General features: G+C 38.8%; 6 protein-coding genes across 6 annotated transcripts; all 6 read right to left on the minus strand.

Annotated features, from left to right (window-relative positions):
• Positions 1-291: 291 nt before the first annotated feature.
• Positions 292-3220, minus strand: LOC147337926 (uncharacterized). The gene is made up of 5 exons (XM_086312983.1): positions 3166-3220; positions 1865-2227; positions 1253-1567; positions 843-1100; positions 292-419 (listed from the first exon to the last, which is right to left on the minus strand). Exons 1-5 carry the CDS (start codon positions 3218-3220, stop codon positions 292-294), a joined length of 1119 nt encoding a protein of 372 aa, XP_086169109.1.
• Positions 3221-8907: 5687 nt separating this feature from the next.
• Positions 8908-12179, minus strand: LOC147337927 (pregnancy-specific glycoprotein 22-like). Its single transcript, XM_086312961.1, has 5 exons — positions 12016-12179; positions 11303-11623; positions 10685-11005; positions 9835-10155; positions 8908-9642 (listed from the first exon to the last, which is right to left on the minus strand). The coding sequence occupies exons 1-5, from the start codon at positions 12062-12064 to the stop codon at positions 9377-9379; spliced, it is 1278 nt and encodes a 425-aa protein (XP_086169087.1). The 5' UTR covers positions 12065-12179; the 3' UTR covers positions 8908-9376.
• Positions 12180-17576: 5397 nt separating this feature from the next.
• LOC147337928 (uncharacterized) lies at positions 17577-21284 on the minus strand. Its single transcript, XM_086309215.1, has 6 exons — positions 21236-21284; positions 20782-21147; positions 19372-19692; positions 18660-18917; positions 18065-18184; positions 17577-17650 (listed from the first exon to the last, which is right to left on the minus strand). Exons 1-6 carry the CDS (start codon positions 21279-21281, stop codon positions 17577-17579), a joined length of 1185 nt encoding a protein of 394 aa, XP_086165341.1. The 5' UTR covers positions 21282-21284.
• A 4955-nt stretch (positions 21285-26239) lies between these two features.
• LOC147337929 (uncharacterized) lies at positions 26240-35336 on the minus strand. Its single transcript, XM_086309227.1, has 8 exons — positions 35282-35336; positions 34833-35195; positions 33355-33717; positions 32532-32894; positions 27283-27384; positions 26875-27132; positions 26671-26796; positions 26240-26451 (listed from the first exon to the last, which is right to left on the minus strand). The coding sequence occupies exons 1-8, from the start codon at positions 35334-35336 to the stop codon at positions 26270-26272; spliced, it is 1812 nt and encodes a 603-aa protein (XP_086165353.1). The 3' UTR covers positions 26240-26269.
• A 4599-nt stretch (positions 35337-39935) lies between these two features.
• On the minus strand, positions 39936-44817 carry LOC147337930 (uncharacterized). Its single transcript, XM_086312950.1, has 6 exons — positions 44676-44817; positions 44224-44586; positions 42169-42489; positions 41788-42045; positions 41441-41563; positions 39936-41251 (listed from the first exon to the last, which is right to left on the minus strand). The coding sequence occupies exons 1-6, from the start codon at positions 44728-44730 to the stop codon at positions 41013-41015; spliced, it is 1359 nt and encodes a 452-aa protein (XP_086169076.1). The 5' UTR covers positions 44731-44817; the 3' UTR covers positions 39936-41012.
• A 12223-nt stretch (positions 44818-57040) lies between these two features.
• Positions 57041-60440, minus strand: LOC147337931 (uncharacterized). The gene is made up of 6 exons (XM_086313004.1): positions 60338-60440; positions 59019-59342; positions 58560-58817; positions 58371-58475; positions 58092-58205; positions 57041-57769 (listed from the first exon to the last, which is right to left on the minus strand). Exons 1-6 carry the CDS (start codon positions 60384-60386, stop codon positions 57591-57593), a joined length of 1029 nt encoding a protein of 342 aa, XP_086169130.1. The 5' UTR covers positions 60387-60440; the 3' UTR covers positions 57041-57590.
• Positions 60441-71092: the final 10652 nt, after the last annotated feature.

Below are 71092 nucleotides of genomic sequence, written 5' to 3' on the forward strand. Positions count from 1 at the left end.
TTCTTCCTCGGCAGAGAAGCAAGAGGAATAAAGTAACATAAGTGAGTCATTAAAATAATCGTTTGAGGTCTAAACAGAAGTTTACAATCATTTCTTCAGTAGACTGAAAATTGTGAAATCGTTTAACTGATTCTGACCAAAATGCGCACAAAAAAAAAGACTTTTAATTTTGCTCACTTCTGGCTTTTTTGATGTATCAACAAACTTTTGGCAAAGAATAAAAATTGTTTATTTAAAAAACAGCAAACAGAATTTTTTTTATATGTAATTATAAAAAGAACAAAGTTTTTTTTACCTTCCTGTTTTGTAGGTTTGTTTTTTTTGTTTCTTTCTCCGAGAACAGATGACTGCTACACCCACAACTAAGAAAATTATCAGTGCTAAGAGAACACCACCCATCAGTGTTAAAATTCCTGCTCCTAAAATAAATGAAATTTAAAAAAAAACAAGTCAACATGTGTTTTTATGGCAAAACACAAGGAGAAAATAAAGACAATTACATCAATAAATTCATTGCATTAAAGTTTTAATTATTAATGTGCCATCAGTGATTATTATTGTCCAACTGATTAATATGCAATCAATGAAAATGAAGCTTATAGCCCATAAATAAATGATTTATGAAAGGTGTACAAATTGACCATTTTGGTTGCTAACTTCCCAAGGGCAAGTCAGAGCAGAGACATATTCACACTACAGTAGCAGTACAAATATCTAAAAAAGACCAGTTTCTGTCTTTTCTCAAGCTCTCGAGACTACTACCATGAGCTGGATGACTGGGAACCTACACTGACTGAATTGCTGATTCAGTATTAGATATTATTTACAAAGACCTCACTCACCACAGGTAGATATCCTCTCTTCTTTGGAGACATTACTGACGTTGTTCTTGACTGAGCAGACCAGATGTCCTGAGACGTGCTGTTTCAAAGTGATGATGTTACTCTCATTATTTCCAGAAAGGAGCTCAGCATCTGTCAGTGTGCGTCCATTTAGAGTCCAGCTGTACTGAGGACTGTCCCCTCCCTCAGAGGAGCAGGACACCCTCCTCTCTCCCTGGGACAGACACTCAGAGACCAGCAGGACAGAGGACACAGGAGCTGAGAGAAACACACACAGATGAGTTTAGATTTTAAATTAGAATCTCTGTCATTTTCTATAGTCTCTAAAAAGAAACAAGGAAAGAACAAAATACATGTATTTGATATTTTGTGATATATTATTTAGTTTGCCAACAGAACAGAAAAAATACCTTGAATAAACAACTGTAAAATACGCTCGTCTGATCTTCTTCCATCTGAATCAAAGGCTTGAAGAGTATAATTATCACTGTCACTCCTGCTCAAGTTATTGATCCTAAATGTCCCATTACTGAGGAAAAGATACCTATGTTCTGTGGTTTTAAAACTGATCATATTCTTTTTCACATTAAATATGTTTAATGAATCCTTCAACAATTGGTATTCAAGTATTTCCGAAATGCTGCCCAGATGGATGTCCACAGTTCCTCCCAAAGCTCCATAGCACTTAGTTTCATCCTGGCTGCCATCACAGTAAGTTCCCATACCTGCCAATGCAAAGTAAACGGAAGAAAAATTGACACAATTTTGAGTGTTTAGTACCTACAAGAACTACAGTTTTTCTTTTCATTTAGCATTTGCACATGTTTAACAAAAACAGAAATTGCGGTTTTCTGTTTACTGTTTGCTAAAGTGTACACTATGCAATCAAGCATTTACGAGAGGACCCAAGTGCAGAGGCTTGGCGATAGTAACAATAACAAACAAGAAATCATGAACAATTAACTTTAACTTTACAATAGCTTAAAAAAATATACAATAAAGAATAAGTTACAATAACTTGCCTTCAACTTTTCCATTGTCTTTAACATCCAGGGTGAAATGAATATTTTTCTCTTGAACGCCATCTGAATTAAAGACCTCAATGCTGTATTGACCTGAATCATTCCTCCTCAGGTTTGTGATCTTGAGTGTCCCGTTCTTGATTATAAATGTTAGTCTGTTGTTAAATTCCTTGTCTGTTGTTATTTTTTCTTTCTTTATATTGAACACAGTTATGTTCCCCTTGGGAAGCACCTTCAAACACTTCAGTTCACTGCCACTAGCATCAGTCATCACTTGGATATACACAGTTCCTTTAAGAAGAGGAGAGCATGGGCATGTGTTCGTCCTGAGGTCACATGTAGTCTCATCAATTGGAACGAGAGCTGGAAAAACACATTTAATAGAACATGAGCTGAAATTATTCAGACAACAAATGGAAATGATTGCCTTCATTACTGGCAAATTTTCTACTATAATACTTCTTCTTCACTGCCTAAAGTACTCATTTAGTGCAGCTAACACTAATCAGTGACAACGTTTAAAATTTCAGTGTCCCTTTAAACTTTAAAGTTAAAGATTAAATAATGAATATGGATCCCAGCCCATGTGTGGTGAAAAGAACTGGAAATGCCCATAGATAGACAAATTCTAAATCAAGAAATATCCCATTTGTTGTCTTCAAGAATTTGGAAAAATTAAGCAACATGAAACATTTATATCTATCTGTGTAGTTTTTTTTGTTGTTGTTTTGTTTTCATCTTCTACCCTTTGTTGCACAGGGGTTGTGTACTGTGTTTTTCTGTTTTACTCCAACAAGATGGCTATATTTCTGATTAACTTTATAATAATTTCAAAAATATACAATAAAGAATAAGTTATATAACTTGCCTTTAACATCCAGCGTGAAATGAATGTTTTTCTCTTGGACTCCATTTGAATTAAAGACCTCAATGCTGTATTGACCTGAATCATTCCTCCTCAGGTTTGTGATCTTGAGTGTCCCGTTCTTGATTATAAACTGTAGTCTGTTGTTCAATTCCTTGTCTGTTGTTATTTTTTCTTTCTTTATATTGAACACAGTTATGTTCACCATGGGAAGCACCTTCAAACACTTCATTTCACGGCCACTAGCATCAGTCATCACTTGGATATACACAGTTCCTTTAAGAAGAGGAGAGCATGGGCATGTGTTCGTCCTGAGGTCACATGTAGTCTCATCAACTGAAACGTGAGCTGGGAAAGATGCATTCACATGAACATGAGCTGAAATTATTCACACTACAAATACTAATACTTGGCTTCTTTATGAAGATGATCTTACCATGAATTCCCCCTGCCACAAGCACAATGATAAGAAACTGCTCCATACTCTTCATTAAGCCACGTTGTGATTTTAATCTTTAAAAATTACTGTAGACAATGATGAACAAAGCTGGGTATAAATCAGTATAACGTATATACTGTTGACAGTATTTTTTCAGCATACCTTAACATACATATCTTACTTTTCTATCGCTGCTCTAATTGCATCAGCAAAACTGAGTCTCTAGACAACACTGTAGGGTGACACTTTCACAGCATATCAATGCAAGTATAAAAAAGTATATGTCACGTATTCTTGACATATCCTTTTGAGAAAGAACAGGCAACATGTGCGGTGACAAGTTAATTCACAAATAGTTCAGAACTTCCTGTGGGGAGAGCTGTACTGCTGTACTGCACACCCTGTAAAGAGCACTCTTTACAAGGTGTGCAGGAGGGATGCCTTTTTATGTTTGTATGTTTGGATGAGTTTTCTTTCTGAAAGGAAAGGAGATAAACAGTATAGAACAAATAAAATGTAAATAACCAAGGAAAAACCAGCTTGTTAAAATGCTGCAAATCATTGGCACAAAATGGAACTATGAAGTAATGTTTTCCAGAAAATATTAAAACATTGAATCCTCATATCTATCAAAGCAGGCTGAATTCAATATGAAAATGTAGATGCACGACTCACAAGTATTCAAAATTGCCTACAGTATTTGTGTAAAGAAGATTAATTTAGGTATTCTAAATGTATGCATCTGTAATATGCCTTGAATCTTTATTGTAAATGTAATTAAATTAAAAATTGCAGACATGTTAAAGCAAACATTACAATTTTGTAATCACTTTTAATTTTTAATTGAAAAATAGGTTGAATATTTTGTACTTTATTAAAAAAATAAAAACATTTAATTTCTTACTTACGTCAGTAAATGGCTGGAGTGATGGTTAAACATTAACAGAAGAAGAATTACCATCAAGGAAATAAGGATAAACATGATTCACTTTCAAATTAATGAATGCCTACATCAGCACAGGCTGAGGCAGTAACCCACTTACGAGCGCTCAACTGGAACCAGGCACAACTCATCTGTGAGAAAGACACCCACGCATGGGTACTTCCTGCATCACAGAGCAGAGATAGAAGCTAGCACTCTGAGAGAGGTGCAGTGAAACTGTTCGAGTGGTACAGGGCTACTTTGAACTAACAGACCAGTCATATATATATATATATATATACATACATACATACATACTGTATATATTAGGGGTGCAACGATACACAAAATTCACGGTTCGGTTCGGTTCGGTTCGGTTCGATACTTTGGTGTCACGGTTCAATATTTTTTTGATACAAAAAAATGTTCATGCCTTTTTAATTTGTCATTTATTAAAATTGTAAATATATATATATATATATATTAATTCAAAAGTACAGTTTTTAAATTTAATGTTGCTGAAACAACAAAGGGATAAAATAATAAATCTATCTGATCGAGAAATCACTCATCTTTGGAAAATAGAGTCTATTACAGAGAAATGGCTCTTTGCAAAATAAAAGCTATACTATACGCTTCTTCTGGGGTATACTTTCAGCAGCATATTAAACATATCAGGTCCCCATAAGGAGAATCATAAGCTAACGGCTGTCTAAATGACTCAGGTAAAGCTTGTTGCATGCGTGCTTGTTGTTTTTGTCTGCTTCCACTTGTCTTTGCACTAGGATGATGTCGGCGTTAACGTGCAGTCATATTCGTTGTGTTCCCACTAGTGCTGTCAGCGTTAATCTCGTTAAAATGACATTAACGCCATAACGCCGCAAATCTCCGTTAACGAGTTACCGCGGATTGCCCCGCGTGTGGGGCTGGACGGCGTCAACACGTTAATGAGCTAACTGCGCTAACGCACTAGTTCCCACAAATGTAATTGAGTATTGTGTGGCACATCCGACATACTGTTTTACTTTTGTCCATGACGCGCTTACCATCAGGGTCTTGCTTCACATGAAAACCAAAATAGTTCCAAACACCAGATCTGAATGAGGGTGGGGGAGGTTCAATTTTGGGTAGCGTTGAGGCAGTTGCCATGTTGCAATGAGCTAAACTTCTGTCTCGCTAGCTTGTGCTGCACTCAGTGGATCTGCGCTCAACGGTGCAGCCTAGGCGGAGAAGTCGAAAACAGATCCACTGAGCTCTCAACACAGACAGCATCTTCAGAAGAAAAGTTAATAAAATAAAATAAAAATTTTGTATTGTTCGATATATGCGTACATATGCGTACCGAACCGAAAGCACTGTATCGAATACCAATACGAGTATTGTTGCACCCCTAATATATATATATCCTCTACAGGGAGTGCAGAATTATTAGGCAAATGAGTATTTTGTCCACATCATCCTCTTCATGCATGTTGTCTTACTCCAAGCTGTATAGGCTCGAAAGCCTACTACCAATTAAGCATATTAGGTGATGTGCATCTCTGTAATGAGAAGGGGTGTGGTCTAATGACATCAACACTCTATATCAGGTGTGCATAATTATTAGGCAACGTCCTTTCCTTTGGCAAAATGGGTCAAAAGAAGGACTTGACAGGCTCAGAAAAATCAAAAATAGTGTGATATCTTGCAGAGGGATGCAGCAGTCTCAAAATTGCAAAGCTTCTGAAGCGTGATCATCGAACAATCAAGCGTTTCATTCAAAATAGTCAACAGGGTCGCAAGAAGCGTGTGGAAAAACCAAGGCGCAAAATAACTGCCCATGAACTGAGAAAAGTCAAGCATGCAGCTGCCAAGATGCCACTTGCCACCAGTTTGGCCATATTTCAGAGCTGCAACATCACTGGAGTGCCCAAAAGCACAAGGTGTGCAATACTCAGAGACATGGCCAAGGTAAGAAAGGCTGAAAGACGACCACCACTGAACAAGACACACAAGCTGAAACGTCAAGACTGGGCCAAGAAATATCTCAAGACTGATTTTTCTAAGGTTTTATGGACTGATGAAATGAGACTGAGTCTTGATGGGCCAAATGGATTGGTAAAGGGCAGAGAGCTCCAGTCCGACTCAGACGCCAGCAAGGTGGAGGTGGAGCACTGGTTTGGGCTGGTATCATCAAAGATGAGCTTGTGGGGCCTTTTCGGGTTGAGGATGGAGTCAAGCTCAACTCCCAGTCCTACTGCCAGTTTCTGGAAGACACCTTCTTCAAGCAGTGGTACAGGAAGAAGTCTGCATCCTTCAAGAAAAACATGATTTTCATGCAGGACAATGCTCCATCACACGCGTCCAAGTACTCCACAGCGTGGCTGGCAAGAAAGGGTATAAAAGAAGAAAAACTAATGACATGGCCACCTTGTTCACCTGATCTGAACCCCATTGAGAACCTGTGGTCCATCATCAAATGTGAGATTTACAAGGAGGGAAAACAGTACACCTCTCTGAAACAGTGTCTGGGAGGCTGTGGATGCTGCTGCACGCAATGTTGATGGTGAACAGATCAAAACACTGACAGAATCCATGGATGGCAGGCTTTTGAGTGTCCTTGCAAAGAAAGGTGGCTATATTGGTCGCTGATTTGTTTTTGTTTTGTTTTTGAATGTCAGAAATGTATATTTGTGAATGTGGAGATGTTATATTGGTTTCACTGGTAAAAATAAATAATTGAAACGGGTATATATTTGTTTTTGTTAAGTTGCCTAATAATTATGCACAGTAATAGTCACCTGCACACACAGATATCCCCCTAAAATAGCTAAAACTAAAAACAAACGAAAAACTACTTCCAAAAACATTCAGCTTTGATATTAACGAGTTTTTTGGGTTCATTGAGAACATGGTTGTTGTTCAATAATAAAATCATTCCTCAAAAATACAACTTGCCTAATAATTCTGCACTCCCTGTATATATATATGATTAAATTGCTGCTTATATTGCACCTTACAGAATATATAACTTTTATACAACTGTACATATCTCTGTAACTTTAAAATAAAAGATAAAAGCAATTTTAATGTAAAAATCTACATACTGCCAATGGAGAGATGCCAAACTGTCTTTCATTGTACTTGTAGTTGCCCATGCTAGCAATAACAGATTCCTCTGACTGCACAGGTTTGCTGACACAGCTGTTAATGGTGCAGCAGCTGCTGTAGCCACGATAGCTAGCATGTTGGTTAATTTGACACCTTTTGATGCATTTATTTCTATTTTTTTCTCTTTGTTTCTTAGCTTTTCAGCTCCACTTTTTCGCTTTTTTTTTATCCATCTTTACTCTCTACTCCTACCACACTAAACTGTGTTCAGCATAGTGCATGAATGCACATGGAAGGGACTGGTTGCATTAGGATATTTGATTGGGTATTGCATTTGCTCATGAAAATAATGCACAGCAGCCCTTAATGACAGCTGTAGCCTGTATAATTACATCAACGCAGAGAAAAAATTATTCACCCATCAGCCCACAAGTGCATCGGCCCACCTGGAAAATGCCTGGTATGGTCCTGGATCTTTGACCCGGGGTTTAAGGTTTGTTTAACGTTATTCATTAATGGAACTATATGAGATACGTATGTTTAGTTTCTAAGGGACTTTGAGTTTTGCATGCTTATGTTTCAGGTTTTCAGTTCGTTTCTTTTTATATCTGATCTCTTTCTCATGTCCAGTCTGTCTTTGTCTCATCTGTGTTATATCTTCTGTTTGTTTGATCTCCCTGTGTTTTGTCTACTTGTCTCCATGTTTTTTTATTCCCTTGACTAATGGGTTGGGACATGGGAAAAAAAAGTCTTCTTTGCCTTATTTGGCAAATAACAAACTGATGTTACATTTTTATATCCATATTTGAGCCAGTTTCCCTGAGAAGTCAGATACTGAACAAGCATAACATTCAATTTCTGTTCAGAAAAGTAAATAAGGGCAATTTGCATCTGAAAACACCAAGCAAATTATTTTTTCTTTAACTCTGTTTATGTGTGAGTGTTTGTGCAAGTATGTCTAAGTAGTGAAAAGCACATCTTCAGTGGGTTCCCAGGTAGATTGTTGGGTATTTCCACTGGACAAAAATGGAATATAATGATTTGACACAAATGACACAGAAACATTCAGGATGATTTACCATCATCATCTCAGTTCAGTAATTCAGACTGACTGCAGTAAAACACAAATTCCTGTTTCATGTGGAAATGCTTTTAAAAAAAAATTTCCATATGAAAAAGAATTGTTGCTATATGTTATCACATAACAACCTGTTAAACTTGCTATAGAAAATACAAAAATAAAAAGATTAAAACCTAATACAACACAATAAAATTCTAAAATGAATATAGGTGTGGTATGAGATGGTAAAGATTTTTGGTGTCAATGTAGCTGAAACATTTATCGGAGAAAGTGTTTAGCTACATGTGGTGCAGAGGATGTTGAACATCCATGTATTATCCACAGCCACAATCTTCTGATGGAGGAATCAAAATAGTGTGTTGATTCAAACTGAAACCAAAAAGTTTGAGTACACTCAAAAGTAGGTATTGCCCAAAGATTTCCTTCCAATGATGTGAGGTCTAGTAGGAATGTGCTCAGAAAATTTAGTTAAGAGGTATTTTGATCTTTAAAGAAGCAGCAGTGCTTCCAAATGTTTTCTGTGGCTAATTGACGCATATAAAGTCCCAGGTGTGAGAAATGCTACATGTGAAAGATATGTTGAAATGCTGGTGGTATACAAGTCTGGCCTAAATCTACTGTCAGAAAGACTGAAGTAATCCAGGAGTTCAATTAACTGTCTTTAATAAATTCATACAGACAAAATGAACAGCATCGTGTCTCTGTTTCTTGCCAGCCTTAATTAGAATTTTTTGCAGATAGAAGTGAATGTATGTGATAATTTGTGTGTGATTTTCTGAGACACAAACAGATAATTCTATAATTAGTAAAGTTATAAATACTGGCATGAATAATGATAATATCACCTTCTGCTGAGGTAGGACACTCTGCACAAGGCACAAGCAATATCTCACAATGTCTATGAGTCGTCTCACACGTGAGGTCAAAATTAGCAACAGTTTTGGAGCAGAACAGTCCTTTTACTTATTGTTAATACAGGCTGTAGCACTTGGGCACCTTGTGTGGCAGAGTGAAGTACAAGTATCTCTAGCTCTCAAGACTAACATGACCTGGATTGCTGTGAAACTACACTGACTGAATTGCTGATTCATTATTGGATACTGCTTACAATGTTCTCACTCAACACAGGTAGATATCTCCTGTTCTTTGGAGACACTATTGACATTGTTCTTGACTGAGCAGACCAGATGTCCTGAGATGTAATGTTTCAAAGTGATGATGTTAGTCTCATTGTTTCCAGGAAGGAGCTCAGCATCTGTCAGTGTGCGTCCATCCAGAGTCCAGCTGTACTGAGGACTGTCCCCTCCCTCAGAGGAGCAGGACACCCTCATCTGTCCCTGGGACAGACACTGAGAGACCAGCAGGACAGAGGACACAGGAGCTGAGAGAAACACACACAGATGAGTTTAGATTTAAAAACTAGAATTGTGAAAATTCTTTACAGTCTCAAATGAAGAACAGGGAAAGCATAAAATACATGCATCTGAACATTTTTTATATTTATTGTATAGATCAGCAAAACATTGTTAAATTTATATCTATTAATAGCTTTATTGAGAAGAAAAGGAATTACCTTGAATAAGCAACTGTAAAGTCTGCTCGCCTGATGATCTACCCTCTGAATCAAAGGTTATAAGGCTATAATTACCACTGTCTGTCCTGCTTAGATCACTGATTCTAAATGTTCCATTACTGGGTAAGATTAGAGATTTGTGTGCTATGGTATTATAAATAGCCTTATTCCCTCTCACATCTAGTATCTTTAATGAATCCTTTAACAAGTAGTATCTAGGTATTTCAGATGTGCTGTTCACTAGCTGGATGTCCACGGTTCCTCCCAAAGCTCCATAACACTGAGCTCCATCCTGTCTGCCATCACAGTAAGTTTCCACACCTGCAAATAAAAAATTAGACAAAAAGCAAAACTGTCAAACTTTTGAGTGTTAAGTTACTACCAGAAAGACTGCAGTAGCATATGCAAATGTTTACAATGAACAGAAATTTGTAAGCTTCATGATTATTTATGATTATTTTCATATGGTTCCCACAGGTGGGCACAAATTAATGACTGAATTCCATCAGCAGAAATAGTGGTTTTGTGGCTACTGTCATTTTGTTTTAGTAGTAGTTTCTTGTTTACTCAGGCCTGCTGGCAATCAAAAACAGAATATGTATCTAACTGTTATGCAAAACCTCAATTTTTTTGCTGTTCTTAGGGTCTAAAAAACTGACTTTCGGAAGCTGTTCTCATGTGGCAGTTATTCATTGAAAATGAATGCAGGAAGTGAAAATGGAGGAAATTTTAACCCACAAAGAAAAGGTTTGAGTACTCCTGAAACAGGGGATAGTTGTGCAAAAATGCTGCAAATCTTATCAAATGTATGTAAAGTAGCAGCATCACTTCCCAACAGGGAAAATGTTACCTTGAATAAACAAATGTAGAGTCCAAACATCTGATGTCCTGCCATCTGAATCAAAGGTTTCAAGGGTATATTTACCAATGTCAGTCCTGCTCAGGCCATTGATCCTAAATGTCCCATTGCTGGGAAAAATGAGATATCTATGTGCAATGGTATTAGAAATAACCTTATCCCCTCTCACATCTAGTATTTTTAATGAATCCTTTAACAACTGGTATCTAGGTATTTCTGAGGTGCTGTCCATCAGCTGGATGTTCACAGTTCCTCCCAAAGCTCCATAACACTGAGCTCCATCCTGTCTGCCATCACAGTAAGTTTCCACACCTGTAAAGGAAAACAAAAAAGTAAACAATTTATTCTTTTACTTATTATTTAACAAGTTCACCTCTCATAGCTGTATTTTTCAGCTCCATATTAGTTAAATAGTTAAAAAAAATTAAATATAAAGTAAGATAAAAATGTATTTGCTATTGTTTTGTTCAAATTCATTTTGATAGTCTCTAAAAAAGAACAGAGAAAGCAGAAAATGCTATATATATATATATATATATAGATATAAAGATTACCAAAAAATCTTATATTTATATAAAGTAGCAGCTTTATTAACCAAAAAAAGATTACCTTGAGTAAACAAATATAGAGTCCGCTCGCCTGATTTTCTTCCATCTGAATCAAAGGTTAAAAGGGTATATTTACCAATGTCATTCCTACTCAGGTCATTGATCCTAAATGTTCCATTACTAGGAAAAATGAGAGACCTATGCTCTATGGCATTAGACATAACTGTATTATTTCTCCCTGCTAGTATTTTTAATGAATCCTTTAACAACTGGTATCTAGGTATTTCAGAGGTGCTATTGATCAACTGGATGTCCACAGTTCCTCCCAAAGTTACATAACACTGAGCTCCATCCTGTCTGCCATCACAATGAGTGATCACACCTGCAAAAAAAAGTGAACAAATGAACAAAGTCAAAATCAAACCCAGATGATAAAATCAGTGTCTGAATTTAATTTAGTCAAAATGTAAACCCCGAAGGACTCTGAAAATAAGGTTACATGTTATTTAATGAGTTTATATGTCATAGCTATATTTACGCATTTTCACATTAAAATGATCTCAGAATGTGTCGTTAATCTTTAAGGAAATATAAGTAAAGGAAGTAAAAATCATTTAAAGTGTTAAAATAAAACTCATAAACTGCAGTTCAACAAATCTTTTGGTGAATTCAGCTTAATTTTATTGATGGTGCTAGATCATGTGGCAGCAAAACCTCTTTTTTTATTATAAAATTAAGCATTAATGAAGAAGAACAAAAAGTTTAGTAGCTCACCATAAGAGACACCGAGTAACATAAACAACAGTCCAATGACAGCTTCCATGTCTGCTCACTGTACAGCCCCTTATGATCCAGTCAGCAACTTTTCCTTCAATAACAGAAGTGTGTGTGCTACACGCTGCTGTCAGCTGGTACTTCACTTTTCACACGCTGAGAGGATGAAAGGAAGTGACATCATATTTGATCCCCATTTTGCTATCAAGAAAAGAAAAAAAACTGTCAAAAAAAAAGGGTCTTCAAAAGCAACATCTAGTGGTCGAATATAAATTGAATACATGTGTGAGCAGTGAAATGAACCCTTTCATGGTATTCAGGTCTGACCATTTTCAATTTTTTTAAGTATAATTTTTTTCTGCCTAAAAATGTTTGAGATAATGTTTATTTTCTGCAACATTGTGTATATTACCGAAAGTAGTCACTCACTCATCCAAATCATTTATGTATTCCAAACAGGTCTTGTCAGATAGCATGTTGGACATTAACTATCCATGCACAGTATTGTACACAATATTCACTAATTGATAGGGGATCACTCAAGGTTTAAACACTGAACTCCTCCACTTGGGGCAGGAACTCATCCCGGACCCGGAGTGGGTACTCCACCCTTTTCCGGCTGAGAACCATGGCCTCAGATTTAGAGGTGCTGATCCTCATTCCCGCTGCTTCACACTCGGCTGCGAACTGTTCCACTGCGAGCTGGAGGCCCTCACCCGATGAAGCCAACAGAACCACAGCATCTGCGAAAAGCAAAGATGAGATTCTGAGGCCACCGAAGTGAAAACCGTCCGCCACTTGGCTGCGCCTAGAAATCCTGTCCATAAAAATTATGAACAGAATCGGTGACAAAGGGCAGCCCTGGCAGAGCCCATCACCCACCGGGAACGAGTCCGACTTATTGCCGGCAACGTGAACCAAACTCTTGCAACGGTTGTATAGGGATCGAATGGCCCGTAGCAACGGGCCAGACACCCCATACTCCCGCAGCACCTCCCACAGGACACCCCGAGGGACACGGTCGAATGCCTTCTCCAAGTCCACAAAACACACTGGACACAGACTGGTTGGGCAAACTCCCACGCACCCTCAAGTATCCTTGAGAGGATAAAGAGCTGGTCCAGTGTTCCGCGACCAGGACGAAAACCGTATTGTTCCTCCTGTATCCGAGGTTCGACTAGCGGACGAACTCTCCTTTCCAGCACCCTGGCATAGACTTTCCCAGGGAGGCTGAGGAGTATGATCCCCCTGTAGTTGGAACACACCCTCCGGTCCCCCTTCTTAAAGATGGGGACCACCACCCCGGTCTGCCAGTCCACAGGTACTGCCCCTGATCTCCACGCAACATTGTAGAGGTATGTCAACCAGGACAGCCCTACAACGTCCAGAGCCTTCAGGAACTCGGGGCGGACCTCATCAACACCAGGGGCTCTGCCACCAAGGAGTTGTTTAACTGCCTCAGTGACCTTGCCTCCGGAAATTGGCGGGTCATTCCCCTCATCCCCAGACTCTGCTTCCTCCTTAGAAGACGTGTCAGTGGGATTAAGGAGGTCCTCGAAGTATTCCTTCCACCGCCTGACAATTTTCTCAGTTGAAGTCAGCAGCGCTCCGCCAGCACTATACACAGTGCAGGTAGAGCACCGCTTTCCACTCCTGAGACGCCTGACGGTTTGCCAGAATCTCTTCGAGGCAGTCCGAAAGTCTTTTTCCATGGTCTCGGGGTCTTGTTCGCAAGTGATGGGAAAAGGGAGCCAGAGATCAACAGACGGATTGGTGCGGCGGCTGCAGTGATGCGGATGTGTGTTTGAAGCACTGGTTCACCAGCTAACCCCGTTCATGTTTTTACAGACGAATCACTGAGGTGATCACTTTAAAGTGTCTTTGAGTTGGTTTTCAACTTTGCTTTTGTTCTCAGCTTTGTGTTTATGTATAAAACACAGGATATCGAAATGTATTCAGTAACTGTACCTAATGCCACACCTGATGCAGGTTTTAAATAATTATACACCTTAAGAGTCTCCTATAGCATCACCTACAATCCAAACATAGCTTCTGTGCTTCTTTACTATTCAGCCTCTTTTGACTCAGCTGGCAACTTTCAGACAACGTCCTATACTTTACCAAGATACAAACAGGCCCAGCCTTCACTGACCATGTTTCCTGTGGTAAATACAGACCATCCAGGATGCGACTGCTTCACAGTTTTTTAATCTTAACAACTGAACACAGTTGTCATTGGTTTCCATTGATCACAATAGGCAGGATGTAGCTATAATAGAACTGCAGAGAGAGAAGAGAGAGAAGTTGTTTATCAATTTAGTGACACTAAAATTCTAAACCAAGTCATGTCATTTTATTGTCCAACTAATTAATGGACTTTAATTTTTACATTTGAATAAAATTAACCCAAAAAAAAAGAAGTTAATGAAAAATTTGATTCCAATTTAACACAGACATGACAGTCATTATAATTTATAATTAAGCTATAAATATTTTATTTGAGACATTTAAATAACATATTACTTGTTCAAAACACATTTACAGACATTAATGATTGTTGTGTTGCTCAGTGAGTTTTAAAAGTCTTTGACCCTTTTTGACCCTTCCCTATAATTAGCGGTCCAACGGTATGTTGCATTCATGTCCATAACAGTCTTACTGCTCTAGAAACCATTACAGCAGTATTATAGGGGTATACTCTCTCACATGCACTCACCTGTTACTTTTCCTTCTCCATAACCAACACTGGTACCAAAAAAAACAAAACAACTTCATGATCTCCTTGCCATGCTTTCCAGGTCCCAGATATCATTGATCTCCATTTTGCAGTTTCTCCCTTGCTCTGTTGCATCTATCCTGTGTCATGGTCCTCGGTCCCCTGACCCAGCGTTTTTAGTTCCTTGTGATGTTTGTAATATTGTACTTGTGTGAGTTATTTTATGGTTTCTAGTTTCGATCCCTTGCCCTTCATGTTTCTCTGTGTCCCCTCTGTTCTGTGTAAGTCTGTGTCTGCATGTTTGATTTCCCCTCTGTGTCTTTCGGTTCTTAGAGTCCTCTGCCTTATGGTTTATGTCTCTGTGTTTCTTAGTTGCTGTCTCCACTGTGTCAAGTTCGCGTCTCTGTGTGATCCTTCCTGTTTTACTTTGAAGTTCCGTGTCTTATGTGAATGTGCCCTGCTTTGCTTGTCTCGTCAGTCCTGATTTCTCCCAGCTGTGCCCTCCTTCTGTGTCTCATTCCCTCGTTATCCCTCTGTGTATTTAAGCCCTGTGTTTCTCTTTGTCAGTGTCGTAGTCTCCTTCATACTGTGTGTGATTCTCCCTGTGGTTCCTGGTATACTTTATGTTTAGCGTTCCCAGTTTAGTTTAGTACTGTTTTCGTGTTCCACTTTTTGCCAGCATTAAAGCTGTGTTTTTGAGTTTACGTTTTGTCTCCGTGAGTTTGCGTTTGGGTCCTCTCCTGCCTGCCACACAGCCGAATCATGACATCCTGCTGTGCTGAACCCCTTGAGTTGGCCTCCTGTATCCATTTTTTCATGATAGGATCGGATTGAAACACAAACATGGTCTGTAATTGCCAATACAACTAACCCTTTAAATACATGATGAGCTGGCGTGTTGAGTTTTACCTGACCTCTTATGTTGCTTCACTTCTCTGTACACAACAGACAGTGTTATCAGGAGCACAGACTGGGATGATGACTGTTTTCAGATTAAAGCTGTTTCTCTCTATTCAAGTGTGGAATTTGGTAACAGTTTAAAAGTAAGTATTATTAAAAAGCTGTAGATACATAGCTGCTTCGGCACACCTCCATTGTTTTTTTTTTTTTTAAGGTAAAGGGTTATTAATAGGACAGATTTAATCTTGAGGTTTTAGTGCTTAAATCTAACAAAAAGCTGATATAAGTAAAACTAAACTGTGTGAAACAGAAAATGCACACAAAAGTAGTAGCCTTCAAAGTCTGTGTAACTGTTTCCAACATAAAAGGTCCAGCTAGGTTTTTTATCACGTAATGTATGATCTTGGAATATCAGGCTGCAAATGCAAAAAACAATGTGCACTTTTCTGCGCATTTTTCACAGATACTGTAACACAATTAATTTTGTCAATAATGAGACTGTCTGCTTTACTACCAGTATCAATAGTAGGCTTGGAGAATATTTTCACCACTGACTATCATGCTTACTTTAATAATCCTAAATGCTCAACACAAAGTAGTTATTAGCCTTTGGAGCCAAAGATTATTGAAAGAGATGTGAGATCTGTAATTATAAGGATAGCTCACTGAAACCTTTGTTTTTTGTTTTTGTTTTTTTTATTTTAAAAATGATGCAAAAAGTCAACGAGATTAAAGTATTAAATATTTAATAACTTTAGAGCTTTGTTCATCAGTAATGCTGATAGGATGTGGATGTGAAACAGACTCCAAAGACATCAGTAACACAATAATTATCAACATCATTCAACCATCTCAAAGTTTATGTTAGACGTGCATTTCAGTATATCTAAATATTTCTGTAAATTACCAAATGCACAATGATACAATCTTAAACAAAAAAGAATAATGTCACTGTCTCCAAATTTATCTCTACATGTGCATTTTGTTGTTTATCTAATATTGACATTGAATAAAAAAGCAAGAACATAATTATAAAAGCATAGTTGAGCTGATTAAATGTTATCTTGACTCTGAAGATCTCTTTGATATTCGTGCTGAAGCTTATTGTCAATTTACTGTCCAGTATTCAAAGCATTTATAGGTTGTTGTAAGTGAAAAAAGGCTTCCACTGTGTTGCGCATGTGCCCATAGATCCAAAACTGATGCTTATTTTAATCACTATAAAAAGTAGTTTAGCAGTGCACAAATCTACAATACTCTAAGGTTTTACTGTGTGATGTTTCATGAGATGTTATGATTTGGTGTCATATAAAGAAATCTGATCTGATTTGTGTTTAAATGTATAAAGAATGTGTGTTTGTTATACTGCCAGTACTGCTTAGTAGTGATGACACCAAATAACACAATGTGTTTGATTATTCTTTAAAAATAATAATTCTATAAGAGAAGCTGGAATTTGGATGTTTTATCACTGCCCAGAGTACTGGTTGCACTGCAGTCATGCAACAGTTTAATCTGATGATTAATTTCCACAATTACAAAGTCAAAAACTAGTCAATTTCAAATTAAAAGAAAGTCCCTCATTACAATCACAGTCTTTGTTCCATCAGACCTTCAACAAAATACAAATGCAGAAAACACATACAGTGCTTCTGTAATTAAATATAGAGAGAATCTAAGACTCTAAGACTGGATGCATTGATGCCCTGTCGTAATTTGGAACTCGAAGTACCGGTAATGAAAATCAATATTAATGAGCTTTGATGATTAGTCTGATGTGAAATCACATTAAATGAAAAACCTTTAGGTATCTTTCCATCACCTTCTCCTCCATGGACTTTCAGTGTTGCAGCCCACCTAAACTCAGCAATCACTTAAATTACCTTTATGGGCCTTGGCATACAAGCAATCACCTCCTGTCGGTTTTGTGTGCCTACATCGCTTTTTAGTCTTGACTTGGGCATATTGTGTCTGACACCTTCACTGCTGCTCTTTGCTCCACTTCGTCATCTTCTTCCTCTGCAGAGTAACAAGAAGATAAAATAAAGCTCAGTAAGTCATTAATACAATAGTGTGACTTGTGCAGATTGACAGGAGTTAAAAAGAAACAGGAAATGATAAACATTTTTTAATGTCATTTCAGATTCTGAGCAAAAATCACACACAAACTGATTTAAAATTGTCTTTTTTGTGAGTTCACATGACTTCTTTATCAACATGATCAGAATCAACCTTTTGGGATTTACTTAACTGAATAACTGAGCATGCATCAAGACATTCCTTATCAATATTTAAGAAAGTAAAACGGTTGTTTGTTTGTTTTTTTAAAAAAGCAAGAGCAAATTTTATTCTTTATATATTTAAATGTATTATCAATTTATAAAAAGAGCAATAAACAACCAGAGTGCAGTGAGCACAATGAAAGTTTTGTACCTTCTTGTCTTGCAGATATGTTGTTTTGTTTCTTCTTCTGAAAACAGATGACTGCTATACCCACAACTAAGAAAATCACGAGTGCTGAGAGGACACGAACCATCAATAGCAAAATTACTGCTGCAAAAATAAATGACATAAAAACAAATAAGTCAACAAATGAAGAAAACAACAAAGAAAATAAACATCAGTGAATCCACTTCATAAAACTCCATTTTTATTTGCTAAAGTACCAGTCATCATTGCTGACATTTTGATTTCATGAGATCAGTTGGGTTAAGTTAACTGGTTAATGTAAATATCCCATAGGTATGAGTGGAAATGGTTGTCTGTCTCTCTGTGTTAGCCCTAAATCAGTCTGGGGACCTGTCAAAGGTGTAGCCTGCCTCTTGCCCTAAGATAGCTGAGATTGACTCCAGCCCTCTCCACCACCCTGATAAGCAGAATGGAATGGGTGGATATGATATTTGTGCCCTGTTGACTAATGTGCAAACAATAGAAATGAGCAAACAATCGAAAGATTTATGAAAACCTTACAGTGCCCATAATAAACACAAATTGCTATTTAGCTTTTATTAATAATGTGTTCACTCACCACAGATAGATATTTTCTCTTCTTTGAAGACATTACTGACGTTGTTCCTGACTGAGCAGACCAGATCTACTGAGACGTGCTGTTTCAGAGTGATGATGTTTGTCTTATTATTTCCAGAAAGGAGCTCAGCATCTGTCAGTGTGCGTCCATCCAGAGTCCAGCTGTACTGAAGACTGTCCCCTCCCTCAGAGAAGCAGGACACCCTCCTCTCTCCCAGGGACAGACACTCAGAGACCAGCAGGACAGAGGACACAGGAGCTGAGACAAATAGACACAGATGACTATTGATTTTAAGATGCGCGTTATTATTTATATTGTCCAATGAAGAACAGGGAAAATACAAAATACATGAAATTTAACTATTATTTAACTAAAACTATTATGTGTGTGTTTATATATATATATATATATATATATATATATATATATATATATATATATGTGTGTGTGTGTGTGTGTGTAATTGTTGTCAATTTCCCATAGAGGATAGTTATTATTGTTATTTTTTTATTATTATTAAAGTATTTTAACATTTAATATTTACTATTAATGTTTACCTTGAATACAAAAGGTTAAAAAAATATGTTTAGATTTTACATCAAAATCTAATTCGTTATAGTCTCAAATGAAAAATAAATTTCACAATGTTAAATTTCTATCTACAAATTGTCATCATTTCCCAATCGGAGAAAAATTTACTCTCATTATTTACCTTGAATAAACAACTGTAAAGTCTGCTCGCCTGTTGATCTTCCATCTGAATCAAAGGTTTGAAGGGTATAATTACCACTGTCATTCCTGCTCAGGTCACTGAGCCTAAATGTCCCATTAAAGGGGAGAATGACTGATCTATCTTGTACTATATTAGAAATAACCTTATTATTTCTGACATCTAGTATTTTTAATGAATTCTTTAACAGTTTGTATCTTGTTATTTTTGAGGTGCTGTCCATCAGCTGGATGTCCACAGTTCCTCCCAAAGCTCCATAACACAGAGCTCCATCCTGTCTGCCATCACAGTAAGTTTCCACACCTGCAAATAAACAGAAAAAATAAACAAAATAAACACAATCAAAACATTGACAATTTTCATTGTTCAATGCCCTCCAAGTAGTAGTTGCTGTCGGTCACTGTAGCTTTACAGTCACATCATCATCAAATAGAAAAAATGTTAAATGTTGTACATAACCTGTAGCCTTTCTACAAAAAAACAAAAACAAACAAAAAAACAAAAAAACCTTTTAATGGATTAATATCAGTAATTCAGTGATTTTCCAAAATGGGAAAAACAGAGGATTAAGCAAAGGATAGTTTTAGATTTACTTTTCCATATAATTTGATAACTAAAATTCTCATTGCTATAATTAATTTAACCGCATACTCATGTTGAAGTTATCTCAGAATGAGGTATTATTGTTTTTTTAAACAATAATGCATCTGGCAGGAGTTTTTTTTAAACACAAATACCATTAACTGACCTCAGTACAGGTCTTCAGAACTTTTTTTGTTTCTTTCATCGTTTCTCATTCAAGCTTGTTCTTATTTTTGAATCTTTTTTATTCTTTCTGTGCAGAAGCTACTTAAGAATTGTGCTATGTAAAAAAAAGTACATTATATTGTTATACCTCACCAAACAACACCAGAGATGATAGCTGTTAGACACCCAAAAAAAGCTGCATGGAAAACTTGTGTGAAAGCAGCACAATCACAACCACATCTACTATTATACTTGTGCTTGACACTTTAATTTTCTCATTTGGTGCAGCTAATAATGATTGGTGACCAAGTGGAAAGCTTCAGTATGACTTTAAAGCATAAAGTTTAATATTAAATCAGTAATATTAATAGCAGCCCATGTGTAACTAAAATAACTGGTAATACTAATAGATACACAGATGTTATATCACACATTCTGTTCATTCACTTCAAGAATCTGGAAACCTTAAACATTAAAGTTGTGTCTGAGTGTGGATATATGTTTTTCCTTTGAAATTCTGTTATATGTTGCACAAGTGATGTACACTGTGCTTTGCAGTTCTACTCAGATGGCGTTTATATGATTTGTGATAAACTTTACAATAACTTTAAAGCTATAAAATCATAAGTAACTTACATAACTTGCTTTCACCTTTGCCATTGTCTTTAACATCCAGGGTGAAATTAATTTTTTTCTCTTGGACTCCATTGGAATTAAAGACCTCAACAGTATATTGACCTGAATCATTCCTCCGCATGTTTGTGATCTTGAGTGTCCTGTTCTCGATTATAAACTGTAGTCTGTTGTTAAATTCCTTGTCTGTTGTTGTTATTTTTTCTTTCTTCAGACTGAACACAGTTATGTTCCCCTTGGGAAGTACCTTCAAAAACTTCATTTCACGGCCACTAGCATTAGTCATCACTTGGATATACACAGTTCCTTTAAGAAGAGGAGAGCATGGACATGTGTTCTTGGTAAGATTACATGTGGTCTCATCAACTGGAAAGAAAGCTGGAAAAGATGCATTCAAAAGATTGTGAGTTTAAATTATTCACACTCCAAATGTACATTTTTGGCATCATTTTGAGGACAATCTTACCATGAGTTCCTGCTACTACTAGCAAAAGGATTAGAAACTGCTCCATGATCCTTATTCATCCACGCTTTGGTTTGAATCTTGAAAAGTAAATTTTAAAAAATGCACTTTAAAAATGAAATGAAATTATGAGCAAATCTGGCTATAAATCTGCTGGGACCTTTAGTTCACACTGAAACAGTAAATGGGTGATGATGTAGACACAGTATTTTTGTAAAAAGAATAAAATAAGCTAAACTGTCTTACTTCTCCTTCTCATTTTCCTCTCCCTGTTTTAATTGTACTTGCAAAACTGAGTCTAGACAACACTGTATCTGTTGTGGCCATTTTTGTTGAATGTTTATAAAATGCAATTTGTATTCATTTTTGTTTTTTCTTTAAAGGTGTAAGAATATACTGACCTGGTTTTGTTATGTAAATTTGTAATAAATTTTATTGGAGAAGCTTTTGGAAAGTGATTGGTTTATTAGCTTATGGACCCTCCCATTAATCAAGAGATTAAGAGCACCCTGGATGGGTGTGGTAAAGAGGTTTTTTGTTTGCCAAATGTCAGATGGGAAGACGGGAGGGTTAGAAAATGATTTTTGGAACACTTTTGAAGTTGTTAAAGCAAATTAAGTTAACTTTCATTTAATTTTAAGTTTTAAGAAGTTATTTGGCTGATTTCTGTTTGTAATTTTCCACGAAATAAACGGCATATGATTTTTAAACAATGGAGTCAGAAGTGCGTTCTAAAACAAACCTCCCGTTGCCACCCACGGCCTTTTCTTGGACTTTTTTGGTGTTTGGAACGTAAAAGGCCGCGACAGTATCACTAAAGCGAAACTTTTAAAGGGTGATTATCATACAATATCTCTTGTTTACGATGGTCTTGAGTTTTCTTCCTAGAAAGCACAGGCAACAATTCACAAATAGTGTAGAAGTGTCCTGGGGGGAGAGCGCTGTTGCTTAGCAGTCTTTACAGGCTGTGAGGGAGAGATGCCTTTTTGAGTGCTTAGGTTTGCATGAAAGGAAGGGAAATAAGCAATATAGAAAGAAAAAAGAGATGCAAAGCATTGCAACAGCATGAAACTGTGAAGCAGTATTGTTTAACTTTTGGAATGGCCGGCTGATTCACCAGCAAACCCTCTTCGCGTTTTTACAGACGAATCACTGAGGTGATCACTTTAAAGTAGCTTTGAGTTGGTTTTCAACTTTTGTTCTCAGCTTTGTGTTTATGTATAAAACACAGGATATCGAAATGTATTCAGTAACTGTTCTGTCACACTGACTGCAGGTTATAAATAAGTAAACACAGCTCACCTTAAGAGTCTCCTATAGCATCACCTACACTCCAAACATAGCTTCTATGCTTCTTCTTTACTATTCAGCCTCTGTGGACTCAGCAGGCAACTTTCAGATAAGCTCCTTTATTTTACCAAGATGCAAATAGGCCCAGTTTAGAATGACCATGTTTCCTGTAAGTGATCGGCTTCAAATAAACTGTACTCAGTTTTCATTGGTTTCCATTGCTTGGTGTTACTGATCAGATTCAGATAAGAATGCATAAACTCACACGAGGCAGGATGTAACTACAATAGAACTGTAGAGAGAGAAGTTGTGTATCAATTTAGTGACACTTAAACTCCCAAAACCAGTCGTGTCATTTTATACTCCAACTAATAATGCAGTTTCACTGAGACTGTAATATTTTCTTTTAAATAGATATAACCCAAAAAAAGAAGTTTACAAACAAATTGATGCCAGTTTAACACAGACATGACAGGCATTATAATGTATAATTAAGCTATAAATATTTTATTTGATACATCTGAGCTTAATTGCTCAAAACACATTTACAGACATTAATGATTGTTGTACTGCTCAGTGTGTTGAGGTTAGATGTTAGGTTTTAACATAAAAGAAAAGATTGTCATTGTAACCACAACAGTAAGGGTCACTACACACACGACAAGCTCAGATGCAGCTTTTACCACGAAGAGCCTCTGTATGTTTCTTCTTGCTTATATTCTGACCCTTCACCATAGTATACTTTCACACTCTATCTGTAGTTTAGAACGATCTTCACATTGAGAAAGAACATGCAACAACTTAAGTAGTGACAGTAAACACACTGACTTGCGCAATCTCACAGCTGTATATCAAAATGTCAGAGGATCCAGTCAGTTCCCCCCCTGAGAGAATGAACATCTTCAGCTACAACTACAACTCGATCTTGTAGCACTTTGGCTTAATAGTAAAAATACGTTTTCATGTGTCCTGACAACAAAAAGAACAACTCTTGATTTTCTAGTCATGTCATAAATTCTATTGATAGTGATTAATGTTGAGTTTCCTGAAAATTTTTAAAAATTTAAAATAATGTTTTTGAGATTTTTAGATTGTGAAATTGCTGATTCAATGTTTATAATTCACAACCTTATGAAATGGCAAAGGAAACTCTTCACACCTTCTTAGCAGAAAGGAGAAATATACATGCAAAGTGATCAAATACATACATTCACACTGTGGTGTTATTTCACACTTGTCTAACACCCATGCCTTTGCTTTGTAACTTTTCTGTTGCAGAGCTCAACTCACTCGCTCTCTTCTGGTTCAATTCCTTCACCCAACACTGGTTGTCTATGGTTTGAAGACATATTATGCTTTGAATTTCAGTCTTACATAGCTTTTCTTCTATAGGTATCATTTATTTCAACTACTGGCACGTTATTAACAAAGAGTTTTACTGAGTACAGACATTATGTATAAACAACAGTAACCCCTTGGTAAACCAGTAGAGGGAAACCTCACACCTCTGCATACTGATGATAGGTTTTTGTTCAATGAAACAGCCCACAGTTGAAATGTCAGCAAAGCTTAACAGGATAAGCTGATGACACAGTACAAAGACAGTTAACTGAACAGGAAATAAAATGCTGTCAAAGATTGCTTGAAATATTGATAGAAACAGGCCAAAAATAACCACAAATAATATTTTTGTTAGCAGATAATTAATAAATTCATATTTTATCAGTAGTATTCTGTCAGGAAAAGCAAAGCAATTTAAAGCTACTTTGATATCAGAAAGCACTGCCATAAAGCTCCTCGCCCGTCAGTTAATAAGTGCATCTATCCTTGACATTACTGCCACCTTGTGGCTACAGTCATCTGTCAAAGCTGTGCTTATTTCATCTCATAGCAAAGTGTAGCGCAATCTGGTTACTGTGAATGATAACTGGAGCTGGGCAAACTGAGAGGTCAGTAACGTGTTCCTGGTCGTTTGCGCATGTACTTTGTAGATAAACTTTTGGTCTGTAAACTGATGGTAGATCTGCTAGAAGCTTGCCACATAGGCTTCCAGTGGCTCTGCTTTCCCTGTTCTGAGATCAGTTCTGACCTGCACTTCATATGGAAATACAGGTAGCATCAGGAAGTAAACAAGCTTTTTTTTTTTTGAAAAATCAAGATATAGGCCTGTGTTTCTGAGCTAATAAACAACTGCCACTACAAACACAAAATATGAAGCTTCACATTAAACACATAATAAAGTATTTAAAATTAGCTCAGCCGTATACAGCAAAAATATTAATCAATTTAACACTGATGGGAAACACTTTTATGTAGACTAATAATTATTATTATTGTTATTATTATTATTATTATTATTATTATTATTATTATTATTGATTTAAATTAAGCAATTATCCATCAATTATTTAATTTAATTTAAAAAACAACAAAAACTGTAATGGTCCTTGTGTCTCTTACCCAGCGTTTAAAGTTGGTTTTGGACTAATGATTCTTTCTGTTAATTTATGACTTAAGTGTTACTTCTTTATAGTTTAGTATTTTTCTAGTGTGTACTTTTAATATTCATTCTGTTTATCCCCACACATGTGTGTGTCTGTTAGTCCCTGTTTAATTTTCCTTCTTCTTCTTCTTCTTCTTCTTCTTCTGTCGGTTTTAACGGCAGCTTGCATCCAAAGATGTTGCACTACTGCCATCTCCTGGCTTTTACTCTCACTTCACTTAAAAATCATTGGAGCCTCTTCTTAAAAAAAAACAAAAAAAAACACAAAAAACAAAAAATGTTCCATTCCACCATTCATCTCAAACCTCAGCACTCTCCTTTGACTTACATACTTCCTGCAATTAATAAACACATGTTCAACCGTCTCCATAGCATTACACCAATCCCATAACCCAGTAGGATGTTTCCCAATCCTAAAAAGAATACCATTTAGAAAGCAAAGGCTCTTCACTTTCCTCTGACACTGTAGCCACGTTCGCCTTTTCCCTCGTTCAGCCATTTCTTTGGCAATGCACTCGAACACAGCCCGGAAAAGAATTGTCTCCCTATGGTAATCAAGTCCAAAACCTCAGTTTCTGTCCATTGACTCCCTCCGTCTCCAGTTTCCGCCGCCATGCTTTCTCGTTTGTCTTTGCTGATAATTGGTGTCTGTCTTGTGTAAGTGACGTAAAAGATGGATTGAATGATCATGACCATGAACATGACCATCCAAACAGCAGTCGCTTTCTAAAACATCAGATATGTATCGGACTCAGTACCACATACGAAAGTGACATAGGTGGGATTTGAAAATATCGGATTTGTGCTGTCCACACTGTCATACCATGATCGTATATGGGTCGCATAGGGTCAAGAAAGTCGGATTTAATGCGCTTTCGCCTGCAGTGTGAACGTAGCCTAAGTCTTGTGTCCAACCTCTGGCACCCACACAGCCACCATGATAAAAAAATACTAACATATGTGCTTAATGTCTTTTTGGAATATATTTCAAGTAGACAGATGAAATGCAATTGCAAAATAAATAATACATGAAAGAAGGAGACAAAGATCTTTCTCTGATTTTCCACTTCGATTATATTTTGCTGGATTGCTGTTCTTGAATAATAAAAACACAAAAAACATATTGACATATACTAAAAATATACTAAGCTGTCAATAAAATGTGGAATGAAAAAACCCCCACTAATGCTTATTTACAAGCCTATGAGGACACATGAGAAATGTACAACAGGTGAAAAGTGACACTATGTGTTGGAGTGAGAACTCAATGCAATCATCAAAACAGAGTTATCTGGATATTCCATCCTTTGTGGGACAGCAGGGCCCTCCAATATTGTTTTTTTCTTCCAAGCGAAATAGAGCGAAATTCCACTTAATGATATAATTACCACAGCGGCTTTCAAACCAAACACGAACCAGGAAGCACCTGTGCAGAAAAACAAAATATTTATGACAAGTTAGAGCGGTGAAAGAAGAGTCATTGTAGAATTTTGCTTATATACCATACTTTATAAGACAAAGGGAAAAAAACCATGAATTAATCCCCTTCATCAGAGTTAATCTTCCCTCTTTAATAATACCTTGGGTCATTATTGATGGCAGTTTAATCAAAGCGGATTATTTGACACTATGTTATTCTCCTTACCCACTGCAGTTTGTGTGGCCGTGGAAGGGTCTCCTGTTGGTTCGGGACAAAGGGTATTACTGGACTTATGCACCCACCCTGACATCTGTGTCCCATTAAATAATGAGCAGCTGATGAAAACAAAGCCTATGAGCAGATAAAGAGATAACTTTTAAAAAAAAATTACACTAAGAATCAGCTTTTATCAGTATTGTTCTCACTCACCACAGGTAGATATCCTCTCTTCTTTGAAGGCATTACTGACATTGTTCCTGACTGAGCAGACCAGATGTCCTGAGACGTGCTGTTTCAGAGTGATGATGTTTGTCTTATTATTTCCAGAAAGGAGCTCAGCATCTGTCAGTGTGCGTCCATCCAGAGTCCAGCTGTACTGAGGACTGTCCCCTCCCTCAGAGGAGCAGGACACCCTCCTCTCTCCCTGGGACAGACACTCAGAAACCAGCAGGACAGAGGACACAGGAGCTGAGAGAAACACACAGATGAGTTTAGATTTTAAATCAGAATCTCTGTCTTTTTCTATAGTCTCTAAAAAGAAACAAGGAAAGAACAAAATACATGTATTTGATATTTTGTGATATATTATTTAGTTTGCCAACAGAACAGAAAAAATACCTTGAATAAACAACTGTAAAATACGCTCGTCTGATTTTCTTCCATCTGAATCAAAGGCTTGAAGAGTATAATTATCACTGTCACTCCTGTTTGATACTAGGGCTGCTCGATTATGGCAAAAATGATAATCACGATTATTTTCACTGAAATTGAGATCACGATTATTTGACGATATTTATTTAACCCTTTAAGACCTACTATAGAACCAAGTCCACCAGAGCTTATATTTTTTTTTTTTACATGCTGTAGTGCCATTTGTGGGAGCATTTCAAGTTGCTATACATCAATACAACTGTTATAGCCCATATTTTAATAATATGTATGCATTAAGTCCATAGTAATTACATAAATTGCAAAAAAGTGCAATAAACTACAAAAAAAATTGAAAATCGCTTTTGTTTTGTTTACATATATTTCTACTTGGAGAAATTTAAGAGGCTTATCCCTCAAAACTTTAAATACAATAAAGTTGCAAAAAATAGTTTACAACAGGAAATTTATTTTGAGTGTCTTCATAGTTTTATTTTGGAGATACAGTTTTTATATACTGCAGGAAAAACAAAAAACAATCCTATGATGCAAATTTGCAAAGAAAACAGCATGTGCATCATTTCACTGTGGGAAGATAAGATAAGATAACCTTTATTAGTCCCACACGTGGGAAATTTGTTTTGTCACAGCAGGAAGTGGACAGTGCAAAAGTTATGAGGCAAAAATTAGAATACAATAAGAATAAATACAGTACACAACTGTACAGAATAGAATAAAATAAAATACTATATACAGTAGAATAAAATAAAATAAATATACAATAAGATAAAAATAGAATACAAATACAAATACTATATACAACTGAGTAAAAATACAACGATGACAGAAAGGATTATTGCACTTAGTGTTATTGCACATGTGTGGATGTGTGTGTTTGTTCAGTTAAAGTCTTTGTTGTGGAGTCTGACAGCAGTGGGGAGGAAAGACCTGCGAAATCTCTCCGTCCCACACCGTGGGTGCCGCAGTCTCCCACTGAAGGAGCTGCTCAGTGCTGTCACAGTCTGCTGCATGGGGTGGGAGATGTTGTCCATCAGGGATGACAGCTTAGCCGCCGTTCTCCTGTCACTCACCACCTCCACTGGGTCCAGAGGGCATCCTAGAACAGAGCTGGCCCTTCGGATCACCCTGTTCAGTCTCTTCCTGTCCCCAGCAGAGATGCTGCCGCCCCAGCAGACCACACCATAAAAGATAGCAGAAGCCACAACAGAGTCATAGAATTTCTTCAGGAGTGGGCCCTCCACTCCAAACGACCTGAGTCTCCGCAGCAGGTACAGCCTGCTCTGCCCTTTCCTGTAGAGGGCGTCTGAGTTATGAGTCCAGTCCAGTCTGTTGTTCAGATGAACACCAAGGTACCTGTAGCTGTCCACAGCCTCAATGTCCATACCTTGGATGTTCAGTGGTTGCAGTGGAGAATGCTTGTGCCTGCGGAAGTCTACCACCAGTTCCTTGGTTTTACTGGCGTTGATCTGGAGGTAGTTCAGCTGGCACCAGTCCACAAAGTCTTGGGAAGTGTTACGAACAGCTGATGGATCGGCAAAGCGTGTTTCTGGAATATTATGTTTTTGTTCCTGCAAGCGCTTTTTATGCAATTTTTGCAAAGCTATATGTGGAAGGAAACTCCTCCGGTTTCATATGCAAAACAAATTATTGCGCTAGCTTACACGGTTCAGGTTCTACAGGGATTTAAAAATAGTTACACAACACGGAGCGTGCTGCTCTGACCGGCTTTAAAGGGTTAACAATGACTTTAAAAAAATAATATAAAATAGTGTGCAACACCACTGAAGTTTTTTTTTTTTTAAACTCTTTTCAACCAGCGGCAGTCACTCTCCAAATAACTTCTGCTTAGCTTTCCGAGCTTCCCTCGGGTCCTCTTAATCAGCGGTCTCCAATCTTTTTTGCGCCACGGACGGTTTATGCCCGACAATATTTTCACGGACCGGCCTTTAAGGTGTCGCGAATAAATGAGGGAGGGGCCAATAATCGGCTCAGTCATTTTTAATGATCGTTGAAAGCCCAGATCGTAATCGTGATTAAAATTCGATTAATTGAGCAGCCCTATTTGATACTATACAGAGTTGGAAAGTATTTGTACTTTGTTATTGTACTAAAGTAGAATTCTCAGGTATCTGTGCTTTACTTGAATAGTTTTTAAAAATTTTTGTCAAGGGTTCAAGTGGCAGAGGAAGAAGAGATGTTAGATATAAAGTCAAGGACTGCTCAGTGGTATTTACCCAATTTCGCTGTGCAAGAAACTGCACAATGACAATAAAAAGCTCTAAGTCTAAAAAAGCTCTAAGTGTATTTGATCAACTGGAAATTAGAAGTTTACATGCAAGTCCTCATGTTTTTAAATCAGATTTATTAGGTCTTTGTATTATAATGATGATTTAAGTTCAAGTTTATACAGCTTTAGTCTTGTGTTCTTGTTTAGTGAGGCTCCTCTTGTGTCTTTGTCACACTCCTGTGTCGCTTGTGTGAGCCTGTGGTCTTATCTGTCTCCTTGTTTCTTCCCCCGCTCTTCTCCAGGTTTCTGTGTCACGTGTTTGTGTACTTCCTGTTTCATTTTGACAGTTGTTCGTCCCGAGATCAGTGCATTTGGTTTTGCTTCCCATGTGTTTCTTCTTCCCTAATCACCCTCATGTATATATTACATCCGTTTTCAGTGCGTTTGCTTATCCTTCCTTGTGTCTTTGTGTTTCCTTGGTTATTCCAAGCTGTTTTGATGTATTCCCTGTGTTTTAGGTTTTTTGTTTGTTTAGTTCTAGCTTCACAAGTTAAAGTTTTGAATGTTTTTCAAGGAGTTGGTGTTACTTTCTTACTTTGAGTACATTTCAAAGCTAGTACTTTTTTAAGCCATTTTAAATGTAGCAGGTTCCCAGTGTTTTTCTACAAGTCAGAACAAGTTTTTACATTTCATCTGTGAACTACATTTTAATGGTTTAATAGAGGTTGTTCAGTTGTTTTCCCAAAGGAAGGTGACTGTGCAAATGCAAGCTCTTTTAATATATTACTTATCTATGAATTTACTATTTATTAACCGATTTACTATAAAGCATTACCTACATTTTTTGGAATTACAAAGGTGCCCATCAAAAATGATGTCACTGAGTTTGTAACACAATATGAAACAGACACTTTTTTATAAGGCTGAAGCATCAGGTTACAAGTGCAAAAAATAATGCATCTGGCACTTTTTCAGCTACCATTGCACAGTTAACATTGTGGCTCAATACTTGATTAACCATTTCAGTTGTCAGGAAATCCAGATTGATACACTCCAAGTTGGTTTCTTCACTGAGCTTTGCTTTTTTATGGTTTCTGATTTATTATTGTGCTTATCTGTTATTCTTTCCAACCCTTTCTGTGAATAACCTTAATAAATGTTAATAAATGTGCCATGTAAATAAAGTTTATTGTTCTTATATACACGGTGTGCCATTTATATGGATACACTGTAATAACATGGGAATGGTTGGTGATATTAAAGTCCTATCTGTGGCACATTAGTATATGTGAGGGGGCAAACTCCTCAAGATGGGTGGTGACCATGGGGGCCATTTAGAAGTCGGCCATCTTGGATACAACTTTTGTTTTTTCAATAGGAATAGGGCCATGTGACACATCAAACTTATTGGTAATGTCACAAGAAAAACAATGGTGTGCTTGGTTTCAACGTAACTTTATTCTTTCATGTTTCTCTTTGTTCACAGCCATTGACATGTCAAAGAGGTTAACACGTGAGGAGCGGATCGAAATTGTGTTGATATCTGGTGAACGCAGTAACCGGGTCATTGCAGCAGATTTCAATGCAAGACACCCTACGAGACCACCCATCTCCCATGCTACAGTCAGCAAACTGCTTGCTAAGTTTCGTGAAACTTGTTCAGTGTTGGATTTGCCAAAATGTGGACGCAAGAAAACTGTCACTAATGAGGAAACATCAGTGGCTGTCCTAGCTTCATTCAGCAAGAGCCCACAGCGTAGCACTCGCTGCATGTCACTGGAGAGTGGCATTAGTCGAACATCCCTTCGGCGGATTTTAGCTACTCACAAATGGCACCCTTACAAACTCCAGCTACTGCAGCGCGTCAACGAGGATGACCCAGATCGGCGCACAGAATTTGCAGAATGGGCAAAACAAAAATTGGAACAGGACCCTCAGTTCACGCAGAAAATTTTGTTCAGTGATGAGGCAAACTTTTATGTGAATGGTGAAGTTAACAAACAAAACCACCGCTATTGGTCTGACACTAACCCACATTAGACGGATCCCTCCAAGACTGTTGGAACAACAAAAGTGATGGTTTGTCCATAGTGGGTCCATTCTTCATCAATGGAAACCTCAAGGCCACTGGATATTTGAAATTGCTACATGATGATGTGTTTCCCTCTTTATGCACTGAAGCTGGCACGTTCCCTGAGTTTTTCCAGCAAGATGGTGCACCACCACATTAAGGGTGCCAGGTCCGAGCATTCCTAGATGAACAGTTTCCTGGAAAGTGGATTGGTCATCGTGGGCCAGTTGAATGGGCCCCGAGGTCTCCTGATCTGACCCCCTTAGACTTTTATCTTTGGGGTCATCTGAAGGCAATTGTCTATGGTGTGAAGATACGAGATGTGCAGCACCTGAAACTACGGATACTGGATGCCTGTGCTGGCATTTCTCCTGCAGTGTTGCTATCAGTGTGTGAAGACTGAGAGAAGAGGGTTGCATTGACAATCCAACACAATGGGCAGCACATTGAACACATTTTAGGAGTGGTCAGAAACTTGTAAATAACTCATGAAAGAATAAAGTTACGTTGAAACCAAGCACACCATTGTTTTTCTTGTGACATTACCAATAAGTTTGATGTGTCACATGGCCCTCTTCCTATTGAAAAAACAAAAGTTGTATCCAAGATGGCCGACTTCTAAATGGCCCCCATGGTCACTACCCATCTTGAGGAGTTTGCCCCCTCACATATACTAATGTGCCACAACAGGACTTTAATATCACCAACCATTCCCATTTTATTACAGTGTATCCATATAAATGGCCCACCCTGTAGATTAAACCTCAGCACACCACCATAGCTGGTAGTGTCAGACACCAATCAAAAAGACACACTGAAAACGTATGATACTTATATAGTTCTGTTTAACTTTATAACAATTTCATAAATATACAATAAAGAGTAAGTTGCATAACTTGCCTTCAACTTTTCCATTGTCTTTAACATCCAGCGTGAAATGAATGTTTTTCTCTTGGACTCCATTTGAATTAAAGACCTCAATGCTGTATCGACCTGAATCATTCCTCTTCACGTTTGTGATCTTGAGTGTCCCGTTCTTGATTATAAACGTGAGTCTGTTGCTAAATTCCTTGTCTGTCGTTATTTTTTCTTTCTTCAGATTGAACACAGTTATGTTCCCCCTCGGAAGCACCTTCAAACACTTCATTTCACGGCCACTAGCATCAGTCATCACTTGGATATACACAGTTCCTTCAAGAATAGGAGAGCATGGACATGTGTTCGTCCTGAGGTCACATGTAGTCTCATCGCCTGGAATGAGAGCTGGAGAAGACGCATTCAAATGAACGTGAGCTTAAGTTATTCACACTTCAAATGGAAATGATTGGCTCCGTTCCTGGCAAATTTTCTACTATAATACTTCTTCTTCACTGCTTAAAGTACTAATTTAGTGCAGCTAACACTAATCAATGACCACGTTTAACAGTCCAATGTCCCTTTAAAGTTAAAGATTAAATTATGAGTATGGATACCATGTGTGGTGAAAATAACTGGAAATACCAATAGAAAGACAAATACTATATCACAAAATTTTTCATTCATTCTCTTCAAGAATTTGAAAACATTGAGCAGCATGAAACATTTGCATCTGTCTTTGTAGTTTTTTTCCTCAGATCTTCTATCATTTGTTGGACAAGTGATTTGTACGGTTTTGCAGTTTTAGTGCAACATGATGCTTATATTTCTGATTAACTTTATAATAACTTCAAAATATATAACTTGCCTTCAACGTTGCCATTGTCCTCAACATCCAGGGTGAAATGAATATTTTTCTCTTGGACTCCATTTGAATTAAAAACCTCAATGCTGTATCGACCTGAATCATTCCTCTTCAGGTTTGTGATCTTGAGTGTCCCGTTCTTGATTATAAACTGTAGTCTGTTGTTAAATTCCTTGTCTGTTGTTATTTTTTCTTTCTTTATATTGAACACAGTTATGTTTCCCTTGGGAAGCACCTTCAAACACTTCATTTCACTGCCACTAGCATCAGTCATCACTTGGATATACACAGTTCCTTCAAGAATAGGAGAGCATGGGCATGTGTTCGTCCTGAGGTCACAAGTAGTCTCATCAACTGAAACGTGAGCTGGAAAAAAGGCATTCAAAAGAACATGAGCTTAAATTATTCACACTTCAAATGGAAATGATTGGCTTCATTCCTGGCAAATTTTCTACTATAATACTTCTTCTTCACTGCCTAAAGTACTAATTTAGTGCAGCTAACACTAATCAGTGACCATGTTTAAAAATTCAGTGTCCCTTTACAGTTTAAAGTTAAAGATTACATTATGAAAATGGATACCAGCCCATGTGTGGTGAAAATAACTGGAAATACCAATAGATAGACAAATACTATATTGCAAAATTTTCCATTCATTCTCTTCAAGAATTTGGAAACATCAAGCAGCATGAAACATTTGCATCTGTCTTTGTAGTTTTTTCAGTAGATCTTCTATCATTTGTTGCACAAGTGGGTACTGTTTTGCAGTTTTACTGCAGCATGATGCTGTCAGGGTCCCTGTTTCTAACCGGTCGGTTCAGTGTGACTACACATGTTTTTGTTTAGATTTTTTGCTCCTGCTCTCTCTCTCCCTCCCTCACTGTCCCTCCTTCCTCCTACTGCCTGGGGAGAGCTCACCTGTGGGCTCCCTCCCTTGGCCCACGCACCTGTTCGTAATCTCACACCTGTGGCTCATCACTCGACAATGTTCCAGTAACTATATAAGATGTCAGCTCTGTGTTTCTCGTCACTGGACCGTTGCCAACTCTTGTCAGTGTTAACCCCGGCCTTGTTTATTCTCGTATCTCTAGCGATCTTCCCGTAGTAATCTTCTCGTATCTTTGTGAATAGATTTCCCTGGACCTGTCCACGTGTTACCTGCGTGACTGAGTGTGTGAGAATTGGAGCCAGCTTTGTGTTTCTTGTGGATTGGTGGAGAGTGAAGAGGAGCATGTGGCGTGGAGCGTGAATGGAGTGTGGACCTAGGAGCGTGTGTTGGTGCAAGTGTCTTTCCCTGTTCGTGTGGATTCCCGGAATCTGTCTTTTCCCTCACTTTGTAAATAGCTCAACTGGTGTTTCTGTAAATAAACACTCTTTATTTTTCACGACCCAGAGCCTGCGCTTGAGTCCCTTCAGTCCCGTTGTGACAGATGCTTATATTTCTGATTAACTTTATAATAACTTCAAAATATATAACTTGCCTTCAACTTTTCCATTGTCTTTAACATCCAGGGTGAAATGAATATTTTTCTCTTGAACGCCATCTGAATTAAAGACCTCAATGCTGTATTGACCTGAATCATTCCTCCTCATGTTTGTGATCTTGAGTGTCCCGTTCTTGATTAGAAACTGTAGTCTGTTGTTAAATTCCTTGTCTATCATTATTTTTTCTTTCTTCAGATTGAACATAGTTATGTTCACACTGGGAAGCACTTTCAAACACTTCATTTCACGGCCACTAGCATTAGTCATCACTTGGATATACACAGTTCCTTCAAGAATAGGAGAGCATGGACCTGTGTTCATCCTGAGGTCACAAGTAGTCTCATCAACTGCAACGAGAGCTGGAAAAAAAGCATGAAAAAACACAAGTTTAAATTATTAATCCTAAAAATGTATATGTTTGTCATCTTTATGAGGAAAACCTTACCAAGTGTTCCTCCTGCTAATAGAACAATGATAAGAAACTGCTCCATGCTCTTCATTTATTGACTGGAAAATTATGAACAAATCCAGATATAAATCTGCAACAAACCTAAACCCAAACTGACAGGAAAAAGTAAATCGGTGACAACACATGATGTTTTCACTAAAACAGAAAAGAAACTATCACTTCTACTTGCCAGCACACAGAATAATGATACAGGCTGCTGTAGCAAACCGAAAGAAATATGTACCACATGTGAACAAATCATTTTCCTCCACTATTTCAATAACTAAGTTTAAACAACACTGAATTGGTCTTCACATAATGTATACTTTTGAAAACGACACACAAAAGCTAAAATCACAAGTTCATTCATAAGTATTACAAAAGTTCTTGTGAGGAGAGCTATACTGCTTAGTAAGCTTCATGGGTGTGCTGAAGAGACATTTTTATTCAGAAAGGATGGGACAATAATATTTCACTCAATACCTAGCCTGTATTAATTCATTAGCACTTCATCAGTGTTACATAAACAATATATAAAGAATAAAATGTAGACAACCAGGTAAAAAGCAGCTTGTTAAAAGGATGCAAATCTTTGCCCCAACATGAATCTGTGAAGCAATGCTGTCCAGATAATATTAAAACACAGATATCCATCAAAGCACACTGTAAAAATATTATTTTGATAAAAGGAAATTAAAATGTATATTTTAAGCTTTACATCACTTGAAATGTGCTAATAGAATAGAATAGGCATGTAATAACACAAAACATTGAGTTAAATGTCAGACAGTCTGTATGAATGTAGTGTAATTAAATACTCCAGACTCTGTACAGTTACACACAGTAAACATAAAACGTGATGGTGGACGTCAACAAAAGAAGGATGCATATAACTTACTTACATTTGAATGGATGACCAAGCTAAGGCAGTAATACACATGCAACCACTTAACTGGAACTGAGAAAAACTCATTCGTGAGAAAAAAAACAACCTACATGGGTACTTCCCGTATTACAGAGCAAGGATGGGATCTTCTATTCTGAAAGCGGTAATAAAAGTTACAATTATACAACTATGTCTATGCACATGTCAGGCAACATACTTGTGTACAGCTGGGCATCTCATCAGTTTTTACCCTGGGACAATCTGGCAAAAATACCAGTTTTTTACAAATAATCAGGCCAAAATATATTAAGCATAGAAATTAGGGTTTACGTTTTGGAGGAGATGTAAACAGAACATACAAACGCACAAACGCACACACACACACACACACACATATATATATATATATATATATATATATATATATATATATATATATATATATATATATATATATATATATATATATATATATATATATATATATATATATATAAGCAACGTGACGCCGCTTTTAGATCCGGTGATGGTATGCAGTACAGTGCAGCCAGATCTCAGTTGAAAAGAGGCATCAGAGAGGCCAAGGCAGCGTACAAGAGAAGGATCGAAGACCACTTCACCACCAACAACTCACGACAGGTATGGCAGGGAGTTCAGCACTTAACCAACTACAAACCTGGCAATACCACGTTGACTGAGGGTAACGCGGAGCTTGCAGAGGAGCTGAACCACTTCTTCGCACGCTTTGAGGTGAAGGGACCAGAGGCAGCAGCAGCAAAAACATCGGACAGCAGCAGCCCAAGCCTCATAGTGCAGGAATATGAGGTGAGGCGCACACTGAGGGCAGTGAACCCCAGGAAGGCCACCGGACCAGATGGGGTAACCGCAAAGGTCCTAAAAGAGTGTGCAGACCAGCTGGCTGGGGTCTTCACTAAAATCTTCAACACTTCACTGTCCCAGTCCTGCATCCCGCCGTGCCTAAAGTCAGCCACAATTGTCCCACTGCCAAAGCGTACCAACATTAGCAGCCTCAACGACTACCGACCAGTTGCTCTAACACCTGTTATAATGAAGTGCTTCGAGAAACTGGTCCGACGTCACATCATGTCCTGCCTGCCACCCACACTCGACCCGCTCCAGTTTGCATACAGAGCTAACAGATCAACTGAAGATGCCATTGCTACAACGCTCCACACCACCATCTCTCACCTGGAAGTGCAGGGCCGTTACGCCAGGCTGCTCTTTGTTGACTTTAGCTCTGCTTTCAATACGATACTCCCGGACAGACTAATAGATAAACTGCTGGAAATTGGACTTCCTTCCACCACCTGCCGCTGGATCAGAGACTTCCTCTCAGACCGTGTACAGAGAGTTAGAGTGGGGCCTCATCTTTCCTCAGCCCTCAGCCTCAACACCGGCTCTCCACAAGGCTGTGTACTGAGTCCCCTACTGTACACTCTGTACACACATGACTGTGTTAGTTCCCACCCAGACAACACAGTCATCAAGTTTGCAGATGATACCACTGTGGTGGGGCTCATCTCAGGGGGAGATGAGACTGCATACAGAGCTGAAGTTCAGAGGCTGTCAGATTGGTGTGCAGACAACAACCTGGACCTCAATACCACCAAAACAAAAGAACTGGTAGTTGACTTCAGAAGGAGGAAGTCCGAGCTGCAGCCTGTCAGCATCAACGGGGAGTGCGTGGAAAGGGTCTCCAGTTTCAAGTTTCTGGGTGTGCACATAGACACAGACCTCCAATGGAGCTCTAACACCTCTGCGGTCTTAAAGAAGGCCCAACAGCGTCTCCACTTTCTGAGAATCCTCAGAAAAATGGACCTGAAGAAGGAGCTGCTGACCGTCTTCTACCGCTGCTCCATTGAAAGTGTGCTGACATATTGCATCGGTGTGTGGTTCTCCAGCTGCACCACAGCACACAGAAAGGCACTCCAGAGGGTCATCAACATGGCCCAAAAAATCATTGGACATCCTCTTCCCTCCCTGAAGGACCTGTACAGCACTCGCTGTCTCAAGAGGGCACGCAGCATCCTACGGGACTGCACACACCCAGGACACCGGGTGTTTAAGCTGCTGCCGTCTGGCAGGAGGTTCAGGCTGCTGAGGTCCCGAACAAATAGACTCAAGGACAGCTTTTACAACAGGGCAATAGCCCTGATCAATGTAAATAGCTGACCTGACTGGATACCTCCCTGGACTTTTTAGGGGGAGGTAACAATGTTTAAAACAATAACAATAATATTTATATTTATAACAAGGTGCAATAATAATTAATGTGCAATAATAACAGTGTGCAATACACATACACTTATTCTTCTTTTTTATACTAAGTTAATATACTGTGTTGTGTTGTTTGTTACGTTGTGATGTGTCATATCGTGTCGTGTTGTGTTATATGTAGTGCCGACGTAGGACAGTTTTTCCAATTTCATTGTACTACTGTACTATGTATGACTGTGCAATGACAATAAAGAGTTATCTTATCTTATCTTATCTTATCTTATATATATATATATATGCATTAATGAATGATGAAGTTTGTAATGTGACATTATAATCACAGATGAATCAAAACTGCATATTCCCTTCTGCGATTTCAACTTGTTATCCTTGTCAAGTAAACATATTTTGATTTTGTGGGCGATTGTGGCTCAAGAGTTGGGAGTTCGCCTTGTAATCGGAAGGTTGCCGGTTCGAGCCCCGGCTTGGACAGTCTCGGTCGTTGTGTCCTTGGGCAAGACACTTCACCCGTTGCCTACTGGTGGTGGTCAGAGGGCCCGGTGGCGCCAGTGTCCGGCAGCCTCGCCTCTGTCAGTGCGCCCCAGGGTGGCTGTGGCTACAATGTAGCTTGCCATCACCAGTGTGTGAATGTGTGTGTGAATGGGTGGATGACTGGATATGTAAAGCGCTTTGGGGTCCTTAGGGACTAGTAAAGCGCTATATAAATACAGGCCATTTACCATTTACCATTTGTGAAATAATCCTTACCAGTTGATAATAAACACACTAGTTTCCACATACTCACAGCTATAGCTTATAAAATGGAACCAGCCAATATTTTTGAACTTATAATGTTCATTTTGGTAACACATTATAAGCAGTATTTTATTCAAGCAGATCCAAAATAATAATAATGAAAACATCACTAGAGCCGGTCAGATTTTCTCTTTGGGAGACCAAACATTTACCTGCAGCTAGGAGATCAATCTTTTACAAACTTGACTCCTTGAGTGAAAACACATCTTCATAAATTCCCACAACAATTTATTTACATGAATTTATTTATAGTGGATTAAAGCTTAAGATCAACACTTGCAACGTCCTGGTCTCACAGTACACAGGAGTATGCTGTGACCAGGGTGTGTGTGGCAGAGAAGATAAGCTAACAGTAAGGAGCTGGTGCCCTACATCAGTTGAGTTGAGTGGACAACATCAGAAGCATTGTTCATAGTTTGTAATAAAGAGTTACTCTGAGCTGGAAACGCTGCATCCTTTGCAGGTATGTTCAGGGACCAGATCAAGAAGTACATCACACATCACAGATAACATTTTTGTTAGCACTTTATTCTTAAAACAAATTCACAGTTTACTTTTTTACATTCTAAATCTACTTTTCTTGCCCCACTGATATAATTACTTATAATCTTGTGCATGCTGGACACTCAACTGTAAATCTTGATATTGTCAACTCTGCCACCTCCAGCTTTGTCTCTTGTTTCTGTCTCCAAATCAGCACTCCATCCATCATAGGAGGTCTTACTACCATCTTGGAAACTGTCCCTTTCATTCTAGCTCCAATATCCTTCTTTCAGAAATCACCCTGACACTCATCTTCACCCTCTCCACCCTGCCTGAACTTTCACCTACAGCTCTGTTGTGCATTGTCCATTGTTTTGAATGGCTGATTCAAAGATTTAAATGAGTCAAAGATCCTTTGTTGTTTCCTTTATTACGCAGTCACATAACGGAATTGCATGTGGTCAGCTTAATACCAACTAGTATACAAAGCACAGAAAGATACATAATATATAAATATACAGAACAGGAAAATACGGTAGCATTGTAGTTACATGTTCCAAAGTGCAGTTGTCCTGTGTGTGTGTGTGTGTGTGTGTGTGTGTGTGTGCACAGGGGGTGATAGAGTTCATTGTTCTAGGGGAAAAAGTGTGCTTCAGTCTAATGCTTCTTGCTTAGTCCTAAACCACCTTCAAGAAGGCAGACGGACAAACAGTCATTTACTCAAGTGTGTGGGATTTGCACCAAAGCAGCTGGCTTTCTTCTGGACACAGCAAGCATACACAGAGTCCCGATCTGGGAGAAGATTTCCCACAGTGCCCTGTGCTGTTCTCACTACCCTGGCCATGTCATTTCTGTCCTGTGCCGTGCAGCTGCCATGCCATACTGTCATACTACAATAGATGATGCTTTCTGTTGCATATCTATAGAAGTTTGCCAGCAGTCTAAAGAGCCTTTGCTGGGCCTTATTTACATTGATGCTTTATCACTGTTTCAAGTTTTTGCTGCACAGAAATTCATAGAAATGTTCACCACACTTTTTACTTTAATCATTTTCATTTAAAGGATGACTACAATCATGACCTTAATTCTATCAGAGCTTTAACACAATGCAAATGCAGACAACGCACATATTGCTTGTAATTAAACACGGAAGGAACCTAAAACTGGATGCATTGATGCTCTGTTTTAATCAGCTGAGCTTTGTGTATTTGCCTGATAATTAAAAGTGTCTTTAGGTGTCTTGATGTCACCTCCTCATGTGGACCTTCAGTGGTGCAGTCTGTATAAAGACACCGACCATTTAAATCACCTCATTTTACGGACTGTTGCATATAAATAATTATCTCCTGTTGGTTGAGTGTGTCGAGGTTGCTTTGGAAACTTGACCTGGGCATACTCCACTTCCACCTTTTTCTCTGCCTCTGCCTCACCCTCGCCCTCACCCTCATCTTCATCTTCACTCTCAATCTCGACATCGAACTCCAGCTCAATCTCGGCCTGCAAATTCACTGCTGCTCTGAACTCCACTTGGTCATCCTCTTCGTCTGCAGAGTAGTAAGATCAAATTAAAACATTAGTTTGACTTCTGATTTTCACTGTCATTTCTGATTCTGACTAAAAATCACAAACACAATGCCTTTATTATCCATTTCTGAATTTACATGACAGCGGCATCAACATAGTCTTAGCAAAAATATGATACTTCTGAGTGAAGTAAAAATGAGGTTTTGTACCTTTTTCTTTTGTAGGTTTGTAGTTTTGTTTTTTCCTCTGATCAAAGATGATTGCTATACCAATAACTAATAAAATTAGCAGTGCTAAGAGAACACCACCGATCACTTGCAAAATACCTGCTTCTGAAATAAAGTGACATAAAAAACAAACAAGTAAACAAATGCATGTTTTTACTAATTTACTAATATACCATTACCGCTGACCACTTGATTTACTGATGTGATATCACTGTTTTACTGATTGCTCATTTTAATTGAATGTACCACAAACAGTCTGAGGATTTATGAAAGTACAAATAATCAACAAAAACTAATTATCAACCTTTTTTCATCACGTTCTCACTCACCACAGGTAGATATCCTCTCCTCTTTGGAGACATTACTGACGTTGTTCCTGACTGAGCAGACCAGATGTCCTGCGACGTGCTGTTTCAGGGTAATAATGTTAGTCTCATTATTTACAGAAAGGAGCTCAGCATCTGTCAGTGTGCGTCCATTCAGAGTCCAGCTGTACTGAAGACTGTCCCCTCCCTCAGAGGAGCAGGACGCCCTCCTCTCTCCCTGGGACAGACACTCCAAGACCAGCAGGACAGAGGACACAGGAGCTGAGAGAAACACATACAGATGAGTTAAGTCTTTAAGTTGGCCTTTAATGAAAAACAGCAAAAGCAGAAAATTCTAAAGCTTACTAAAGCAATATTACATTTCTATTAATTAAAAGGAATTACCTTGAATAAACAACTGTAAAGTCCACTCGCCTGATGCTCTTCCATCTGAATCAAAGGTTTGAAGGGTATAATTACCACTGTCATTCCTGCTCATGTTAGGAATCCTATATGTTCCATTACTGGGAGAAAAGACAAATCTTTGTCCTTCAGCATTAGGAAGAACTTTATTATTTCTGACATTTAGTATTTTTAATGAATTTTTCATCAATTGGTATTTTGATGTCTTTGAGGTATTGTCCATCAGTTGAATGTCCACATTTCCACCTAAAGATCCATAACACTGAGCTCCATGCTGTTTAATGTCACAGCAAGTTTCCAAACCTGCAAATAAAAAAAGTAAACAAAAGCAAAACTGTAAACTTTTGGAGTATTCAGTCCCTACCAGAAGGATTGCAGCAGCTTTTGCAAATGTTTACCTAAAACAATCGTCGATGTTTTGTGCCTACTGTCTGTCTCACTTCACACTATGTGAAGAAATATTTAGTGCTCATGCCGATGAGCACTACACAGGTTTATGACTTAAACACAGCAAGGGTTCTATTTTACTTGTGCTGATCTTTTTCAAAATGAAAATTTGGAAATTCTAACTGGAAAATCGAAACTCACAAATGAAAATGAAAAAAAAAGACTGAATTTAATTTAGCTGCTGTAGCTTCAGAGTTCTGCTGATATGCATGTTGAGTTACTGTCACACCATGATGATAATGAGGATGTGACACTAAGCCCATGCTTTTCTACAAGCATTTAAAATACCTGCTGTAAAATAAGGCTATTTTAATCCGTTATTAAGTGATTTTTTCCAAAATGGAAACTGAGAAAAGCAAAGCTCTTGTAATCTTTTGTATTTTGACCTTTTACAGTTTATTTAATGATCTAATTTCTCAAAGCTGTTTTTTACTGCATATTCATTTTGAAAGGATCTCAGAAAGAGGCATCAATATTTAAAGAAAAGCAAGCAAGTAAGTGGAAAGGTGCAACACACATCACATTAGCTGACACAGCACTTGGGCACTGAGCATGCAGTGATGGGAAGGTTACTTTTAAAATGTATTCCAGTAGCCCAAACCAGGATCTTTTCCTAAAATGAATCAAGTGGTTTTAGTGCTTGAAGCAAACAAAGAGCTGGTGAATACAGAGCTAAATGAACCGCCCTACTCAAAGTTTACTAAAACCGTCATTGTCTTTTACAGCTATGTGCAGCTTAATAGTAACAGTTTGGTTCAGTTAAAAAAATATTAGCCTGTATGTGAAGATGATTAGACTTTTATTCAAACACAAACTAAGTCTATGTGTTTGCAACATAGAAGTTTCAAATGTGAAACGAGCCACTTGGTTTTGAGGCTGCAGAATTAGGTTAAAAATACAACAATCATAATGCCTGTGTGGTTTTCTGAGGTACCGTTACGCAGTTTACATTGGGGTCGAATACTTTATTAACTGACCCCAATTCGGGTGTCAGGAAATCCACGTTGATACACTCCAAGTACATCTTTTTCAGTGAGCTTTGCTTTTTTTAAGGTTTCCAATTTATTATTGTTCTCATCTGTTATTCTTTCCAACCCTATTTTGTGAACCCAGTTATTGAGAACTTCAGCTTTGTTTCTTCTTTGCTTTTTAATGGTTTCTGATTTACTTGTGGTCTTATCATCTGCTACAGTGCTTCTTTTTCCAACCTTAATGTTTAAATTTAATGCAACTAATAATAATCAATGACCAAGTGGAAAGTTTCAGTGTGCCTTTTAAGTTTACGTGGTAGTTACTGAGAAATAAAAGATGATTAATTTATGAATATGAGTAGTGGTCCACATGTTGCAAAAATAACTGGAAACATCAATAGATAGACAAATAATATATCAGGAAATGTTCTGTTCTATTCTGTTCACTGTACATTTGCTCTGTGCATATGCTTATTTTTTGTCATTTCATCTTCTATCATTTTGTTGCCCAAGTGATGGATACTGATTAACAGTTCTACTGCCACATAATGTTTACATGTCTGATTATCTTTATAATAACATCAAAACTATGCAATAAAGAATAAGTTATATAACTTGCCTTCAACTTTGCCATTTTCTTTAACATCCAGGGTGAAAACAATGTTTTTCTCTTGGACTCCATTTGAATTAAAGACCTCAATGCTGTATTGACCTGAATCATTCCTCTTCACGTTTGTGATCTTGAGTGTCCCGTTCATGAACTGTAGTCTGTTGTTAAATTCCTTGTCTATCATTATTTTTTCTTTCTTGAGATTAAACACAGTCATGTTCACCCTGGGAAGCACCTTCAAACACTTCACATCACGGCCACTAGCATTAGCCATCACATCACATTGGATATACACAGTTCCTTTAAGAAGAGGAGAGCATGGACATCTGTTTGCATTGAGATCACATGTAGTTTCATCAACTGGAAAGAAAGCTGAAAAAGATGCATTCAAAAGAACATGAGCTTATAAGAATCACACTACAAATGTGAATGTTTGGTGTTTTTTATGAAGACAATCTTACCATGAGTTCCTCCTGCTAATAACACAACAATAAGAAACGGTGCCATCCTCTTCATATATCAACACTGTGGATTTAATCTTAAAAGAATAAAGATAATAGAAAAATATTAACAAATGCTGAACCTCCTGTGAACCTCAGGCAAACTGACAACAAACAGTAGATGATACAGACAGGGTGTTTTCACAAGAGCAGGAAATAAAGTGACTCACTTCTACTTGCCCACACAAATAGAAGTGACATAGAGAGAAGTGAGGCAGGCTTTTGCTTGTGTGCTGTAATGAACTGATCGCAAGAAATATCCTCAAATGTTAATGAATCTTTTTCCCTCAACTGGTGTAGTTTGGGGGAATTACCTATGCAATCTATAGACAATCTAGGCAATACTCTTTACTGGGGGAAAACTTTCAAGTGTCAATAAAGCCTTCGCATATGGTCTAAGAAAAAAAACAGGAAGCAATTCAAAATAGACCAGAGGTTTCTGTGGGGAGAGCTTTGTTGTTTCATGGTCTTTACAATGTGTGCAGGAGAGACATCATTTTATGTTTGCAGGTTTGCGTAAGTTTGCTTTTTGAAAGAAAGAGAAATAAACAATAAAGAAAGAGTGTAAACTGTAAATACTAAATGGATGCAAATCACTGCCACAACATGAAACTGTGAAACAATGTCCTCTAGACAAAAACAAAAAACATATTTTTTTTTACCCATCAAAGCAGACAGACTCAAAAGTAATAGAACTCGCTTACAGTATTTGAATAAAGAAAACAAATGAAAACAATGCAAATTTAAATCTCTCTCCGTAAACGGCTCGTAATGTGTTTAGAATGAATGTGTAATAACACAGGTTTTCAGTGGTAAATAGCAGAATGTCACTGAATGTATTTAAATTAAACACTGCAGACTCTGCACACTGGAGGCTTTGCAATTTTTCACTTACTTTTGATTACTCTCAGTAAGCACGAGGAGTGATGGCGAACACGCATAGAAGAAGAATCATGATCAAGAAACATAGGATGTAAATGATATACTTATGTTGCAATGGATGCACACATCAGCAAAGCCTAAGTAAGCAACATATTCAATTCAATTCAATTTTATTTATATAGCGCCAAATCACAACAAAAGTCGCCTCAAGGCGCTTCACAGATACAGAGAAAAACCCAACAATTACATGACCCCCCTATGAGCAAGTACTTTGGCGACAGTGGGAAGGAAAAACTCCCTTTTAACAGGAAGAAACCTCCGGCAGAACCAGGCTCAGGGAGGGGCGGCCATCTGCTTCGACCGGTTGGGGTGAGAGAAGGAAGACAGGATAAAAGACATGCTGTGGAAGAGAGACAGAGGTTAATAACAGATGTGATTCAATGCAGAGAGGTCATATATAAGCACTCTACTGGAAATGTGAAAAATCATCTAAGGAAATCATGGTTCACATACCCTAACTCCATCAATGCACTGAATACATCTATGAGAAAAGCAAACCCTGCATAAGTACTCTCTGCATTATAAAACAAAGCTGGAACCTTCAACTCTGAGGGGGTTGCAATGAAACTGTCCGAGTGTTATGGCAGGACTATTGTTTTACATACTTCCTCTTACTCTGCCTTAAAAATGGAAGTAAGAACTATGTTTATGCACACGTGTCGACAAAACGTCCTGTTTTCTCAAATAAGAAGTTGAAAATATATTGAGCATAGAAGATATAGAATTGAGATATGAGATATACAATTTATTCATTTCATACTCTTCAGTTTGAAAAAATGTAAACAGAGTAGTTAAGAGGACAATCCCAATAAAGGAAATTAAGTTTGGTATATGTCATTACAATTGATGTCATGCTGACAAAACCACAGAGAAAAGACTGGAGGAACAGAAAGGAATCACAAAAGGGAACTACTGAACCCAAAATAATCCAAAACTCAGCACGAAACTAAAGAAACAAAAAACAAAGAAACCCAAAAAGTATCGGTGAATATGAATGAACAGAAGACCATAACCAACACAGAGTTAGAACAAATCCCTCGTCAAAACCACAAGAAATCATAAACTCGCAAAAACTCAAAGCATGGCGTTCTGAACTCAAATGTTTAGTTTCTTGACAGTATCCCAAATCCCATTTCATTTCTGCAGGAAGCCAGTGCGTGCATAGTTATACAAAGGTTTGATATTGTACAAGATCTCCAGCCTGGGCGATTCTTTTCCTTCACTGATGGCTTCCAACACATTATCCCCATCAAGCCTCTCAGTGAGGGACTCATCACAACCTGATAATCCCATTAGTGTGGGGTACCAGTCAGTAATGTGTACTGCTTTGCTCACCCTCCTTTTTGAGCGTAACGTGATCAGGCAGTTGGGCTGGAAAGGTCAGATCATGGATGGATTGTCAGATGAGTGTTGGAGTCCACTGTGCATTTTGTCATGTCTGTTTGGATTAAAGGGAGTGTATGGGGGAACTCTGCAGCACTGCAGACTGACACACGGGAGCTTTGTTAGAGGGGAATAAAGTGATTAAATGGCGTCCGAAAGGTCGATTTAATTAATTTTAAAAAGCCAGTGGGTGGTTAACAGTCTTACTTGAGTTGGGACTGAATGGAGCAGTGGAGGTAGTCTAAGGTCACCTAGATTAGCAAGGTTTCTGTGGAAGTACAAAGGAAGTAACTAAGAGAACTGAAAAGAGAACTGGTTAGCCCAAAACAGGCATTTGCAGGCAAGGTAACAGAAATGACTTAATGTTCCCTATTATGGCAACTATTGAGAGAAATATGTCTCAAACCTGAATGAATACTAATCACTACCCAGAATGTATTAAGTTCAAGTACTTTAAGCAGATCTGCCCCTGGTATTTATTCAGGTTTGGATGTATGCATTTGTAAAATATTTTTACATGTGGCCAAATTGCTTCAGATTTGTATGTGGATTGAAGCACGCACATGTGAGTCCTCAAAAGTTACACATGAATCATTGTACACATTTGTAAAGCCTAGTTTACGCTTGTGGGTCATATCGTACACATTTACAATGCTAATGAGACATATTTCTCTTAATAGACAATGATCCATGATCTATGATGAGAACTGCTGCAAGCTTCAATCTGAAATACTCCACAGTTGATTACAATATGCAAGGCAGGTGTGGAAAGCGCTGCTTGTGTGAGACAACACAGGAAGTCTGCACTTGTTACCAGACATGTTTAATTTCCTCGCTGATGTCAGCTTTAACTGACACCTTATAGTTTCTATTTGTTGTTGCGCCATCATCATTACTGGAACAACAGTTTATACCCCCGCACAAGGCCAAGGCATCCTCTCCCCTTCTGTTGTGTAAGCGTGTAGCAATTTCACCTAAAAACACTCAACTTTCTTACCTGTTAACCCTTCACACCATGGGATGCTTGTATCCTTCTAATGAGGAGTGTATTAACTCTATTATCAGTATAAATTGCAATTAATTTAAAAATGAAACATAATTAAACTTATTTCTAACAATTCCTTCCTTTCACAATGTCAGTTGTGAATCCCAATCATGCTTATCGTTTAACTCCTCCCTCCAGGATTCCCAGCCAGGTGTGATACTGAGCCTGAGGCCTTTCTCTCCTTAACTTGTACTGTGTCTCCCTTTCAGACAGGAGAGTTACCCTAAGAAGTTCAAAAATGTTGTTTAAGCATACTCAATAATTAAATCACTCACTGCCACCTTGTCCCTAAATGATGTCTCTACTGTTCTGTGGATCCTACCCACTCATCTTCATCTGAATCGCCACCCTTTTTATTATTACTGAGTCTTTTTCTTTCTTAAGCCTGTACTGCCTCTCCCTTTCAGACAGGAGAAATCTGTCTGATATAACAGCATCAATAACATTGTGATATTTAAAACATCCTAAAGGTATTTACAGTGCACTTTTGAAAGAAGGTTTAATCTGGTGGTTCAAAGCAAAATCATTTGTGAAATGACCACAAAATTCTTTTTAAGAGTTTCAAAGTGTCAGAAATCAGTAGATATAACAAAGGAACTTACAGCTAGTTGTTATATTTACAAGGGAAATGAGGATGATGCTCAAGTTTCTCAGGTGTTAGGAACTGGCATCACTGTATGAAGCAGTCTAGCTGCTATACAGAAGTGCAGGAGTCCAAAAGAATTTGTCAGTCAAGTAGCTGTGAAATTTGTATACTGAACCACTGCTGATAGTGGAGCCTGTCGCACAACATATTTGGGCATCCACTGTCAGCAATATGATCTTATGTCCAAAACTGTCTTTGTGATTTTGGAATGGACTGAATCGCTGCAGTCCTTTTTATACAGAGGGACTTACCATCTAATGTGATTACATGTCCCAAATAGGTTAATTACTCCGAAGCCCACTGTAATTTGGAGAGGCGCACTTTGTGACTGTTCTCAGTGAGGTGTTTTACAGCACTTTAGCAGGCCTGCTTATAAGGAGAACAGATTAATAAATGATGACATATGCAAAAATGTCTACCCCTCTGGAAGGATGAAACCTGACAGGTTTTCTTTAGGCGCCCTGGTTTAGGACATTTCATGTACATCCTGTTGAAGGACAGGACACCTGCCAATAAAAGTTGGATTTTTTTCCACCTGCTTAGGGATCATCAGATCACAGGTCAGGTACAGGCTAAGCAGGCTCATGATTGAGAAACTGATCAGAGCTGTAATGCCATGGTTCCTGTGACGCTTTAAACCATTTAAACTTGCTTGTATTCAGCATACTGTCTCTAAATCAGTGTGCAGTGAGACTCAGAGTGGTAAAAACCCTCATAAGATGTTGCAAATGGCCCCTTATGCACTTATTTGGCAGGTTAAGGAACCTAAAAAACTAAAAAAAAAGCTACACCTCCATCCTCGCTGAGGCTCCAAACTGCCTGCGTCATTTGTGCTGTTGTAGTGTAGATCAGATTTGTTTTAGCTTTAAACCTTGAATCTTTTGAATAATTCAAGGCCATTAAGGTCAAACATGGCTAGATGACAAAAAGCAAACAACAAAATGTCACAGTTTTGAGTGTTCAGTTCTTACCAGAATGACTGTGGTAACAGATGCAAATGTTGACCTAAAACAGAAATAGTGGTTTTGTGGCTCCCATCTGTCTCAGTTTAGACCATACAAACAAGTATTTATTGCCATACAGACACACACAGGTCTTAAAAACTTTCTCTCTCCTTCTCGCCACCCATTTTGGTAATAAAGGCTTATAATCATCTAAAACACTCTTAGTTCAATCTAAGAAATGCAGTGAAGCTTGATTGAAATGTGTTACCATCACTTCCACACTCATCGCAATGTGAAGCCATGTCCTTATTTAAACATTGTTTTTGAGATGTTTTATTTTTTGGAGTTGTGGATTCCCTGGATCCCTCCCTGGAGCACTGTTTCACATGCTACTTTGTTAATGTTAAATATATATTACTCCAGTGTAAATAAAATGCACTGAAGTGTGATCTCCTGAGTCCCTCTTCCCATTAGCCTTGACAGATTCAGATCATGTGAGCAAAGTACATATACAAAATAAAAGTAAATACTCTGATGGCCCACCAGAGGGCTCCACTCACACCCAGGTCGGGAGGAGGGGTTTCGCTGTGTTCAGTTCATGTTTTGTGGTGAATAAAGTCAGAGGAAAAAACTAGAGCACCCGTGTCGTCTGTGCCTTCATCCCACAATACAGCCACACTGTGCTGCCATTTCACACTTGTCTAAATGTCATGCTTTGTCTCTGTAATGTTCCTGTTGTGAAGCTCCCCTCAGTTGCTCTCCTCTGGTTAAATCATCCGATACTATTTATATGATTTAGAGAAACATGATGCTTTGCATGTAGGTTTTGTGAAGCTTTGCCCTGCAAGCACTGTTTTCATAATAATAAGTACACGTTTTTTTTAATAAGAAAGAAAGTAAGAAAGAAAGAATAAAAGAAAGAAAAATAAGAGTTTCTCTGACTCACTCACTGAACTTATTTGTAAGCAAATGCAATACCTCTGTAAACCAGTAGAGGGAAACCTGACACCAAAACGTCTTACTGGGCAAACAGTTCAAATGACACATTAAATGACAATTTTCTGAACGGTTTCTAAATACAAAAATAACAGGAAACAACTATATTAAAGCTCCTGTTTTTAATACATCTCTTCTCACTGGTCAGTGTGTGCTGATGCAGTCAGCAGTGTCAGAGTGCTTCCTCACTAGTGACAGTTTAAGGAGAAAGAGTGATTATTCATAAACAGTTAAAATTACACCAAAAAAACATCCTCTTCCTTTGTACGTCAAAGTAAAAATTATAATGAATTGTTAATCTGACCACCACCAGTAGGCAACGGGTGAAGTGTCTTGCCCAAGGACACAACGACCAAGACTGTCCAAGCCGGGGCTCGAACCGGCAACCTTCCGATTACAAGGGGAACTCCCAACTCTTGAGCCACGATCGCCCTGGCTCAATTTACTATTAATATATAGTAAATTAAAATTCAGCAAATATAAAACAGAAGCTTTATTTTTAATGTCATAAAGAGATTTTAACACCAAGAATAATGGCACTGTCACTACATTTATGCTTAAATGTGTCTTTGGTTGTTTATCTAACATATGAACTGAACAAAGAAAAATCTGCAACATGATTACAGACATGGGACTGGGCTCCATAAATGTTGTTCTGCCTTTGAACATTTCTTTGATATTTGTACTGATGCTGATTTAAAAAACACTAGCACCTCTGAACAACAACAAAACTGTGTTAAACTTGCCCCAGGGGTATTGTAAGTCCAAATAAACTACAACAGTGTTGAACCTGTGCTGCCCCAGTGATCCCAGCCTGATGACCAAGTATCATAAATGCTGTTGGAATTATTATCTCTATAACAGGTAGTTTGACAGTGCTCAAATTTAATATACTCTAATGTTTTACTGTGTGATATTACTTGAGATGCTATGATTTGGCGCTACATAGTGACATCTGATCTGAACTGTATTTAAATTATGAAGCAAAAAGTGTTATGCAGCAATGAAACTAAATAACATGAAACAAAATGTACTTTGTTACGTCAAGTTCAAATTAAAAGAGAATTACAATCATAAACTTTGTTCTAGCAGAGGTTCATAGCAGGAACATAAGACTGGATGCATTAAAGCAGAATTCAAAATGTGGAAGAACAGTGAAATGTATGAAATTCAATATTTATGAGCTTTGATAATTTGTCTGATAGGAAATCTCATTATTTAATAGACCTTTCAGTATCTCGACATCACCTCTGTGGACCTTCAGCGGTGTAGTCTGTGTAAAAATGCTGATCACTTTAATCACCTGATTTTATGCATGCTGACATACAAACAATCGTCTCCTGTTAGTTCCTACCTCCTACCACAGGTAGATATCCTCTGCTCTATGTAGACATTACTGACATTGTTCCTGACTGAGCAGACCAGATGAGATGAGACATGTTGTTTCAGAGTGATGTTGTTAGTCTCATTATTTCCAGAAAGGAGCTGAGCCTCTGTCAGTGTGCAAAGTTCACCACAAAGAACTTCACACTATATGGCCCCACAATATAAGAAAAGACCCACCAGTAACAGCTCTCCTTACTAAATAGTGACTGAGAAAGAAGAGCATTTTTTATTACTTTAAATGAAAACAGCGCAAATCATGATGTATGTACAAAGGAAAGTATAGCATTAAAACAAAATTATATATACACTTTAAAAAGACAGGAAAAAAAATACCTTTTTTCAGATTGAGCAACAAAAGAAACTAAACAGAGGGAAATCCTTTTGACAGAGTTACTAGCATCCTGGTAACTCATATAGTGGTTAAGAGGTGGAAAGTAACAGAGTAAAAATACTTTGTTACTGTACTTAAATTTTTTTTCTGAGAACTTTTACTTTTACTCTCTACATATTTTAACATATATCTGTACCTTCTACTCACACAGACACACTAGGGTAGCTGTCCATAGCACTAAAACCCATGGTGTAGCTGTCTATGGTGCTGAAGTACATGGATGCATTGGTGTAGCTATCCATCGTGCCAAATCACGCAGATCTACATCAGATGTAGAACAATCTACATGGCTATCCGTGGTGAAAACACTCACTGTTGCTTTAAATAGCTAACTCTATGCACTACAAACCACCTACCTTGGGATAGCCAACCAGTCTGTAAGGGTCACCTCTAAAGCATCAAATCCACAGCAACAGTGGGTAGCTCTTCCCAACAGTCTGCGGTGCCGAATGATTTTAATGTACAGAAAGGGTTTTTTTTTTTGTTGTTGATGTTTTTTTTTAATATATGGCTGTTTTGAAATCACAGGGGTACAGAGATGAGCGATTGGGGTGGAAAACAAAGCTCATTCTTGGGTGGAAGGCATCATGTTTAGTTTTATGAAGTTCATGAAGTTTTTCACTCTTGTTAGACTCAAAGAACACACTGAACTCATAATTATAAGAAGAAATGTGGGGGTGAAATGTATGTTTTATATTTAACTAATAATAATGAACTTCACTCAATACAGACGTTATCATAAGCAACAGTAACGCATCTGTAAACCAGTAGAGGGAAACGTCACACCTTTTCATACTTATCTGTTCACTTCTTACCTTTTCTTGAACAACTGTTTATCAAAATGGCAGCAAAGGCTTAAAAAAATTAATTTGTGGAGGACATCAGAAGGACAGTTAACTGAAATGTTTTAAATACAGAACAAGAAAAAACTCAATTAAACTTCCTACTTTAATTCTGTCAAATGTTTCATGTCATTACTGATTAAAATAATGATACTGAAAGGCCTACATCTGTAATTAGAATCATATGAGACAAATACATGAGTATATAATTGTGTAAAATTGTGAGGTTTCAACTAGTTTAAAATGGATAGTTACATATTTTCTATGGCTATGCTTATATTCAAGTATTAAAAATAACCGCAAATAATATTCTTGTTAGGACTTTGAGTAAAGTAAAGTAAAATTGTATTTATATAGCACCTTTCAAGACAAAAGATCACAAAATGCTTCACACAGAAATACCAAGGCATAAAACAAAGACAGATAGAAAGTTAACCAAAAGCAATTCTAAAAAGATGAGTTTTTAGTTATTTTTTAAAAAAAGACTACTGAGTCCACAGATCTTAAGCTCAGAGGGAGAGCGTTCCACAGTCTGGGGGCCACAGTGGCAAAGGGTTTCTCAGGGTGAAGTTTTCCCCTGTCTCCCTTAGTTCTCCGTCTTGTATGCTGTGTGTGCGGTGTTTTGAACAACCTGCAGACACTCAAGGGAGTTTTTGCATAGACATATAAACAGTGAATTACTATGGTCTAAACATGATGAAATGAATGCATGTGTAACAATCTCCAGCTTGGTGTGAGATACAATAGGGCTTAATTTAACAATGTTTCTTAGATGATAAAAGCAAAACCGAAGCAGAAATTTGACATGAACATCCAAAGTGAGAGCCAAGTTAAAAGTTTACCTCTAGGTTGCTGATAGACAATTTCACAAATGTCAAAAGGGGACCAAGAGCTTTCATTGTCTTAGGTGCAAATCTGTCAGGAGCACATTCAAGGACTTTAGTTTTTCCTTCATTAAGTTGAAGGAAGTTGTCAGCCATCCAACCTTTAATGGAGTCTAAGCACTGATTTAGAATCTACAGCTTAGAAACATCTTGGGGCTTAAAAGAAATGTATAACTGTATGTCATTTGCATAGCAGTGATAGCAAATGTCCTTAAAGGGGTCAAAGTATGCTGAAGAGGAAGTAGATATATTAGAAACAATAAAGGTCCCAATACAGAACCACGTGGCACACCATAGGTAATGGAAGTGGAAGATGACCTGTACTTAGAAACCACCAAAGAAAAATAATTAAATAATAATATGGTCCATCTTATTTATTTCATACTATAATGGACTAAAACACAGTTCAGACTGTTTATTGAATGCATATGGGCAAAATCTTGGAGAAGCTAATGGCTCTGCAATGGGAATTGAGAGACCTGGTGACTAGTAATGGAGATTAGACCAACTGTAAAATTGGATGCAGTTTGTTCGCACTAACCAAAACAACTACCATCCTCAACTCATGCGGCCCCCCTGGCGCCAGCTGGTTGCTCAAGGCAAAAACTGGCAGAAATAACAAAATTCTCCCTTAGATAACAAGATTGTTGTTCTGACTTTCTTTCCCCCTCCCTTAAGGCCACCCCACGTCGACCAAAGATTGTTGACTTTTGCCTAACTGGGTGAAGGGACACTTTCTCTCAGCTGAACACGGAACACACACACACACACCCAATTTCCTTCAGGGCCAACCTTGGACCTGGAACCAGGATTAATACAATTTTATTGCATTGAATTGAGTTCAGCCAGAATTTAAAAACGGAACTCTGAAATAAAAGTAGGATTACTGCCTGTGACCATTTTATCCTTTCTATGCAGTAAATCATAACCAGCACTTCCTGTGACCTTCTATTGTTGGTGCACTGTTTCTGTTGCTTTACCAGGGAAACAAACACACACACACCCAAGGTAAACACAAATTTTAGCTTTGTCAAAAAGAAGAAGCATGAATTTTCCCTTCCTGTTTATGGGAAGTTTCCTTTCCTATTTCACAGGGTGATGATTGTAGATTGAAGTTATTGACATATCTAGTGTGGTCCTTATTAAAAATGTGCAAGTACACCACTTTAAGGAAAATAATGGGATAAAAATGGTTGCAGGAATAAACCAATGCAAAACAAGTAAAGCAAAATAAACCGTTAAGGTATAAGTGCAGGGCAACATGAGAGGAGCACAAACAAGAGGAGTGTAGTGTGAAAAATTGAGCTTGGTGTCATAACAGGAACAGAGAAAAAAAACCCACGAGTTTGTGAACAACCTTCTTTTTCTAAGACGTACGTAAACCCAGGTAATTGTGATAATGATGACTAATAATGAATAATAATGAGGGTTTTTTTCTTTAAATGGCCAGCCATCTCATGGTAGACTGAAGTGATATAGCTCAATCACCACTAATGTTACAACTTTCAAGATGAGCTAAACAAATTTCTGATGTATTTTGTGATAACAACCATCTTATAAAAAGTGCACAACAGCGGACCAGCAGGTTAACAATCCCCCTGTTCTGAGGCTGAAAAAGCCTGGAAGTGTCCCTCTGTTTACTAATATCAGTGGCCAAATCCAAGTAAAATCCAACTTGCAGCAATTTGAAACATGTTTAGATGAAAAAGTGACTCACACACCTGTCCTTTATGTAATTTGAACATCAGTGTTTTTAATGAGGACACTTGCCAACTAAAGGTGAATTGTTGATATCTGGATGTCTTATAAACATCCAAATGTTCAGCCTTTTTACTTTATTTGTGTTTTAAGGATTCTTCGTATTATTGTAGGGTCTTTACCAAATGATATAAAGCTCCTTGAGGCAACATGTTGTAATTTGGTGCTATATAAATAAAACTGAATTGAGTTGGATGATCTGGTCCAACTTCTACCAAGTCAAAAACAAGTCAAATTCAAATGGAAAGAGAAAAATACAATACAATACAATACAATACAATTTTATTTATATAGCAAGTTTAAATTCAGGGGGTACACCAAAGTGCTTCACAGTAAGGAATAAACAGTAAAATGATTACACTAAACAGTAAGTCATTAAAACAAGGTAAAATAGAGAAACAAACAAAGGCATTAGTAAGTAGGGGTAGGGAGAATTCATGATAATCCAGAGAAATGAGTAACGATACAGCAGTTAGTGAGCGGTGAGAATTAGCAAGTTGGAAAAGCCAGGTTGAATAGGTAAGTTTTCAAGTGTGCTTTAAAGAATTGAATGGACTCAGAAACATGAATGGTAGCAGGAAGACTATTCCAGAGGTTTGGCGCTACAGAGGCAATGGCACAATCACCCGTAGTCACTGACCAGATGATAACAAAGAACAGCTGGGAGTATAAAGACTGAGGAGGTTGGTGAGATAGTCGGGCGCAAGGTTGTTTAGGCATTTGAAAGTAAGCAGCAGAACTTTATAATCAATACAAAATTTAATAGGCAGCCAATGTAAGTCAGAGAGCACAGGAGTAATGGAGGCAAACTTTCTAGTTCCGGTTAGAAGACGAGCTGCAGCATTCTGAACAAGCTGTAACCATTGGAGGTGAGCGAGTTGGAGTGCAGAGTAGAGAGAGTTACAATAATCTAATCTGGAGGTCACAAAGGCATGTATACGTTTTTCAAGATCTTTGTACGGTATTAGAAGTTTGACCTTGGAAATTTGGCGCAATTGGAAGAAGCCAGATTTAACCACAAAGGAAACCTGTTTATCCAGTTTAAATGAACTATCCAGGAAAACACCTAGATTACTTACAGTATCGTTAAGAAGCAAGCAAAGGGACCAAATCAGGCAGCTAGCTGATCTTGTGGAGTGTGACTATCAAACACCATAATCTCAGTTTTCTTCTCATTTAAAATGAGAGAATTGGCTGACAGCCACTGGGAACTCTCTCAAGCTGTCAGACAAACGATTCAATGAAGCTGGCAGGTCATCAGACAATTGGAAATGGATTTGAATGTTGTCAGCATAACAGTGGTAGGAGATCTGATACTCCAAACAGTAGAGGGCCCAGCCTGCCGAGCACACTGGCGCCATCTTGGATTAACGATTAGATCCTCCCCTCAATAACCTAAAAAACAATGTTCTATGAGAGCTTCCACAGAATATATGCAGAAAACACTCACAGTATTTGTGCAACATACTAAATCAAGATATTGGAAGTGCAATGAAAGTAAATATCAGTAAGTATTTATATCAGTAAGTATCACCTTTGATAGTCTATTTTTCTGATGGGAAATCACATTTAACGAAAAATAGTTAGACATCTTGACAGCAGCTCCTCACTGATCAGCTTTCAGCTGTGCAGTCTGTGTATAAGCACTGACCACTTAAATTACATGGCTTTATGGACGTTGCCATACAAACAAGCATTTCCTGTTGGTTCCGTCTGCCGAGGACGCTTTGAATACTTGACTTTGCCAAACTCTAGTTCAGCTCTTCTCTCCAGTTGTTTCGCCTGCCGTTTCACAACCCTGATATCAGCAAAGATTTCTTCCTGGTCATCTTCTTCCTCTGAGGAATAGCAAGTAGAGCGGTGGGCCGGCAGAAAAAGTTGGTTAGTTTTATCACAAAGACTGGAAATAATGTAAAATGATTCACACAAAATATGACTTTTGAAATGGGTTCATTAGCAAGCTTTAGACTTTATGGTAGGGCAGATCTGTCTTCTGTGATAAAGGTAGCTGGTTAAACACTATCCACGTATCTAACTGGCATATCTTGCTAAGTCATCAAAAAAGTTTCATTTAAAAATTTCCAATAATTATTTATTTTTATAAAAAGAGTAAAAAGCAATCTGAGCATTGTGAGTGAGGAAAAAGATGAAGTTTTGTACCTTTTTGTTTTTTATGTTTGCTGTTTTTCTTTTTCCGCTGAGCACAGATGACTGCTATACCCACAAGTAAGAAAATGATGAGCGTCGTGAGAACACCAATTAGTGGCAAATTTCCTGTTTCATAAATTTTTAAAAAAGAGCTGTTATTTGAGTCAGAAAACACGATTTTATGAAAAAATTAAATGGGGATAAATAAGAAAATGACACCAGTGGATGTAGTTAGTTTTCAATTTCTAATACACCATATGTCATCACTTATGGCAGCTCCGTTCTCCTTACCCTTAAAAATCTGTGCTGGTTCAACACACAGGGTGTTACTGGCTTTATGCACCCACCCCGATATCATTGTCCCATTGACTGTGGTGCAGTTAATAAAAATGAACCCTATGAGCAAAAGAGATAATTCATGACCATTATAAAAAGTGACATTAATTGTCAAAGTTGTGATTATCGCCTACTATCACTCACCACAAGTAGATATCTTCTTTTCTTTGGAGACATTACTGACGTTGTTCCTGACTGAGCAGACCAGAGTTCCTGAGACGTGCTGTTTCAGAGTCATGATGTTAGTCTCATTATCTCCAGAAAGGAGCTCAGCATCTGTCAGTGTGCGTCCATCCAAAGTCCAGCTGTACTGAGGACTGTCCCCTCCCTCAGAGAAGCAGGACACCCTCATCTCTCCCTGGGACAGACACTTAGAGACCAGCAGGACAGAGGACACAGGAGCTGAGGAAAAACACACAGATGATCTTTATTTAAAAAAAAAATCAGGATCTTTGTCATTCGTTGTAGTCTCTAATGAAAACCAAGTATAAAGCATGAAACACAAATATCTAAAATGTGAGATTTGTGAGATATTTAGATGACCAAAACAAGGTTAAATTCAGACCTTTTAATGGCTTAATTTCCCAACAGGGAAGCATTTACCTTGAATAAACAACTGTAAAGTCCGCTCGCCTGATGATCTTCCATCTGAATCAAAGGTTTGAAGGGTATAATTACCACTGTCTGACCTACTCAGGTTATTGATCCTAAATGTTCCATTACTGGGGAAAAGATATCTATGTTCTATGGTATTAGAAATAATCTTATTCTTTCTCACATCTAGTATTTTTAATGAATTATTTAACACTTTGTATCTAGATATTTCTGAGGTGTTGTCCATCAGCTGGATGTCCACGGTTCCTCCCAAAGCTCCGTAACACTGAGCTCCATCCTGTCTGCCATCACAGTAAGTTTCCACACCTGGAACTTTTGAAACATTAATAAAGAAAAACATTTGTAATTCGTTAGTTTCTGTAAAATAGTTGTACGTGTTACAAATATTTCTGAACTACCACATTGAAACATAATACCAAACTGCATATTTGAATAATCCATTATTTTGATTGAGTGTGTATAAAATGATGAGCATTGTACTACTGCCATAAATATATAATCTCAGACTACTTTGCAGAAGTAGTTTTCCAAGGTGCAAGTAATCACCACAGTAATGTTTCCAAGAGTGCAATCATGTTAATAACCAAGATAAACAGTTAAACAGATCCTCCACAGTTTTGGCCAAAGCGAACACCATAAAATTTGTTGGGCAATTAAAACTAAAACATGGATACCATGTCTATAGAAGAACTTTTCAGACTCTTTTCACCTACAGATAGTTATAGAGAGTTCAGTAGGTCAGTTGAAATGCTAATATTTTCATGAAAAAATACAAATAGATACAAAAATGGCACAATAACATAAAGTGCTTATATGAACAAAGTAACATTTAACAGAAACAACAAAAAGAAGAAAGAAGCAGAAACAAAGAACAGTCTTAAATTTTTAAAATCTCATTATTATGTTTATCTTACCACTGCTACTATCCATCCATCCATTTCCTTCCACCTATGCAATTATTGCTCAAATTTACACTGCAGATAAAGTAGTGTCACCAATTAACCTAATGCCTGTTCATCCATTTTCTTCAATTTATCCAATTCAGGGCCACTGCTACTAAAATTAGAGACATGTCCATAAAGAAACTAAAGCTCTTCTCAAAGGGTTACAAACTGTAGATTTTGCCAAAAAGAATATAACCTGATTTTTTAAAACAAATAAAAGCACAAATCTCTTTTTTCAAGTATTAGTAGAGCTGCTTTAACATCCCTTATTTTAAAAAATGGTATTGGTTCAAAACACATTGCTTATATGTAACATATTATTAATAATTATTTATATTTAAAAAAAAACCTTGATCAGCTCACCATGAGGCACTCCCAGTAGAATCACCATCAAGCCAAGCACAGCTTCCATGTCTCCTCACTGTTCAATGTGTGTTGACATAGTTGGAAGTTGTCAGAGTGCTTTATTAAATGGCATGCACATATCTCCAATACTTATTGGTCATAAATGGCTCCTTGGAAATCGTGTTCTCACTGCATATGTGTAAATCTAAAAAAGGAAGTGAAAGCAACATATACCTTATTTGGCATAAATAAAAGGAAGCTCATAGAGCTTCCACAGGCTTTTTCAGTCATTATTTACATTGTCAGTGGACTATTTTTAGATCTGCAACCAACTACCACTATCCCATCACATAGTGTCTATTACATTCAGCCACTGGCTTAATCCAATTCAACAAAAGTCTCATTTAAAGTTCATATTTTAGTGACTTACATGTAGTTTATGTTCCTCATGCAGGTAAATGCATTTACATCCACAGTGGAAGCAGAAACACCTTAAACCATTTTTAAAAATTAACATCACCATTTTAAGGATTGTAGTTTATAGGGTGAATAGTGGTTTTCATGACTGTTGTTGCCAATATTCATTCATACCAGAATCTGAATACAGCCCTGCATTCAGTGGGAGAAATGTTTCATTGCTCATTCTCAGCTGTAAACACTACAGCTACATGATGACTGAAACTAGCACCATTGCCTGCCACAAGATCAGTTTCATGATCATTAAAATGTAAAATGTAACAACCCTGTCATAGTCCCTCAGTCCTCCCTGGCTGACTTCACCAGGTTGGCCTTCTGTCTGTCTCTTGTTGTTGTTGGCTGTGCTCAGGTGGGACTTATCCTGGATGCAACGAAGGCAAATATGTCTCAAAAGGATTCCAAATCTGTATGACATAATCCTCAAGCGTAAACTAAGCTTTACAAATGTATTGGAGGTAGTGTGTAGGCACCTGGCAATTATCAGAGAGTTGGGGGAGAAGTCCTTCTTGTGACAGTTTACAGAGAATTGGTGTCAGAACAGAAAATAGAGATAAATGTTTTTGCAAGCAGCAGTTGTCCAGATTGGCAAGGTTTCTGTAGAAGTACGGGGAAGTAACTAGGAGAACTGAGAAGAAACTGGGTTAGAACAAACAGGCATTTGAAGGCAACAGTTAACAGAAATGACTTAATGTTCCCCATAATGCTGGAAACTATGGAGAGAAATGTGTCTTTAAAGGGTTACACATGTGTATGATATGATCCACCTGCATAAAATAAGCTTCATAAATGTGTGCTATGATTTGTGTGTAACTTTTGAGGAGTCACGTGCATGTGTTTGAATCCACACTCAAATATGAAGCAATTTGACCACAAGTGAAACTATTTTACAAATGCGTACATTAAAACCTGGATAACTACTCATTATTTTATTAAGTTCAGCTCACCTATCAAAAACCTTTCTGTGTGTACAAATAATTAACATTGCTCTTGGTTAAAAAAACGTTAAATTTGTGTGGACAAATAGCTTGAGATGCACATCACATTGCATGCCCAGTGGGGGTTTTGAGTAACATTTAATGCTGCCAGCTTCCCACAGATCCACAAATGTAAGCTGCTTTCAAGTTGCAGTGTAAACCTGGGACAACCAGGCTTCCACTATATACCTGCTGTCTTTTTCTCTTTTTTCCAGAGTGTAGTGTCTGCAGTTGATTAATCCATGTTTTTGAAGTAAAGGGCTATGAGCTGTTGTGTTCGTTTAGAAAGAAACGTCCATTTTATTTAAAAACAAACAAACACACAAACAAACAAACAAACATGTATTTGGATTATTGGATGCTTGTATTCCTTTCCCTTCCTCCCTGGAGCAGGATTTCCCCTTTTTGCACTGTGTTTAACATTATCGACTTCATTGTGAATAAACACACTGAACTTTTACTTTGAGACGTATGTTTGAGTTGAGCCTGCCTCATTGGCCATGAAACTTTGTTTAATTTTGGCTGTTTAATTATGAAAAATGTAACAATTAAATTAAATATTTTGGTGATTAAGTTTTAAAGCCTGACTATATCTACATCTGTAATTGTTGAAAATAAATTAAATGAGAGAAATAAATACAAGTACATGTTGGATTTTGGGTTCATCATTTAGTTTTTTCCTTTGGAGCACAGGTGACTGCACAACTAGAGAGTACACCCGTCATCACTTTTTCTTTATGCAATACCAAATCTGATAAGCATGTGTCGGTAACCAAGCTCACTGGTCATGCTCGCCCTAACTTAAATGCATTCTTATTAACCCTTTACAGCCGATTGGAGCGGGCACGCTCCATTTTGCGTAACTATTTTTAAATCCCGGTAGCTCTGCAACCGCGTAAGCTAGCGCAATAATTTTTTTTGCATATGAAACCGGAGGAGTTGTACTTACATCTGATGCCATCAGCTTGTCCTAGGTCACAGTTTCCTTCCACATATAGCTTTGCAAAAACTGCATAAAAATCACTTGCAGCAACAAAAACATGATATTCCAGAAACACGCTTCGCCGATCCGATCAGCTGTTTGTAACACTTCCTACGTCCATCAGCGCGAACTATCACATGACCGCATGACCTGCCCGAAACCGGAAGTGACGTCATTTTGCGGAAATGTAATTTTTTTACGATCGGGGCCTTATGAGCCTATACTTGTGTTTTAAAAAGTTATGTTTGAGTTTATGACTTTCTGTGTCGTTTCTGGGATGCTTAGGACTCATATTGCACTGCTGGAAATAGTTTATTTTGATGCATATGCTGTTATTTTGCAAATTTGCACTATAATATTTATTTTTGTTTTTCCTGCAGTGTATAAAAATTGGTGTATTTCAAAAATAAAACTATGAAGACACTCAAAATAAATTTCCTGTGGTGGGAAACTAATTTGTGCAACTTTTTTGTATTTACAGTTTTGAGGGATAAGCCTCTTAAATTTCTCTAACTAGAAATATATGTTAAAAAAACAAAAACGATTTTCAATTTTTTTGTAGTTTATTGCACTTTTTTGCAATTTATGTAATTACTATGCACCTAATGCAGACATATTATTAAAATTTAGGCTGTAATGGTTGTATTGATGTATAGCAACTTGAAATGCTCCCAAAAATGGCTCCACAGCATGTAAAAATATAATATAAGCTCTGGCGGACTTGGTTCTATGGTAGGTCTTAAAGGGTTAAAAATATATCTTTGCCTTCTCACTGTTCAGTGTGTGTTGACACCGTCAGCAACAGCCTCCAACAGCATCCTGTTAGTGAGCAGCCTCACAGGAGGATGTGTGAAAACTCTGACCAAAAAGAGCATTGTTATATTCGGTGTATTGTTTGAAATGGGGTAAAAGCAGTTGACACATTACTTCTTCTTTAAACTTACAAGAATTGGAGATTTCTGAGACACCCATTTGGACTGACATGAAGAGAGGGAAATGATCTTCATGGTTGAGAAAACAAGAGCTGGCATTTTTAAAAAAGATCACACTACAATCACATCTGCATGTCTTTTTTTTTTTTTTTTTTTTTCTTTTTTCTTTTTTTTTCTTTTTTTGGCCTGTCCCGTTTGGCTCTTTTGCCATCAGAATTGTTGTCTAAAGGCAAAGAAAGATGCCCAACGGATTTACTTTACCAAACTGACCATCCCAGCCTTGCCGTAATGGTCCATTTGATTCACCTTTTATTGTTTATTTTATTTTCACTTACTGAATACGGGACAGACTTGACTGGGGGAAAGAAGGGGAGAAAGAAAGAGGGAAAGAGAAACAGCTGAGAAGAGGGACGGGGGAGAAGGGCAAAAGACAAAAACCAACAGAACGGGCAGAGAAAAAAAAATGCATATATCAATCACCTGGATCACCTGCTGAGAAAGAAAAAAGAAAGCAAGCAGAAGAGAACAAGAGTAATAGAATAAACAACATCACAATGATATATGGGAATATGACAGTAAATACTAAATGTTAAACATTATTGTGCAGCACATAAGATCAACAGAACACAGTGTGCTTTGAGGTAGGAGCCAAAAAGGGTGTAGTTTGTGGGTGTGATCACCCGTGTGTACACCTGTGAGCATGGACGCGCTTGTTTTTTGTTTTTTTAAAAGGTTCCTTCATGTAATAATCTGCTAGAGGGTGTGGGGGGGCCACAGCCCCGTCCTCCAGGGCGTGAAGCAGGTGTGGAGGAGATCAAAACTCCAGACATCCAGAGGCCCCCAGAACACAAGAGACCAAGGAAGACCAACAGAGGGGCAGCTGCGCCACTGTCCCGGAAAGAGCTGAGGAGAGTCCCAGATGAGGGCTCACTCAGCAGCCGCGGAGCAGAAGCCAGGGGGAGTTGCAGTGACGCGCCCGTGAGCTCCGCCGGCAGCCAGCTGCGCCTGAGTGACCGAGCCCCAGGCCGAGAGGCCGGGGGCACCCCACCTCCGAAGTGGCCCGAGCGAGCCCCAGGCTCCAGGCCCCGATAAGCGGCCGCCAAGGAGTGAGCCGGTGTGTACCTGGACGCCCATCCCCGGACACAAAGAACCACCAACGCACCGATGTCTGAGGGGGTCCGCCACTGGCAGGGGAAGTGGTGGTGGGGGGAGATAGGCCTCCAAACCTTGGAGGGCCTGAGATGTCCCCAGAGAGGTGGCGCCTGACACCCAACCTGACATATAGACACAGACATACAGGCACACACAGATACAAACATCCATTCCCACCCTCATGCTCTCATATGCACTTACTCCACACTCAACCAACGTGGAGACAGACATAAAGAGACGTACACACGATCACACTCCCCAAGCGTACTCTACAAACCGGGTCTAGGTGCCCCCGCCCCTGGAGGGGGGAACTGCACCCAGACCCAGGTGGTGTTTCCCTTTTCCCTGCGGTGGGGGGAGGCAGACCGCCCCGACTCCGCAGCAGCAGGAAGGCTCCACACTCCAGACCGCAGTCGGACGGCCAACTCCTCCTCCTAGTCCTAGCCCCCCTGCTCCAGCAGGTCGCAGAGAACGGGGGTGAGAGAAGACTCCGAACCTCCCTCCACCCGCTCATTGTAATGTTGATGCATGTGTGTTCTAAGGTGCATTTAAAACCCAGGAGGGCTTGGAGCTACCTGCCAGAGAGCAGCAGGTAAGCGCATGGTCCCTCCTGCTAGCCCTCAATGTCTACGTGTATTTAAAATTGAGAGGTGGGTAACGATGCCAGGGGTGGGGTGTACACCCTGATGGTACTTTGGACTCCGTTTATCGTGCCCACCCCCAAGATCCTATATGTATGTGTAATGAGAGTGTGAGTAATGTGAATGTCTAAGTTGTGGGATAAAATTGAGGCAGAGGCAGCCAGAAGGGGACAGAGGGGGGGGGTAGCCTCCTCTGCACCCTGGTGACATACCCCTACTCCAAGGCCCTGCATGTGTGGGTGGTTGTGGTGGAGCGGGAAGAGGGAGGCAACTGGAGATGGGGAGGGAAGGAAGGGAGGGGCAAGTGACCCCTCCCTGGGGCCAGCTCCCCCGCTGACCCCAGTAGGCACCCCCATACTCCGCGACCCGCCAGGGAAAGGGGGCCCAGGCCCATCCAGACCGGGCCCAGTGCAGCAGCGCCGCCCGGCCCCACAGAGCCCGGGACAGTCCACCCAACCCCACCACAGAGAAAACTGCACCCACCCCACCATCCACTCATCTTCCAGACTACATAAGACAATAAACACCCAGGCTGAGATCTTCCTCCACCTCTCCTGTATCTCCCCCTCCTGCAGAGGCAGCTCCTGAGGAGAGGAAAGCTCCTGCAAGATGTGACAATCTCCCCCACCAGTTGAAGAGCCCCCCAGGTGGCTCGACGCACCGGCGGCACCCTGCTCCAGGGCTGGGCCCCCATGCACCCACCCGCCCACAACCCCGGCAACACACCAACCAGGACCCAAGCCCCGGAGGCCCGGTCCGGGTCCCAGCCCAGAGACGGAGCGCCCCCAGAACCTCACGCCCATCCCGGACCCACCCAGGGGCAGCCAGGCTACCAGGTCAGTAACCCACGTCCGTCAGCACAGACCCTCCCCTAGCCCCGCTGCACGCAGCCGCGAGGAAACAGTCACCGGAGAGCCAACAGAGCCCCTAACCGGACATGACTGCTACCCCGGGTTGAGCCCCCCAAGGAAGATGCCTCCGGGGAACCCCCCGACGCCCTAAGCCTGTCCCTACCCCCACACCAATCACAACAGTGAAGGCGGGACCAAACTATGACCCCCCACCCCCACTAGGTGATGGAGCTGATCAAAGGAGCCCAGAGCAATTGATCTGATGTGGTGGCAGAGGCTGTATCAAGACTAATGTAATCTAATAGATAATTTCTATATTGGTTAGAATTAAGATTATTTTTATTTTTCCAGTTCATGAGGACTGTTTTCTTGGCTATGCATAGGGCAGTGAAAACCATATGGGCGATATTCTTTTCTGAAGTGACATTATCTAAGCTGCCCAACAAACACACTAAGGGGGAAGTTGGAATGTTACATTTCAGACACTTCGATAAGTCTTCACATATCTCGCGCCAAAACTTCTGAACTGGTGGACAGGACCAAAGAGCGTGGATATAATTGTCCAGTGAATTGGTTTGACAGTGTGAGCAGTTGTTGGTAGACGTAAAGCCCATCTTGAACATCCGATGACCTGTATAGTGCACTCTATGTAATATTTTGTATTGAATTAATTGAAGACTGGGATTTCTAATTAGATGAAAAGTTTTTAAGCAAATCTGAGACCAGAAGTTTAGGTCTAAGTTAACTGATAAATCCGCTTCCCATTTTGCAATAGGAAGTGATATTGATTCATCTGTTTTAGAAAGCATTCTGTATATTTTGGATAGTAATTTGGGGGGTTTAAGAGTAAGAAATTGAACCACACTTGGTGGTGTTTGTAGTTCAACTTGACCCGGTTTAAATTTCTTTTTTACTATGGATTTAATTTGTTGATATTCTAAAAATCTTTTCTTGTTGATCCCATATTGTGTAACTAGTCCGTCAAATGAAATAAATTCTGTTCCTTCTAGTATATGTTCTAAATATTTGATTCCTTTATCACTCCAATCTGAAAAGTTTATCATATTATTGTTTTGTAATATGTCAGGGTTGTTCCAGATAGGTGTACGTTTGCATGGGATTAATGAAGACGCCGTCAATTTTAGAAACTCCCACCATGCTGTCAGAGAAGAGCTGATGTTGATGCTTTTAAAGCATTCATGTCGTTGGATGTTTGAGCTGATAAATGGTAGGTCTGAGATCTCTAGATTATTGCAGAGTGCTTGTTCTACATCTAGCCAAGGTTCATCTAAGAGGGTGTGTTTTAGCCATCCTGAGATAAACTGAAGCCTGTTGGCTAAGAAGTAGTGCTGAAAGTTAGGCAGTTCTAGTCCTCCTTTATCCTTGGTCTTTTGTAGTGTTTTTAAGCTTATACGTGGGGGTTTATTTTTCCAAAGGAATTTGGACATACATGAATCTAGAGATCTGAACCAATCTTGTGGCGGTTTAGTTGGGATCATTGAGAATAAATAATTTATTTTTGGTAAGACCATCATTTTTATAGCGGCAACCCTTCCCATGAGTGATATGGGTAGACATTTCCATCTAGCCAGATCATCTTCTACCTTCTTTAAAAGTGGGATATGGTTTAATTTAGTTAGATCTGCAAGCTTGGGAGAAACATTAATACCTAAATATTTTATATTTCCCGATTGCAGTGGTGTAGAAGAGGAATTATGGAGGGAGCAATTAGTCGGTAGGACTGTAGATTTTGACCAGTTAATTGAGTAATCTGATATTCTTGCAAAAGAGTTTATCAATTCAATCACCCCAGAGATATTGGTTTGTGAATTTTGGAGAAAGAGTAACACATCATCCGCATAAAGGCTGATTTTATGTTCCACGTTCTTGCATTTTATGCCCTTAATTACTGAATTCTGTCTAATTGCTGCTGCTAGTGGTTCAATAAAAATTGCAAATAGTGAAGGGGAGAGTGGGCATCCCTGCCTGGTGCCCCTCAAGAGACAGAAGCTGGAGGATGTCTGGTCATTTGTTCTAACACAAGCTGTTGGGGAATTATATAATATTTTTAACCAGTTTATGAAAGAGGATCCAAAACCAAATTTGTGTAAAGTTGCAAATAGAAATTTCCAGTTAACTCTGTCAAATGCTTTTTCTGCGTCTAAAGAGAATATTGTAGTTTCTAGGTTTTTACTGTATGAGTAGTCTATCAAATTAAGTAATCTACGTGTATTTGTTGATGAGTGCCTACCTTTTATGAAACCAGTTTGGTCAGGATGAATTAAGAGGGGGGTTATTTTCTCCAGTCTCTTTGAGAGAGCTTTGCAGATTATTTTAAGGTCTACATTTATAAGGGATATTGGACGATAGCTTGAGGGATATACAGGGTCTTTGCCTGGTTTTAGCAGGAGATTAATGTTTGCAGAATTCATATTTGATGGAAGTCTGCCCTTTTCTTTAATTTCCAACAACGTTCTGTAGAAAACTGGTGCTAGAATCGACCAGAATTCTTTGTAGAATTCTGCAGGAAAGCCATCTGGACCTGGAGCCTTATTATTGTGCATACTTATCAGAAATAAATACAAGTAAAACATGTTGGATTTTGGGTTCATCATTTAGTTTTTTCCTTTGGAGCACAGGTGACTGCACAACTAGAGAGTACACCCGTCATCACTTTTTCTTTATGCAATACCAAATCTGATAAGCATGTGTCGGTAACCAAGCTCACTGGTCATGCTCGCCCTAACTTAAATGCATTCTTATTAAAAATATATCTTTGCCTTCTCACTGTTCAGTGTGTGTTGACACCGTCAGCAACAGCCTCCAACAGCATCCTGTTAGTGAGCAGCCTCACAGGAGGATGTGTGAAAACTCTGACCAAAAAGAGCATTGTTATATTCGGTGTATTGTTTGAAATGGGGTAAAAGCAGTTGACACATTACTTCTTCTTTAAACTTACAAGAATTGGAGATTTCTGAGACACCCATTTGGACTGACATGAAGAGAGGGAAATGATCTTCATGGTTGAGAAAACAAGAGCTGGCATTTTTAAAAAAGATCACACTACAATCACATCTGCATGTCTTTTTTTTTTTTTTTTTTTCTTTTTTCTTTTTTTTTCTTTTTTTGGCCTGTCCCGTTTGGCTCTTTTGCCATCAGAATTGTTGTCTAAAGGCAAAGAAAGATGCCCAACGGATTTACTTTACCAAACTGACCATCCCAGCCTTGCCGTAATGGTCCATTTGATTCACCTTTTATTGTTTATTTTATTTTCACTTACTGAATACGGGACAGACTTGACTGGGGGAAAGAAGGGGAGAAAGAAAGAGGGAAAGAGAAACAGCTGAGAAGAGGGACGGGGGAGAAGGGCAAAAGACAAAAACCAACAGAACGGGCAGAGAAAAAAAAATGCATATATCAATCACCTGGATCACCTGCTGAGAAAGAAAAAAGAAAGCAAGCAGAAGAGAACAAGAGTAATAGAATAAACAACATCACAATGATATATGGGAATATGACAGTAAATACTAAATGTTAAACATTATTGTGCAGCACATAAGATCAACAGAACACAGTGTGCTTTGAGGTAGGAGCCAAAGCACCCGTGTGTACACCTGTGAGCATGGACGCGCTTGTTTTTTGTTTTTTTAAAAGGTTCCTTCATGTAATAATCTGCTAGAGGGTGTGGGGGGGCCACAGCCCCGTCCTCCAGGGCGTGAAGCAGGTGTGGAGGAGATCAAAACTCCAGACATCCAGAGGCCCCCAGAACACAAGAGACCAAGGAAGACCAACAGAGGGGCAGCTGCGCCACTGTCCCGGAAAGAGCTGAGGAGAGTCCCAGATGAGGGCTCACTCAGCAGCCGCGGAGCAGAAGCCAGGGGGAGTTGCAGTGACGCGCCCGTGAGCTCCGCCGGCAGCCAGCTGCGCCTGAGTGACCGAGCCCCAGGCCGAGAGGCCGGGGGCACCCCACCTCCGAAGTGGCCCGAGCGAGCCCCAGGCTCCAGGCCCCGATAAGCGGCCGCCAAGGAGTGAGCCGGTGTGTACCTGGACGCCCATCCCCGGACACAAAGAACCACCAACGCACCGATGTCTGAGGGGGTCCGCCACTGGCAGGGGAAGTGGTGGTGGGGGGAGATAGGCCTCCAAACCTTGGAGGGCCTGAGATGTCCCCAGAGAGGTGGCGCCTGACACCCAACCTGACATATAGACACAGACATACAGGCACACACAGATACAAACATCCATTCCCACCCTCATGCTCTCATATGCACTTACTCCACACTCAACCAACGTGGAGACAGACATAAAGAGACGTACACACGATCACACTCCCCAAGCGTACTCTACAAACCGGGTCTAGGTGCCCCCGCCCCTGGAGGGGGGAACTGCACCCAGACCCAGGTGGTGTTTCCCTTTTCCCTGCGGTGGGGGGAGGCAGACCGCCCCGACTCCGCAGCAGCAGGAAGGCTCCACACTCCAGACCGCAGTCGGACGGCCAACTCCTCCTCCTAGTCCTAGCCCCCCTGCTCCAGCAGGTCGCAGAGAACGGGGGTGAGAGAAGACTCCGAACCTCCCTCCACCCGCTCATTGTAATGTTGATGCATGTGTGTTCTAAGGTGCATTTAAAACCCAGGAGGTCTTTAAGTGTGCAGTTACATTTCTTTAGCATATTGGCAGGAAGTCAGATGCGACTCTTGTTACTGTTGTCTAGGGCACCAGTTTAGCTCACAGGGGTGAGGAGGTAACTATAAAACAAACCCTCAC

The sequence above is a fragment of the Aulonocara sp. 'chitande type north' Nkhata Bay genome, linkage group LG2, assembly GCF_057382095.1.
Source record: "Aulonocara sp. 'chitande type north' Nkhata Bay isolate Kocher_YH1m ecotype deep benthic linkage group LG2, A_spYH_male_GT1.1, whole genome shotgun sequence".
Lineage (NCBI taxonomy): Eukaryota > Metazoa > Chordata > Actinopteri > Cichliformes > Cichlidae > Aulonocara > Aulonocara sp. 'chitande type north' Nkhata Bay.

Coding starts and splice junctions, on each gene's coding strand:
- LOC147337926 (XM_086312983.1), bottom strand. CDS start 3,220: ATGAAGAGTATGGAGCAGTTTCTTATCATTGTGCTTGTGGCAGGGGGA. Junction 1,568..1,864: donor AGACAATGGAAAAGTTGAAG/GCAAGTTATTGT, acceptor TTGCATTGGCAG/GTATGGGAACTTACTGTGAT. Junction 1,101..1,252: donor TTTACAGTTGTTTATTCAAG/GTATTTTTTCTG, acceptor TGTTTCTCTCAG/CTCCTGTGTCCTCTGTCCTG.
- LOC147337927 (XM_086312961.1), bottom strand. CDS start 12,064: ATGGAAGCTGTCATTGGACTGTTGTTTATGTTACTCGGTGTCTCTTAT. Junction 11,624..12,015: donor GTTACTCGGTGTCTCTTATG/GTGAGCTACTAA, acceptor TTTTTTTTGCAG/GTGTGATCACTCATTGTGAT. Junction 10,156..10,684: donor TCTACATTTGTTTATTCAAG/GTAACATTTTCC, acceptor TTTTATTTGCAG/GTGTGGAAACTTACTGTGAT.
- LOC147337928 (XM_086309215.1), bottom strand. CDS start 21,281: ATGGAGCAGTTTCTAATCCTTTTGCTAGTAGTAGCAGGAACTCATG. Junction 19,693..20,781: donor AGACAATGGCAAAGGTGAAA/GCAAGTTATGTA, acceptor GTTTATTTGCAG/GTGTGGAAACTTACTGTGAT. Junction 18,918..19,371: donor TTTACAGTTGTTTATTCAAG/GTAAATAATGAG, acceptor TATTTGTCTCAG/CTCCTGTGTCCTCTGTCCTG.
- LOC147337929 (XM_086309227.1), bottom strand. CDS start 35,336: ATGAAGAGCATGGAGCAGTTTCTTATCATTGTTCTATTAGCAGGAGGA. Junction 27,133..27,282: donor TTTACAGTTGTTTATTCAAG/GTATTTTTTCTG, acceptor TGTTTCTCTCAG/CTCCTGTGTCCTCTGTCCTG. Junction 26,797..26,874: donor AGAGAGGATATCTACCTGTG/GTGAGTGAGAAC, acceptor ATCTGCTCATAG/GCTTTGTTTTCATCAGCTGC.
- LOC147337930 (XM_086312950.1), bottom strand. CDS start 44,730: ATGAAGAGGATGGCACCGTTTCTTATTGTTGTGTTATTAGCAGGAGGA. Junction 42,490..44,223: donor AGAAAATGGCAAAGTTGAAG/GCAAGTTATATA, acceptor TTTTATTTGCAG/GTTTGGAAACTTGCTGTGAC. Junction 42,046..42,168: donor TTTACAGTTGTTTATTCAAG/GTAATTCCTTTT, acceptor TGTTTCTCTCAG/CTCCTGTGTCCTCTGTCCTG.
- LOC147337931 (XM_086313004.1), bottom strand. CDS start 60,386: ATGGAAGCTGTGCTTGGCTTGATGGTGATTCTACTGGGAGTGCCTCAT. Junction 58,818..59,018: donor TTTACAGTTGTTTATTCAAG/GTAAATGCTTCC, acceptor GTTTTTCCTCAG/CTCCTGTGTCCTCTGTCCTG. Junction 57,770..58,091: donor CAAACATAAAAAACAAAAAG/GTACAAAACTTC, acceptor GCTATTCCTCAG/AGGAAGAAGATGACCAGGAA.